We start from the raw sequence: 71,927 nt of genomic DNA on the forward strand, positions 1-71,927 counted from the left end.
CATACTTCATCTTCGGCCCACAGTCAGGCTCTTCACTCTGCACTCATGACTCAGTAAGTACTTGGTAAACACAGCTACATGTTGTCTAATGACATTTCCACAGTAGATCACATATATGACAGCGTATGCCACAGAGCCTGGGTTTGTTGTAGGTGACCCCATCTAGGTTTGTGCAGATGTAATTTTTTCATGTTTTTACAACAAGTGCCCAGTGATGCGTGTCACAAAGCAGCATATGACTCTACTGCAAATTCTTTTGTAGATGAACATGCAGATTCAACCAATACATGTGTGTGTGTGCGGTGTGTGTGCGCGCATGCGCATGTGTGTGTATGTGTGTGTGTCATACATGTGTGCAGGTGCAGGAGCATGATACTTTTTGTGTGGAGAATTTAGATAAAGATGTCAGGAGTCCTTAGCAATCATTATTCACTGTAATCCCTCAAGACAGGGTCTCTCACTCAGCTTGGACTAGACTGGCAGTCAGCAAGCCCCAGTGATATTCCTGTCTTTGCCCCTGACTGTACTGGGGTTACAGGTGTGTGTAGTCACATCTAGCTCTTCACATGTGTACCAGAATCCAAATTTGAGTCATCACACTTGTGCAGCAAGCCGTCTCTTCAGCCCTCAGTCAGTATTTTTTAATGTTTGCTATGTGCTAGGTACTGTCATAATGTATTAACCTGCTTGACCCTCAGAGAAAGTCTATGTGGTAAATATTATTCTTGCTCTCCAGACAAGGAGCAAAAGCACAGAGTTAGATAATTTGTGGACAACTAGAGACGTGTAAATTTGAACCCTAGACAGTCTGGCTGCAGAGTCCATTTTTAAAGACTGATTTATTTTACTTTTATGTCTTTCATTGTTTGCTTTTTCTTGTATGTATGTATGTGCAGTGTGTGTGTGTGTGTGTGTGTGTGTGTGTGTGTGTGTGTGTAGTGCTCACAGAGATCAAAAGAGGGCATCCAATCCTCTGGAACTGGAGTTATGGATTGTTTTGAACCACCACTTGGGTGCTGGGACTCGAACTCAGATCTTTTGTGAGAGCAGCAAGTGCTCCTACCCACTGAGCCATCTCCCAGCCCTGACTGCAGGCTCTAATTATTATTCTACATTGTACAGTACACTAACAAGAGCTTTTATGCTATTTTATTTATAAGTCCCAGCACCATCTCCAGAGACACCTATTTAGAGAGCTCTGCTGTCTAATTTGGTTGCTACCAGCCACATGTGACTATGTAACTTGAAATTAATTAAAATTTTAAATTCAGTTCCTCAAGCATAGCAGGCACATTTTAAGTGCCAGATAGCCCACACACTTAGTGGCTTTGCCTTGGACAGCAGCAGACACAAGCCATCTCCATCGTTACAGAGTTCCAGCAGATTGCTCAGTGCTAAGGACCATGCACAATAAAGTCCTTTCCCCTGAGAGCTCCTTGGTGTCCCCTTAGATAATTTAAGGTGTTGGTCAATAAACATTATGTCCAGAATTATTAGCCATTGGTTATGCTCTGTTCACTTAACACATGATGAGCTTCTACTGTGTGTCTGGGATGGTTTGGGATTGAAGAACTCATGACAGATATGATCCTGTTCATATATAGGATAGAGAGGGGGTCTAGGTTTGCAGAGCTCAAAGATGCATCTTCATCACATGACCTAGGAATGAAACAGATGTGAAAGCTACTAAATTGATAGCCAGAGCACCAGCATCTTGGTGGTGGTGGTGGGGGGTGGTTAACTAATTGGGCTTTGTGTTGAGTTACAGGATCCCCGAGGGAGAGATCCAGGAGGGGTGCTTCGTAGTCCTTGGGCAGGCAAAGCCTGGCAAAGCCTTCCTAAGTCTCTTTGTGAAATTTCTGCTTTATTAACTCCCAGCAGAGAGGGTGGGGATATTGAGCATATTACCATTACTTAAGGGAGAGTTTGCCAGCTGGTAAAGGCATTTTATTCAGAGCCAGGTGTGGTGGCATGTGCCCTAGAACTTGGGAGGCTGAAGCAGAAGCAGCATGTGTTCAAGGGCAGCCAGATGCACACAGGGAGATTCTGTCTCAGTTAATCAATCAATCAATCAATCAATCAATCAGTCAATCAATCAATCAATCAATTCATTCTGTATAGTGCATAGAGTAGGACGTACAAAGAAAGAAGATATCAGGGTGTAGCATCTACTTGCACCCCAGCTGACCCCTGAGTCTCTTCCCCCTTAGATCTAGGTTGAACCCTACCTCTCACTTCCTGGGAGGCCCTATCCCCTCCAGGTCAGATGCCCAATTGCCCATCTTCCTTCTCCAATCCAACAGTCTCCTGCTCAGAAATTGCTTGGTGATATTGGGAACAAATATCTGACTCTGTTAGTTCAGCGCAAAATGGCTTTCTTTCTTTCTTCTTCTTCTTTTTAAGGATACTGCTTCCCTAGTGAAGTATGGACACATCAGGAGAACAAGTGGAGGGCCCAGACGTGGCTGCTGTGGCTGGGGCATGGGCTCCTGGTCGGCAGAGCAGGAGGGCAGGTTGAGCCCTGTTGGGTACCAGGTGGGGGTGGGGGTGCTGCTTGAGGTCATCAGGCTTTGGATCCCCTGGAACTGGCGTTCTGGATGGTCGTGAACCACTCTGTGGGTGCTGGGAATGGAGAACCTCTGAACCATCTCTCCAGCAGCAAGTGCTCTACACCAATGAGCCATCTCTCTGCCCCTAGGCCCCACCTCTTAAAGACTCTGTCTCTCCCAGTCTTGTTCCAGGATGAGGGGAACTTCCGATCTCCACCCCATGGGCTGCTTTTGGGGTCCTCTAAGATCCAAACCACAGCCCAGTACATTCAGGCAACAGGTTTCCTTGTCATTTGCTCAACAAAGGACTTGAGTTGTTTCTAAATTTCAAATATGTATTTCAGTTAGTGGATATTTGAGCAGTTTCGGTTTACAGGGAAGTCCGGTGGAATCTGAGGCTCCCTTGCACCTTCCCCTCACACTCAGCTGTACTGGTCACACTCTGCATTCGTGTGGCACATTTGTTACAATCGACAAGCCGATATTGACCCATCAGTATTGTGTGGTTTACCTTAACATTCAGTCATTGTACCGTGTGCCCTGTGAGTTTTGCCAGTGTGCAATGCGGTGCGTGGCCGTTACAGAATCGTCCACTCTGGGACACCACAGGGCCCTGGCCGACTAGGCTATACTTCTCTAACTACACGTGACTATAGAAACTCTTCAGACCCCGGCCCTGTGGACAGTTAGTTCCAGGCATGGGCAAGCACCTTACGACGAATTTGAATTCTTTTTCATGACTCCTCCCTACTCCCACCAACTAACTTTTGCTCAAAGTGCCTGATCCAGCCTCTTTCCACCTGGTGAACTGTTGCCTCCAGAAGGCTTGGTGCTCCCGGCCCTGTGTGGGGTGATGGAGAGCAAAGGAGAGGAGAGGGCAGTTTTGCCACTGAGAGCTCTACTCCGGGGCCTCCTCCAGCCCCAGGCCCCAGAAATCCCAAAGGCTCAGCTCCTTTACAACCCTGCTTAGAAGCCAGCTGTGGGTTTCTTCTCTCCCCCGTGCCTGCGGCTCAGCCTGGGGCTGCCTCCTGGCTTGCAGGCTCCCCTCGATGTGCCACTTTCATTTCTAAACAGACAGGAAAATAAGCAATTGATTTCTGGATATTACATAAGCTGGGCAAGGGAAGCTTTAATAAGGAAGAGAGCAGAGGGAGGAGTCTGAAGATCTTAAGCTCAAAACTACAAAAAGCCCATCATTACCAACTCAAATGGAGGCAGCTGCAAGCCGGCTATGGTCAGAGAGATGGTACAGGTGGCCCCAGGTCCTTGGAGAAGACTGGCCTAGTCACCCAGGGCCCTGAGTTGTCCTACAGGGGACTGAATCCAGAAAGGTCCCTTCTTTCCTCCGATCCTGTGCCCCAGGCCACGCCTCCTTTCCACCACTCTTCTGTGAGCCCAAATTCCATTAGATTCTCTTTTCTTTTCTTTTTTTTATTGTGTTGTACATTTTTCTCTGCCCCTCTCCTTTCCTCCCTTCTCCTCTTCTACCCTCTCCCGTGACCCCCCACGTTCCCAATTTACTCGGGAGATCTCGTCTTTTTCTCCTTCCTATGTAGATCTATGTATGTCTCTCTTAGGGTCCTCTCTGTTGTCATGGTTCTCTGGGGTTGTGGATTGTAGGCTGGTTTTTCTTTATTTTATGTCTAAAAGCCACTTCTGAGTGAATACATATTATATTTGTCTTCCTGAGTCTGGGTCACCTCACTCAATATGGTTTTTTCTAGATCCATCCATTTGCCTGCAAATTTCAAGATGTCATTATTTTTTTTTACCACTGAGTAGTACTCCATTGTGTAACTGTATCACATTTTCTTTATCCATTCTTCAGTTGAGGTGAAGAGTCCAAAAATAAAAAAAAATAAAAATGTAGATTACAAAAGTAGAAATGTAAAAATAAAGAAATATAAAGTTGTAAGCCTAGGAGAATGAGAACAGACTGTCAACAGCTTTTTTAGCAGCTTGAGGATTAACTATTAACAGTAGGTTACTCCGCAGTACAACCCATAGCTCTATTTACAAGGCCAAAGCATCTCTCTGCAAACTGAGAGCTAGCTTACGGATATGAGTGAGTCAACTTTTAGGCAATAGATATATGATCTCTGGGTTATGCATTATCCCTGCTATGTGAAACTGGCAGCATCAAAGGGGAAGACCACAGGGCTTCAGTAAACATCACCTAAAAGTGCCAGGGAAGACAATAGATTAAATGCAAACACTAGTTTAACTGAAAAACTCTGCTAATGGAGACTGGAAAATAAGGCAATCTGTATCTCAGTTTTACCTCAAGATTGTAAAAATTCCTTTGTTCAGACTTAATGCCTTGTGCCCCTACTATAAGAAGATGTGTCAGAAGCTGGCCTCTGCCACAAGCCTAACAAAGTCCATCTCTGGCTGTGGTCTCAGCTGGCTGATAAGCTTTTTGTGCCCCATGGAGCTATTTTATTTTATTTTTCCTGGATTCTGGTTTCTAAAATAAAGTTTGCTTCTGGTTTATTAGACTTTGGTGGTCTATCCCCATCTTTAAGCGACCCCCCCCCTGGACCCAACAGAGGGGTGTCTAGGTTGTTTCCAGTTTCTGGCTATTGCAAATAATGCTGCTATGAGCACAGTTGAGCACATGTCCTTCATGCGTGCATTCCAAGCAACTAGGGAGGCTGGGGCAGGATCTGTGCTTGAGAGTTTGGGGCTAGCCTCTTAGGTGCTATTAGATTCTTAAACAAGTTTGTAGGCAGGGCAGGTTGGAACTTCAGAGAGTCTGGAGCACTCTAAGTGAGAAGGTGGGATGACCGTAGTGAGGACAGTCAAGGATCTCCACTGTTGAGCGAGAGGCTGGGAGCTCTGTGGGCTGCAGTGTGTCCAGTACCATGCTGGCGGTTTATACACACTCTACACACCATGCTGGTGGTTTATACACACTCTACATATCATGCTGGTGGTTTATACACACTCTACACACCATGCTGGCAGTTTATACACACTCTACACACCATGCTGGTGGTTTATACACACTCTACACGCCATGCTGGTGGTTTATACACACTCTACACACCATGCTGGTGGTTTATACACACTCTACACATCATGCTGGTGGTTTATACACACTCTACATATCATGCTGGTGGTTTATACACACTCTACATATCATGCTGGCGGTTTATACACACTCTACATGAGAAAGCAGGTCTGGAGAAGTGCCTTGACCTTGCCCAGGCCTTGGAACTTCTGGTCTCCTAGTTTGATGTCTTGACTGCTCTATGCTTTCTTTGTTGTCCTGTTCACCTTATCCATTTCAGTCAAACTCTCGCTCCCTCTCCCTCTCTCTCCCTCTCCCTCTCCCTCTCCCTCCCTCTCCCTCTCCCTCCCCCTCTCCCTCCCTCTCCCTCCCTCTCCCTCTCCCTCTTCCTCTCCCTCTCTTGCCTCGACGCGCTCTCTCTCTCTCTCTCCTCTTCCCTCATCCTCGCTCTCTCTCTGAATCCTCTCTCTCTCTCTCTCTCATCTCCTCCTCGTCCCTCTCCCTCGCCTCTCTCTCCCTCTCTTCCCTCTCTCACTCTCTTCCTCTGCCCTCTCCAATCTTCCCTCTTCCCTCTCCTCTCCTTCTCGCTCTCGCGCTCTCTCTCTCCCTCTCCCTCTCTCTCTCTCTCTCTCTCCCTCTCTCTCTTTCTCTTTCTCGCTCTCTCTCTATCTCTCGCTCTCTCTCTCTCACTCTCTCTCTCTCTGTGTGTGTGTAGGGTGAGAGAGACAGGCACACACACATACACGCACACAAAGAGGGAGAGAGAAGAGTGAATATGGACATAAATGGTAGAGAAGGCTGGCTGGGTGTGAACGTGTTCTCCAAGGTTTGTCTCCATGCCATAGTCATGAGAAATGAGGCTCTAAGCGGAGGTTAGATCCTGAGAGCTCTACCATTCTGACTGGATTAATGACATCACCATGTGAGTGAGTTCATTACGGAGGCAAGTTTGCAGCTCTCTTGTCCTTTTTCTCTGACTCTCTGACCCTTCCGCCCTTTCCATGAGAGGAGCTCCTGAGGGGTCTGTCACCATCACCAAGTTCTGGTGCCCTAGCCTTCAGGACTGTGAGAACCACTTACCATTTGCTATAAGATACCTGGTCTGTGTCATTTTGTCATAGTAAGTAGCAGAATATGGATCAAGACAACAGCAGCAGACTTGGCTGGTTAGGAATCATGACTCCGAGCCCACATCTGGCTTCATGCTCACCTCTGGGGCTTTAAAAAGTCTCATTACAACTCCTTCAGTGAGCCACCTGGGGACTGGTGCAACCTCTGCTCCCCTTCCTTAAACCTACTCAGTTCCAGAACCCAGAGAATACTGATAACCACATTCTTAATCCTACCTTGCTCCTAAACTCCTAAATTTCAAGCAGAAGCCTTAGAAAACATGATCCTTCCTCTGGCCAGTTGCCAGCTGCATCCAGGTCCTTTGTTGGGTTGAGTTTTGGGCCTAGTGATGGAGAGGCATTCTTTCTGTCTCTACCCTAGCAAGGGGGCACCCATTCTGCTTCTGATGACATGGCTCTGTTAGCAGCAACTAACCAAATCCTTCCCAGACTTTTGACTGCTCTTTAATAAGCTATCTGGAAAGGAGGCTGAGCAGGAAAGACTCGGTGGACAGAGGGTTTGGGGGGCTGTTGGTGAGGGAAGAAAGGGCAAGACTGAAGAGAAGGAGAAAGCGTTTGGCCTAGATGGAACTGGTGAGCTAGAGCAGACTTGGAAGCCGGAAGGATCCGAATAGAGGAGTAGAGACAAAGGAGGGGTCTCTGTAGGGCACAACGAGGGGCATGGGATTGGACCATGACTGCTGGAACCAGGCCTGACTAGAGTGATTTCCAGGTTAGGGTATATTATTAAGCCTCTGCTTTTTGGATAGTTCTGGATCTTAGGCCCACTAAGACCCACACCTCTATAGTCTTGGCCAGGTTGCTAGGGGAGGCAAGCCATGCTCCAGTTTAGTATGTCACAGAGTATGCGCTGTGGAGGGGGACTTTTACTCCAAGCTCCCTCCTGGCTGCTTCCTGAAGCAGGGATCAGGGCATCACACAGAACCGGACTTGGCGTTGGCTTCAGAGTTGACATGTTCTGTATCTCAATATCACTTCGGGAGGGGCCTTTCTTCCTCTTCCCAGGGGTTTCAATGGCTTTCATGCTACCATTGGCCCGAAGCTGATCCTCAAGCGAGTTGCCTGCTGTTTCTAGACAAGGCAGGTCTCACCACTTGCCGTTGTGAGACACACTGGGATCAAACCCCAGCTCTCTACTTAGAAACAAGGAAAGGGCAACAAGGTCATGGCTGCCTGGAGTGTGTGGATGGGGTGTCAAAGCCCAGCAGGGACATGCTCTGGCTGTGGGGTAATTCTGGTGGTGGTGGGGCAGCCTAGTGAGGCTGGGATACCTGGAGTGAAAAAATTAAGGTTCACACGGACCCTGTACCGCCAGCCTTCTGGCCTTGCTCTGGACACCAGCCCAGTATTTCTGCATTCCTCACGCACCGTGGGAGATGAAAGAGCGCACAAACTGCCAACCCTCTGGCCCCTGGGCCTCTGAACTAAGGAAATGGCTGAATAATGAATGAGGCCAGTACACTTCAGAGAGGGGGCCCTGGGGACTGCGTGGGGAGTGGGGAAGCTTGGACAGATGGGGAGGGGGGCAGACTTGGCATGTGGAGAGACAGATACCAGAGGCACAGAGAAAGTCTGTGGCTGTGGCTTCTATGGCCACTCACTTCAGGACGAAAGTAGCCTGAGAATTTACAATGAATGCATGGCAAACCCTTGGCCTGACGTCTCTCTGACCTGCTAGCCCTGCATGTATTCTGCCCTACCTTTTGGTCCCTCCCAGGAAAAGCCCGCGGTAGACTTGGCTGTGGTACTAGACTCACGCTTCTCTCAGGGATAGCTGTGGGACTGGAGATACCCCTAGCTAGGGGTTGGGTTGTGCGCCTGTATGTTACAGCAGGTGTTGGGTCAGCTTTGCCCAGAGGGAGCTGAGGTCCTCCGGGCATCATTGCCAGGCCCTTTCTCACTGCAGGAGACAAAGAGCTGTCTTCTCTTGACTGTCCCTCTCATTTAGGAGAGCTCCCAGGAGGGTAAATTTCTACTGTAGGTTTGATTAGATGGAAAGTCCCCATGGGCTTTCATGAGCCACACCTTGAGCTGTGTCCCTGGGGGTATTTCCAGAGAGGGTCAACCCAGGAGGTGGGAAGACACACCCCGATCGTGGGTCTTTAAACCCCATAGGGTAGAGTTCTTCCTGTACTCTCCTTTCCTGTTTCCTGGTCTGTGGAGATGTGAAGAGTCTCAACCACAAACTCCTCTAGTCATGAACTCCTTCACCATGCCATGATGGACAACAGCCTCTCAAAGCAGGAGCCAAAATTAAACTTCTCTTAAGCTGTTTTATTGTCACCTATTCGGTGGTAGTAATGAGAAAAATAACTGATTCATCACCCATACACGTGACTAAAGGACACGGTCTTTATTGTTCCCATACTTTCTGCAGGTCCTAGAGCAATGGTTCTCAACCTTCCCAATGCTGGGACCCTTTAATACAGTTCCTCATTCAGTGGTGACCCCAACTGTAAATTTATTTTTGTTACTAGTTCATAATTGTAGTTTTGCTACTGTTATGAATCGTAATGTAAACAAAATCTGTGTTTTCTGATGGTCTTAGGTGATCCCTGTGGAAGGGAGGAGGTTCAACCCCCAACGGGGTTATGGTTCAAGGGTTGAGAGCCCCTATTCTAGAAGGACAGACAGTTCCTAACACTTGATCAACAGACTCCAGGCAGCAGGCCTTTGTGGAGTGGGGCTGCTCTTCAGCCCCTTCCCTGTCTACTCCAGTGAGTCCTAGTGAAGGGGAACCCTTTATAGTAGAGGGAAGCGGAAGCCTTGTGACAGACACGAGTCACCCTGGTGGGGAGGGCATCTGCTCTAAATTCCCGGGACTGAGCTGACACACGAATGCTAGACCCTTTTCACACCAAACTGGACTCGAGGAGTGTATTTTGAGGGCATTTTGGTCAGGTTCACTTTTCGAGTATGCCTGCCACTCTGGTCTCTGCTCCTTCAAGCCTCTCAGTGTAAGCAGCTGCTGGAGCCTATTTTGGACCAGCGGGGGCGTGGGCTGCCTCATTCAGAATCACCTTTCTGGGAGATCCTGTTTCCTTTTCTGTGCAAAATCACATGGAAAGAGGGGATGTTCTGAATTTGTGGTGGCTACCACCTGCCTCCCAAACCTCTCTGATCTAACTGGCAGCGAGCTTTCCTAGTCTTGTTTTCTGTGCCAAGGCAAGATGGTTACAAGAAGAATTTGGAGATTTCGTCTATCACTCTCAGATAAGTATGGGTACCTTCTCTGAGCTCTGCTGGGCCCAGAACCTTCCTGCCCACCTTTCTGCCAGGTAGGAACCAACCCTACCCTGGCTAGTTCCAATAAATACCAGTTTCAATCAAAGCCTCTTTGCTCAAGAAGTAAATGCTGTGGATTGTGCTTCTTGCTTCCTGGATAAGGACTGGTGTCAGGAGCCTCAGTACTGGCCCCAAGAAGGGAGGTTTGCCCCAAAAGTCTTCAGCTTTGGGGAGTGCAATTCTGGATTGTGCCAGAGCTGGGGACATCTTGGGTAGTCCTTTTGTGCACATACCACATGGCAAAGGCAGGATGGAGGGCAAGCGTTTTTAAACCTTCACTTTAATTATGTTTATGTGAGTCTATTCATGTGTGAGTATATGCACATGAGTACAGATGCCCTGGGTACTGGAATGACAGGCAGTTGTAAGCCGCCAAATGTGAGTGCTGGAAAACGGACCTGGTCCTCTGCTTAGCCACTGGGCCATCTCTCCAGCACAGAAGGATTCAGAGATGGGTGAAAGCACGAGACCATGCTATCCCCGCTCAGAACATTACCCTGCTCTACTAACTGACCAGTCAGGCCCCAGACTCTCCAAGGGCTCCTCCTCCAGGCTGCTCCTCTGGGCTGCTTCTCTGGGGTACGTCCAGGCCACTACACCCCCCCTCCCTTACCGGTTCCCAGGCATTTTGCACAGCCCAGAAGCAAAGCCCTTTTGCACTACAGAGCAAAGCCGCCACGGAGCAGTCCTCCATGGCGGCAGATTCCCTTCACCCCAACTGCACGTATCACGCATCTCACAGCAAATTTCCCTGTCGTTCATGTTTTATTAGTATAAGTGCCTTAAAAGCAGATCAGAGATTCAACTAATTTGCTCATTAGTAAGAGGAAATTAGCCATTTGAGATCTGTTCTAATAAAATTAGCTTGGTGACAAACGCTTTGTTGCCGTGTTTATTAGATTGCCGTACTCCCGGCATTTTAAAGGCCGGAGCAGTTGTCAGCGGCTCTTCAGGGTATTCCACTGTTTCTCGATCTCTCTTTGTTCTTCCTTTCAGGTCCGTGGAGATATTCGTCCCCTTTTCAAGGCTAATTGAGAAGGTCTGACTCAAATCTGGGTTCCAATTCACACACTCCCATGAGCACCAGGCTACCCTGTCCAGCTCTGCACCCACTTCCCAGTTGCTTGGTCCAGCCTGGTCCCCAGGCCCATCCTTTTAGATTTTCTATGTCTCTGGCTGTTGTCTGCTGCTGTGACCGAATCCCATACACCGGGCCATATATAATGAACAGAAATCTTTTGGTTCACAGTTTTGGATCTTGGATCCAAGATCAAGGTAACAGACCCTGGAGGGGGTTTTCTTCATGTGTCCCAAAGTGGGAGGACAATGTGGGAGGGGGTGAACCCACTCTTTAATAGTGGACCCACTCTTTCTAGAACAGGGTTAATTCATTTCTGAAGATCAACTCCAAGTGACCTAATGTCTCTTATTTTCTTTCCTAAATTTATTTGTTCAGTGTGTGTGTACGTGTGTGTGCGTGTGTGTGTGCATGTGTGGCTGGCTGGTGTGTGAATATAGGAGCGAGTGCCATGGTGAGCATGTGGAAGTCAGAAGACAGCTGGGAGAAGGCTCTTCCTTCAATCTTCTGGTGACAGGGTCATTTTTGTTTCTGCCATCATGCTCCAGGTTATCTGGTTTACAAGCTTACAAACTTCTGGATGATTCTCCGGTCTCTGCCTCCCACCATAGGAATGCTAGGATTAGAGATGCTTGCTGCAGTATCTTTTTTATGGTGGGGTAGATGAGGAGGAGGTTTACTCTATATAACTGCCCTGGGCTGTGCTGGAACTCACCCTGTAGACCAGGCTGGTCTCGAACTCACAAAGATCTGCCTGCCTCTGCCTCCCAAGTGCTAGGATTAAAGGCATGTGCCGCCACTGCCTGGTCCATAGGATCTTTTTCTGTTTATTTGTTTTTTTTTCTTTTTTCTTTTTTTTTTGGTTTTTCGAGACAGGGTTTCTCTGCAGCTTTTTTAGAGCCTGTCCTGGAACTAGCTCTTGTAGACCAGGCTGGCCCCGAACTCACAGAGATCCACCTACCTCTGCCTCCCTAGTGTTGGGATTAAAGGCGTGCGCCACCACCGCCCGGCTTGTTTTTAACGTAGGCTCTGGGAAATAAACTTAGGTAGTCAGACCTGTAAAACAGGGACTTTCATCTACTAAACCAATTTGCCAGTCTCTAAACACCTCTGAAGGTTGATACTTCTTCCTTTTGTCACCCTGGTTAACTAAATTTCAACTGGAGTTTTGAATGGGGTAAACCAACTATTTTAATTTTGTTTCCTACTGTCCTGAAAAACAAACAAACAAACAAACAAACAAACAAACTGCATGACAAAGCGGCTTAAGGGAGAAAGGTTTATTATCTCTTAGATCTAGGTTATACCCAGAACTGTGGAAATGTCATGAAGGCTAGAACTGGACGCAGTTAGTGACATCACATTCATAGTCACAAACAGAGCAGCGAGTTAATGCTCACATGCTAGCGTTCCGCTTGCTCTTTCACTCTTCTACAACCTAGGTTCCCTGCCCAGGGAATGGTGCCACCCAAAGTGGGCAGGTTTCCCTAATATAATAGTTTCTATCTCATTGTCTCTGTCTGTCTGTCTGTCTCTCTCTCTGTCTCTCTCTCTCTTACACACACACACACACACACACACACACACACACACACACACACACACACACACACACACCAGGTAAAATAAATTAAAATATGAAAAGAAAAGTCAAAGGTGAGCACAAGGCCAGTCTGGATTACATGAGTGTAGGGTAAAAGGGCCAGCCAAGGAAACCCGCCCTGGCCCTGAAACCAGAGCCAATCCCCCCCCCCCCCACACACACTTTAGCCCTAGAATTAGAGTCACTGAAAGAAATATGTATTGACCCTGAAATTAGAGCCAAAAGGTTAAACAGGGCCAATGAAAGAAACACACTTGGGCCCTGAAACCAGAGCCAAATATGCCCCTGACCAACCCAACATGAAATCAACCAATCCCAGAGCAGGAAAATGAACCAATCCCTGAGCAGAAAACCAACCACTCCCTGAGCACACGATCTAGCTATATGAGCTTGTCCAAGCCCAAGAGTCCAAAATCTGACCAATTCCCACCCTGCAAATCTTGTCCTTGGAAAGACTCCACCCCTAAGAAGCCCTGTATAAGCTCTGTGGCTGTTCAGTTTGTTGATGCCTCTTCCACTAGGTAGTGTGTATTCTGTGCTGTTGTATGTTGGAAGTAAGTGATCTGCTTTTTGATTTTGACTTTATAGGGGATTACAGTTAAGAGATTGTATGAGTCTCAGAAGAGACTTTGAACTTTGAATTTTTAAACATTGTTGAGACTGTGATAGACTATGGAGACTTTTGAAGTTGGACTAAATGCATTTTGCATTATGCTATGGCTACAAGCCTGTGGGGACCAGGGAGTAGAATGTGGTTTGAATAGGAATGGCCCCCATAGACTCTAGTTCCCAGCCTCCCATGGACAGGGGCCACTCACATCTTCCTTCAGCCCTAGATCCATGGGTGTTACCTTCTCTCCTGCCAGGGTTCTGCCCCTCCAATGCCACCCTGCCTCATGGGTCTCCTATTTCTTCCTGGCCTTGCAGGCCTCCTTATATCTGCTCTGGGCCACTTTTCTGAACTTTTACTGAATTTTCTGTTATTCTAATCCAGTGAGTTCAATTAGTACTGCCCATGTATTCGTGGGCATGGAATTGTCTGCCTAGACATGGGAACCTTCTAAAAATTAAATAAAGATTAAAATTTTAAAAAGAGGAAAATGGGTTGTTTTGTGGGGGAAACATAGGAAAACTGCATGAAAGATGTTACAAAGGGTTGTATAAAAATGGGTACCCACACACTGACAGCAGCTAACAGAAGGTTGTATAAAAATGGGTACCCACACACTGACAGCGGCTAACAAAGGGTGTATAAAAATGGGTACCCACAAACACTGACAGCGGCTAACAAAGGGTTGTATAAAAATGGGTACCCACACACTGACAGCGGCTATCAAAGGGTGTATAAAAATGGGTACCCACATGCTGACAGCGGCTAACAAAGGGTGTATAAAAATGGGTACCCACAAACACTGATAGTGGCTACTTTGCCACAGACTTACATTCTTCAGTTAATTTATGTCGAGTAATTTGAGAAATGCTTCTATTTCATGGTCGACACTATTGGAAAATAAAATGCATGAACTAGAGTTCTTTTTTTTTAAAAAAAAAAAAAAAGGAAATTGAGTCTCAGGAAGGTAAGCTACAGGGTCTTCGGACATCCCACAGATAGAAAACATAAAAGGAAGCCAGGGAAAATGGCTCTGTAGTTCTGACTTGGATCTCCTTAGTGTTCCACTGAGCTTCTGTTCTTGTGGGGAGGGGATCTGCCAGAACAAATTAAGCACCCTCTAACAGGGAGGTGGGGCCTCCCTGACTAGTAAATGTTTGGGGCCTAGATCTCTGAACCTCTTTGGCAAGTGAAATCTTTCTCTGGTTTATGGTGGTCTAGGCTATGGGGCACCCAGTGGACAGAGGGCTGGGGGTGGGGGTGGGGCTTCCAGGCTGAGGGGCAGGAACTGCTTCTGTGACAGCCAGCATGGTCCTTCTTTGTGGTGCTGGGCTTTTGGTATGGATCACATGTGGTGCTGGGCCACAGCCCACTCAGAAGAGGAGTGTGGGAGTGAAGACCTGGAGAGCGGATGTCTCAGAGAGGAGCATAGACTTCAGAGTCAGCCACATCAGCAGCCACCGAGTTCGCACACATTAGCAGCTGTGCGAGTTCAGGCAAATTGATTGGCCTGCTTGGACCTCAGAGTCCTCATCTGGTACTCACTTGTCATGAGGGTGAGTGGATGCATGAGAGGAAGTAGACTCACCAGAGTCACGGCTCAGCCTGGCTGCTGGCATCACCTCACGGGAGACAGGGCTCAGCCTGACCGCAGCCTGGGAAGCAGTCGCTGGATCTGGAGCCTGGTGATTTAGTGTTACATGGTTTGAATTTCAAATGTGTGCTTGAACCCTTGGTCCACAGTTGGTGGCAGTGTTTGGGGAGGCTGTAAGACATCATAAGGTGGAGCCTAACTGGAGGAAGTAGGTTTTTGGGGGTGAGTCTTTGAAGGATGTAGCCTGACTCTGTTTCTGGTACATCTCTACTTCTGTGGGGCAGATGCAACCCAGCACACAGTAGGCACACTTTCTGTCCCTCACACCTGCAGCTCCCTGGGATTCTTTGCACTCTTCAACAACTGAGTGGAGGGCTGCCAGGACCCCCACAGCTGGAAACTCTCTGTAGTTTTCACCCTGGTTTTTCCTCTCTGCAGCCTTTGATCTCCTCTCCTTCTAGGTCTGCCCTTACATATGCTCATATAACTGATGTCATCATGTCTCATGTCTGAGGCTCTGCCCAGTTCCCATCTGTAGTCCTTTGCTCCTCGGACTGAATGAACAATCAATGTTGAGGTTTTTTTCCCCACATTTTTTGATTCTTCTGACATCTCAAATCTACTGTAGAACCCACCAAATAGGTTTCAACCCTAGAATTTCCATTTGATTCTGTTTTAATTATTCTAATTTTTATTGTAATGTTTTATGTGCATGGGCATTTTGCCTACATGTATGTCTCTGTACCATGTGTGTGCCTGAGGCCAGACCCTGGAACTGGAGTCACAAACTGTTGTGAGCTGCCGTGTGTGTGTGTGTGTGTGTGTGTGTGTGTGTGTGTGCTGGAAATCAGAATCCTCTAGAAGAGCAGCCAGTGTTCATCACCACTGAGCCATCCTCTAACCACTTGCTTCTGTTCTTAATGTTCCTTTTCCTTATTAAGATTCTTGATTTGTTGAGTCATATCTCCATATGGTCCTCTAGTTCCTTAAGCACCAATTCCTTTAACTGTTTAAACATAGGTATGACAGCTGGCTTTGCAGTTTTTGCTGGATCCCACACCCGGGCCGCCCAGAGATGGTTTCCATTGGCTGTGTTTTAGGTGGCTATCTTTTTGCTTTCCCTGTTGTAATTTTTTTCCGATGGCAATTAGATATTTTGGGTGATGTGTTGTACAATCTCTCAACGCTGATGATCCCTTTTCAAGGATTGTTGCTGCTGATGTTTTCTTTCTGTGATGTATTTGGGCTTCCAGAGAGGAAGCTGCCTCCCCAGAAGTGCTCGACCCCTCCCCACTATGTTCTTTCTTGGCCTGCATTCCTAAAGGCTGTTTCTATGTCTGTAAGCTTGATGGTAGACGTCTACACAAAAACCGGAAGACCAAGGGTCCCTCCTTCCCTCCTTCTGTGCACACCAAGGAGCACACTCAAAGTGGTGTGCTCCCTGCTTTTCCTGTTGTGACAAAATACCTGCCCAAGACAACCTAAGGAGGAAAGGGTTTATTGGTTTATGGTTTAGAGTACAGTCAGTCCATTGTGGTTGGTAAGACATGGAGGCAGGAACACGAGGCAGCGAGTCACGTTGCATGTGCAGTCAGGAAGTAGAAAGAGGAAAAGGTGGCACTCAGCTCGTTTTCCCCTTTTTATTCTGTCCAGGGCTCCAGTCCATGGGACAGTGTCACTGGCGTTCAGATTGGATCTTCTCTCCTCAGGTAAACCTTTCTGGAAACACCCCCCACAGACATATTCAGAGGTGCGTTTTCATGGTTATTCTAAATCCAGTCAAGTTGGCAATGAAGTCGTTTTCTAGTTTTCCTTGGTCTCCCCTCCCAGGTCCTTCTTGCCTGTGAGCCCAGGCACCAGCAAGAGCTGCTTCTCTCTAGCCTGTTCTTGACTGTCATTTCTAGGAGTTCCTAGATGCAGTTCTGGCTCTTTTCCTCTCTGCTGTTGGTTGCACAGATTCTTCTTTCCATAGCCAAATGACAAAGGATCCTGTGTCTGTTAAGTGTCTCAAGAACTCCAAACCTTCGTTGGCCTGATCTTATCCTGGGACAGAGTTGGACTTGTATGTTTATCATGGGCCTACCTACTTCTCCTCATGTCTTTCCATCCCCTGTCCCTTCCAGAACAGAGGGGCACATACCACACCTTGGGCCAGCCCTAGAAACCCACTTAATTGGGTTGTCTCTTTACCCATCAGCCTTACCTGGTTCAGACCACTGATATTCACCACAAGCTTGAGGATGGCCTTGTCTCTACACAGCAGATTCCAAAATAATCAAACAAACAAATAAATAAACAAACACAAACCACACCCGCAAAACTGTGGATTTAATTTCTCGTGGTCTTGAGAGCTTGGCACTTGTTTTTAGACACCGGAACGTTTCAGCCTGGCCTTCAAAAGCCGTAGTGATCTAGATCCTGCTGACTTAGCTCTCATAGCTCCCATGGTGCTTTGGTCTAAGAGGACCATTTGCTGCTCTTTGGACATGCTCACACTGTTCACACTGTAGTAGCACCTATGCATGTCTGTTTCTTATGTCTGGGGTTGCTTTTAACACATCTCCTCAACACATCTCCTTTTAGAAACCCTTCCCTGTGTGATCCATCTTGGTCATCCCCTTGGTTTGGTATGCAGAGGTGCTGTCCCACCTCTAGGCCTTAAATGTACCCTGCTAGTACTATCCCCACCCATGGCTACTGACTGCTTCTTCTGCTCACCTGACAGGGCTTAAGGAAGTGGCCACAACTACTCAACTTGATGTCCTAGAGGCAGTGTGAAATACTCAGCAGGCCCCTGATAAATGTGTTGAATGTCAGATGGCCTTTCTATGACCTTTTCCATTGGAAGTCAGCTTGTCTGATGGTACTGTGTGGGGTTTAAAGTCTTTGGAGTGCAATTTATAATCCGCTTATATTCAAATGTGAGATCTACATGACAACATTCAATTAAATTTGATTCCAGAAATCATTTTGGGTGGATTTTTAATTTACTTAATATTCATTTTCAATGGCACAGGATTTTGCCCCCCACCCCAGTTTGACTAAATAAATGTCTTTATTTAATTTGACCATCTCTTATAAAGAAGTATCTCTTGAGGCTAGAGAAACAGCCCTCCCCTGGACCTCACCGCTGCCCTTGGTGGTCAGGGGTCCTAGTACTCATTGCCGTCCTCGTGGGCTTTCCTAGACAGCAGCTGTGTATGTGTGAACATATGTGTGTGTGTCTATGTGTGTGTGTGTGTGTGTGTGTGTGCCTATGTGCATGTGCGTACATGCTCAGGAGGAGGGGACATCCTCAGCTGGTGTGGGTTCCACTTGTTATTTTATTATTTCTTCTTTTTAATAACCAGATTACTGATGCCAGTAAGTATTAGGAATTAATCTTGACAGTTCCTCTCTGAGCCATAGCGAACAGTCCCTTCTTTGACAGAACGGCACTGTGAAATGGCGGACTCAGGTGATTCCCGTCCTTGTTTAGCACCTGTGACTTCAGTCTGTCTGCTCACACCTGTCCCATCTGCTCCCTGGACCTTCTTCAAGCCAGTTGCCCCTTGGGAGAAACCGTGCTGTTGCTGAAGACCACACCTACAGTACTTGGTGAGCTGGACTTGAGACTTTTGAAGACTCCAGTAGGCAATTCGGTTATTTCCCCAAGCTCTTGAAGAGGCCAAAAAAATCCAAGACGTTCCTGGCAGAGAAAGTTTGTCTGTGGGTGTATGTGTAAGTTAATCAAAGGAAACTCTGCCTGGTTCCTCGGGGATTTCAGAAGATAATCAGTGCCCTTTCCCACAGCACTTCGAACCCTGTCCCATCTCTGTGCATGTTATCCCTTTCCGATCTGGTCACGATGACGTCACTGAGACCTAGCACTGACTGCATACTTAATGAAAGAACAGATGCTTATTAAAGCAGAGAGCCTATTTGCAGAAGTTGTGGGCAGGAGAAAGGAAACCAGTGAGGGTGGAGAAGTGTGCTAGACTTAGAAAATGGGGAGGGGCTTACCAGTCAGGCCAGGGAGGCTCCAGAGAAACTGCTGTGACTATAGGGGTTTCAGCCTTCTGTAGAGATCTCAGATGGGATGGTGTGGTATGGTGTGGTGCGGTGTGGTGCGATGTGCTTTGGTGTGGTGTGGTGCCCTGTGGTGTGGTGCAGTGCCGTGCTGTGCGGTGCGGTGTGGTGTGGCACAATATGGTATGGTGTGGTGTGGTGTGGTTCAGTGCCGTGCGGTACAGTGTGGTGCCGTGTGGTGTGGTGTGGGATGCTGTGGTGTGGTGTGGTAGTTTTAATGGTCAATTTAATACAATCTAGACTCAACTGCAAAGAGCCTCAGTCCGGAATTATCTAAATTAGTTAGGAGACAGGTCTATGGGTGATTGTCTTGGTTGCCTGAACTGATGTGGAAGGAGTCAACCCCCTGTGCGTGGCACCAGTCAGTATGAAAAAGGAGAATGTGAGCTGAACATAAGTGAGCATGCGTGACTTTGTTTCCTCTCTGCTCTTGCTATTTAAGTTCTTGTCGCCTTGAACACTATGAGGACAGACGGATGCTGTTAGGACGGACTGCAGCCTGGAACTGGGAGCTAAAATAAACACTTTCTCCCCGCCATGGCTTTTCGTCCGAGTATTCTATCACAGTAACAGAAATGAAGCTAGGGCAAGGGACACAGTCAGTCTTTCCCATTGTTCCACCTTCCAGCTTCTTCCTTCAGTCTCCTACACTGAGCTCACAGGGACACAGAGAACAAGGGAGCCAGGTGGACAAAATCCAAAGAGGTGGGATTTGTGGGACAGGGCGTTAGGGAAGGGTGCAGAGGGCAGGGTGGCCAGCACACACAGCCTAGGATGCTTGGAGAATGTCCACTTTGGAGAGTGGGTGTGGGGTAGGCTGGAAGCGGCAGTGGGTCCCTGTGATGATAATCTTTCTCACTTCTGTGACAAAATACTAGAGGAAAGCAACTTAAGGAAAGGGGGTGTTCTGGCTCACGATTTGGGGGTGCATCCATCATGACAGGGAAGGCATGGCAGCTGGAGCTCAAGGAAGCTGGTCACAGCATCCTCAGTCAGGAAGCTGGAAGAGGCGAATGCTGATGTTCAGCGCTCTCTTGATGTTTCCATTCTGGGACCCCAACATGCCGCTCAAAATTAGGGCATGCTTTTCCACCTCAATTAACTCAATCTAGAAAGTCAGTCACAGATATGCTTAGAGGTTTGTCTCCTAGGTGACTCCAGATCTCAACAGATTGACAGTCAGTGTTAACTGTCATGCGTGGTAAAGCAGAGCCATAATGGCATCTTGGTTCGCCCATCTAGCCTGCCCCTTGCCTGGCCTTCCTGCTCTCTGACCTGGAGCCAGAAGAGCTCTCCCTGTTTTTGTGGTGCTGGAAACTAAAGCTAACGCCTTATGCAAGTCAAGCAAGTGCTCTACCACTGTGCTCCAGTCCCAGCCCGACACTCCTTTTTGCCTTGCTGACACAGAGTAGCTAGCCGCAAGCTAGCTGTTTGCGGATGAGACACCCAGTATCACTCTATCATGGTCGATACTGCAGGGGAGAAAGAGACAATTAGAGGCTTTTTATCCTTCTAGAAGTGAGCTGTCTCTAGCATAGGGCACAGGTGGAGGGCACATGACCAGGGATATTGAAGTGCTTCATAAATCAAAAGCTAATGATTCCTGGGTCTTGTGGGATTTCTAGGCAGGGGGCTGATGGGCGTTTGCAGGGGTGGTGTCTGGGCTTGATGGGAGGGGCATGATCACCATGCCAAGGTGCTAAGCTTGGAGATGACTTGTCTTGGCCACAGCAGGCTTTGATGTGAGTATTTGAATCCTGGAGTGTGAGACGTGACAGCCTGGAGACAAACTCTTACACAGAGAGACTGAGGCTTCCCATGGATAGTGACTTTCCCAGGCCTCACAGGATATCCAAGCCCGTGTTACCTGTTGGCACATGAAATCCTAAAAAGCCTGTGCAATTTGTTTTTTGCAATGTTAAGAATAGAACTCAGGGCTTTATAAGCACACTAAACAATAGCTCTACCTCTGAGTTATAAACCCCTGCCCCTCCCACCCCCCTCTGCCAGCTACGTATAGCGGCTCAGAGATGGCAAATGACTAGCTTGAGGCCACACAGACATCAAGCCAAGAGGGTCAGGTATGTGTGACTGTCCAGTCTTTGCCCTGTCAGTCCTGCTGTGCCAGCCTTACAGGGCCAACTTGGGGCTCTCTCTTCATATGCTCTCCACGCAGAACACGGATGGTTTATTTGGGCAGTGTCCAAATTTCACACGGCTAATTGCCATTGTGTGCCCAGCGTGCACTGCTGTGTTTGGGGGATGATGCTTGAGGGTCATCTCAGGGATAATTAATGGCACCCATCCTCCTTTCTGCGGCTCAAATGAACTCAGTTTGGGTGATTTTCATTAGTCCATTTGGAGGCCTTATCCTAGACAGAGGTGGGAGACTAATGGGACAGTGGCACCCTGGGGTTGTCTGGATCTCCCATGGCACATCCAGCAGACTCACAGAAGCCCTGCTGTGAGAGGCTACACAGACCTCCCCAGCTGTCCACACACCAGGCACACCAGGCAGGATGCCTCATTGTAGCAAAGGCAATTAGGAGCAACTTGACCTCTGCCCTCCGGCTTGCTCTGGAAAAGGCCTAGAATCTCGAAAACTCTGAGGTGAACGTGACGAGGTTGCTTTGTGAAATTTGAGCCTTTCTTCTTCTTTTTTTAATATTTATTTATTTATTACGTATACAATATTCTGTCTGTGTGTATGCCTGCAGGCCAGAAGAGGGCTCCAGACCCCATTACAGATGGTTGTGAGCCACCACGTGGTTGCTGGGAATTGAACTCGGGACCTTTGGAAGAGCAGGCAATGCTCTTAACCTCTGAACCATCCCTCCAGCCCAAATTTGAGCCTTTCTACAGCAGCGTTTCTCCCCTGAGCCCTCACTCAGTCATTCCTCACATATTATCAGTGACAGGGAGCGCACTACTCCTACCCACCAATTTCCCACAGAGTCCTAAAATTCAGCATATTTTACAAGCTCAGCTGCAGGCCTGACATATGAGTGGTCAGAGTCCCATGGTTGCTCAACTCTGGACATAGGAACTAAAGTCCATTCCTTCCTCCCTTTGAGCTATGCAGGTAGGAGCAACATCCGTCCGTTTGAGCCCCAGCAGGAAAGTGTCAAGGGATAATTGCTGTGTCATGTCTGTCAGTCTAATGTCTGTGTGAGAACCCACTTGCTGCAAAGGCCCCAAAGGCCAAGCCTGTTCTTAGCAGCTCTTTAAGTATTGGATCCCATAAGTTTTCTATAGGTTGAGTGGCCCCAGTTTCTACAATATTTCTCCCCAGGTGTGACTTAAAGTTCATTGCTATCTGAGCTACACTTTGCTTCTAAATTTCTCTAAAACATGACACTCAGCAGTGATCCCAGCTCCCTGTAGAGTCAGGTGGCATTTAGCTTGGACATTTGAGTCTCAGGGAAGTACCTCTGACCCAGCAGCCTAAGTTGCAGCTCCCTCCACATGACTGACTTCTTTTCTTATCCATCTCGTGGAGCTGGGATTTGAACTCAGGGACTCTTGCACACTAGGCAAGTGCTCTGCCACTGGACTATATCCCAACTCCTTCTATTTTTCTTGGGAGGTGAGTGGGGATGGGTTTGCTATGTAGCCAGACTGACTTTGAACTCATGATCAGTCTGTCTTGGGCTGGCTAGGGTTATGCATTTGCTAGCATGTACTATACATGTACTAGCATGCCCAGCATAAGGTTGACTTTGACTTCGAACTGTCTGGAGGCTTAAGTCCTTTTCTCAAGAACCAGGTGAGATCTCTTCTCAGGATCACCATCAATATCATGGAGACACCTGCCAGAGGCTATCAGCACTCTCCAGCCTGGGACTACTAGCAGACAGTCATTAAGTGCTCAGACTTTGGTTCTGTACCCAGGAAAGGAGGGGCACCATCAGGGCTATGGTCACCTGAGTATTCTGGGAAAGCACAGCTGTCTCTGATGTTTCTTCTGCTGTCATCAGGACCTTTCTCCTTTACCTGCAGCTAAAGGCTACTCTTTCCCTCCTAGATTTGCTAGAGGTAACCCACCTATCCTTGGAGGGACAGATCTGGGGAGCAGAAAGCACCCCTCATTCTGCACCTTCACAGGAGGTCAGTCTGTCCACTTTCCATCTCCCAGGGCTATGGCTTGGCTACCCAAGCTAGTAATGAGATACCAGGGGGGACACACATCTTTGTCTTTATCTGCCTTCAGAGACTGTTCTCAGTTCTTCTCAGTGGCTCAGGATGGAACCAGGTCCCTGCATGCTGTATGCCATCTGCTGGTTCATTATTATGGTACCATGGGCTTGAGGCAGACAGGCTCCCAGGGCCTGCCCTAGGCTCCCTCCTTGCCACTGTGGAAAACTATTCAATCCTTTCCCCTCTCAAGCCTCAGCATTCAAGTATTCTATGTGAAGATGTGATTTGCATCTGCCAGAATGGCCATGAACTTGAACAGATGTCCTAGTGCAACTTGGCATTCACAGAAAACCATGCGTGTTTTCATGCCTCAGTAGTGGTTTTGCCAGAACTTTCTATGGGGGTGGGGGGGCAAAAGCAATACTTTCTAGAGTAGGGAATTTAAGGAACGTGGAGTTGAGTTGAGGTGGGGTGGCAGAGAAACAGGTCCCCCAAGGCCACCCCCTTCTGCCACCAAGCATTGGGAGCCTGAGAGTTTTCCACAGGAGCTGCTGCTGTTGCTGCCGCTGCCGCTGGCACTTTGGGTCCTGCAGGAGCTGTCGACTCAGGTCCAAACTCTAGTGACACCGCAGGTAAACAGCAGTTGTCAGAGTCGATTTAACGTTGATATTTTTATCACATATCAGGGCCTGGTGCCATGGCAAGGAATGACAGAAGCAGAATGCTAAATAATATCTCTAAATAATGCAAGCTCCCTGGGCTGCCTGGAGGGAGGTGGAGCTGAGGGAGAGGAGGCCTGCTGGCTGGTTTTTGGAATTTTGGTGAGGGACACATTTGATTCCCTGGTCCCCTGGTCCTGTTGCTGACTGACAGCCTTGTGGGGGCTGGTTCCTGGGGAGTGGAGGTGGCTACAGGGCAGCAACAGAGGAGCTGACTAGGGCAAGGTAGAGAAAACAGGGCTTGTACTCAGTAAGGTCTTGTTGATTTGATTGCAAAAGATGGGGGAGAGCTGAGAGTCTGAGACAGGCAGGAGAGAGAAAAGGAGGCAGAACCCGAGGAACAGGGAGAGGGACTGAGAGGGGACGTGGGACAGAGGAGGCGACAGGGCGGTAGGCTGTGTGGACAGAGATGTCTTAAGAATGGTGGAGGAGGTACTAGGAAGGGACGGAGGTGGGTGGAGAGATGAGGTTGGATGGGATAGTGGATTGGGGACGCCAGAGGGCTTCAGCAGTAGTTTCAGACCTGGTTAGGGTTCCCCAGAGCAGACGCTGTCATTTGTAAAGTTTTGCTACTGAACTGTCTCTCTCGTGGATCCCTGGTTATTCCTCTGAGAGTGCAGGTTAAAGTTGACTTGGTCACAAATAGACGTGGCTCATTAGCCTAGCATTCAAAAGGGGGAGGTGTCCTTTTTTCTATAGAGTTGAAGAGAGCCTTCAACTCTTGAGCCTTTGCCTGTTTCTTTAATGCTGGGGGCTACAAGGCATTTGCCAGGACAGCCAGTGTAGTGTAGTGCTTGGGCCAAACCCAGGGCTTTGTGCATGGCAGGTATGTTTGGTGAACCCTCTACCAACAGAGATACATCCTGTCTTTTTATTACAAACCATCCTAGAAGGAATCAGAGAAGAGGATGCTTCCCCAAGGAAGGGCCCCAGGTTTGCTCTCCATCCTGTGACAAAATACTTGAGAAAATCACTTTAATAGGCAAAGGTTTGTGGCTTCAGAGGTGGTAGTAGTTGCTGGCCAGTGGCTTTGCTTATCTGGGCCCATAGTACACTATGGCAGGAGGTCTAGTGTGACAGGGAAGGATAGCTCACCTTATGGTGGCTGGGATGTAAGAAAGAGACAAGCGGGGGCTGGGATCTCAAATCCCCTTCAGGGTAAGCCCTCAGTGATAGAACTTTCTCCCATTCGGCCTGCAGTGCTGGAGGTTTTATTGCCTCCTGGCAGAACCTAAGGTTGAGAACCAAACCTTCAACATGAAGGCCTTTGAGGAGTGAAAGAAATCAGGACAGAACCCCGGGCTGCTGGGAACTCCAGAAACTATGGGCTGGCCCCTGAGTGCTCCAGCAAGGAGAACATCTAAGGGCGCTGTGTTTCACCAAAGGGAAACCTTTGGGGGAACTATGTCAGTTACAGGGCCAGACGATTCTGCTTGCTGACAATTCTAGCACCAAACAGAGACTCTGGAATATAGTTAGTGGTCACTGAGTGACCATGGCATGAATAAAGAATAAATCGATCCTCTCAGAGTGATGGAGACATGGCTAAATGTTCCTGTTCTCACAGCAACTTGTGACAGACTGAGAACCACAAACCCATTTTTTTAATATTTAATTTTTCAGTAACCATCTGTGGAGGTGGAGGAGCCTGTGGGTCAGTCCCCTCTGTAGCAGAGCCCCTGGGTTGGTCCCTTTTGTGGAGGAGCCCATGAATCAGTCCCCTCTGTGGAGGAAGGAGCCCAGGGGTCGGTAGCCTCTGTGGAGGAGCCTGTGGGTCAGTCCCATCTTTATAAGTGGGTAGGTGAAGCTGGAGCCTGGCCAGCCTTGGTATGGCTGGGTTTTTCCATACAGGTCTGGGTCTTCCAGCCTTCTTACGTTTCCCTTTTTCCCCTCAACCATTCCTCTCCATCTCCCTCCTCTGCTAGCCCTGTCAGCAGAGAACCAACCCCCATGGAAACCTCCCGCCCATCCAAATCCCGCCAAGGATTTGTATCTCACTCGTACATCTTAAGATGTCACATGGGCAGCCTGTGCTGCTGTATCATCTCCAGTTCCGGTGACTCTGCCATCGGATGCAGGTCAGGATGGCTCTTCATGGAAGCTCTGCTTTAGAAATGATGTCCTTGCTCTCTCTGTATCATGTCATCATACTAAGAACACACGGGACCTTTGCCAAGCTAGAGAGTGACACAGACCCCCCCTCTACTCACATGTATCAGTCATGATCTAGACAGCACCCCTGCTACACTGCAAGGAAGACCAGAAAATTTAGTGACGCTTGCGTGTCCAGGAGGAGGTGAATGACACAAAATCTGGTAAGTGAACTGAACTGGTTCCATCACTCTGCCTGAGAGGCCATCTCTTCCCTTTCTCCCCCACCAGTCTATACTTCTTCATAGGATCTTGCACTGATTCACCTCTTTCTGCTTCCCCTCCTCACAAGCCATTCCCAATGTACTCTGGTACCCCCAGCCCACAGTACAGTTTTTAGATTCCCCCACATTTTCTCTGAAGTTCCTGATTCTGATAGGGAAAGTGGCTTTCTTTGTAGAACAATGCCAACTCCGGCTGCATGCCTCAGGCCGGGGTAGAGTTGGCGGTCTCTTCATACTCCAGAGCCAGGTCCGGGCCCATTAATAATGAATTTCCCCAAGAGGCTAGTGCTGTTTGGCTTTGGTTTTCTTTTTCCTTCCTTGCTGTGGTCACCCACTGGTCTTTCGGTCACTCGTCCTCGTCCATTGAACACACGGCATCTGTTGTGTCCTTTGTCCATATGCCAAAGCTCTGGGACCACATGGAAGACTCATCCAAAATCCTCGTCCAATCTGTCCGCTCAGCTCCTCAAACACAGGTCGGCATTGCTCCGCTTTAGGCAGCCACCTCTAAAGTGACATTGAGGTCTGTTGGCTAGAACTGTTCCTGAAATCCTACAGTCAAGCCATGACGCTCTACCGAATTTCAGTTTAGTTTCTTCTAAGGAGGGTGCTGGTCATTCCACTGGGAGGGATCCCCTGGCTTTCCTTACCTTCTGCTATGGTTTGAAGGTGAACGCTCCCCATCAACTCATGTGTTCAAACTCTTATTTTCCAGCCAGTGGCACCGTGGGAAGCTGCTGAACCTTTGGGACGGTGGCCTAACTGACAGAAGCAGGTCACCAGGGGCAAGCCTTGAAAGTGATAACTATTTTTGATTCTGGTCAGACTCTCTGGTTCCTGGTCCCCAAAGCAGGGGTACTCGGCCATATGCTCCCATAGTCATGCCTCCCTGGTCACAATGGTCTGAAACTGTGAGTCAAACTAAGCCCCTCCTCTTTAAGGTGTTCCTCTCAAACACTTTGTCACAGCACCCAAGAAAGTGACTGATCGGTCCCTCGGGTCCTTACTTCCTTTCCCATCCTGTTTAAGTCCTCTGGCCTGTCATTTGATCACAGTGCTAGTCAAGATACTCTGAAGAAACCAAACTAATGTGTAGTATCATAGGCACATTCATTACACATATAGCACAGAGAGTTAGATCATCTGGCTACGTAAACTCGGAGTTCCCCATACCTGTAAACCGTAGACTGGAGATGCAGGAGAGCTGAGGGTATAAATTCCAGTATGAAAGCCAACAGGTCCAGGGCTCAAGAATTTCAGTTTTTGCCGGGCAGTGGTGGTGCACACCTTTAATCCCAGTACTCTGGAGGCACAGGTGAATCTCTGTGAGTTCGAGGCCAGCCTGGTCTACAAGACCTAGTTCCAAGAAAGGCTCCAAAAGCTACAGCAAAACCCTGTCTCGAAAAAAAAAAAGGAAGAAGAAAGAATTTTAGTATTCAAGTCTGAGGCTGGAAAGACCCAATGTCTTGGCTTGAAGGCCATCAGGCAGGAGGAGTTCTCCTTTTCTCATTGGAAGATTTCTGGCGATTTGATGGAACCCATCCACAGCAAAGAGAAAGCTCTGCTTTCTATACGGTCTCTAATGTAATGGATATCTCATTCAGATCTGCCCTCACTGATATGTCCAGAGTGATGGTGGATCACATATCTGGCCACCCAATGACCCAGTCAAGTTCACACAACCAATTGACCACGATCACCACTCTTGTTTCCTCAGATGACTTGCTCCATGGCTCCTGTCTCATAACCTGAGGAGACTAAACCCTCAATCAACACCGTGATCTACGCTTTTACTTCTTATTTTCCTTTCCCTTGTTCTGCTTGCTTTCTTTGCTTTTGCTTGACAAATTGTCTGTAAAGCAAAAGATCAAGTCGTTGGGGCTGGGATGCGGCTCAGTTGGTAGAGTTCTTGCCTAACGTGCACAAAAGCCTGGGTTTGATCCCGAGAGCAGCATGAGTCAGGTGTGATGTGGGCTAGTCAATGAGGGAGATGATGCATTAAATGACCCAGAGCCCAGGCGGGACCATGTCATCAGGCAGGTGACAAGGATACCTGTTTTTTCAGCATTCAGGAGGTAGAGAAGGGGTCTCAAAGGCTATAGCGTAAGAGTGAGGTCCATAGATACTTGACTTGCTCAGTAACCTGGTCATAGATGTCATAGTGATCCCTGGGTCAGAATGCTTGGATTCAAGTTCTGTTTCTGTCATTTCTTAACTATTTGCCACTCATAGAGATTAATTTAACCTCCCTGAGTTCTTGTTTCTCTCATTGGTTAAAGGGAGATATGAATGCCAACCTCATGATCACCACCCAGAAAGGGGCAATTCCCTCAGGGTAGCTGTTCCTTCCTGATTCTGCAGGACAGAGAGTGTCAGCTGGTCAAAGATACTGGAGCACTGCAGCAGGGAGAAGCTGAGCTTGGACTCGGCTCCTGGCCAGACTCAGGCTTCCTGCCTGGACTAGAGCAAAGGTGTGTCCAAAGGAAGAAGGCCTGGTTTGGGGAAGAAGGCATGGTTCGGGTGGTTCATGGCAGAAAGGACAGCCAGGCATCATCTTCTAAACCTAGCAGCCTCCTGGATCCCTTCTTGGAGCTACACTTGACCTTCTTTGATCTTGTGCCCCAAACCCTAAGGAGGAAACCTCAGAGAAATGGAAGCATGGACTGAGAGATTGCATATGGCTACCAGGTTTGGAGGAAATAGATTTTCTCTCAAGGCTCAACTCCTTTACCTGCCAACGTTTGTGGCCTTTTCTGCACCTCAGAAATAGAGTTCCAGGCCCACCGTGCAGGCAATTTTGCAGGCCAGCGGGCTGAAGATACAGAAGCAATTCTGAGGTCATACATGATATGCAAAGGGAAGGAATGGCTGGAGACTGGGCTTTGTGAAGGCCTCCAGGGAATCCACGCATTGGTCACAGGATGAGTCCTGGGAAACATCTTTTATCCCAACCCCCAACTGGAGTATGTGAGGCATGAGTTTCAGGACAGCAGATTCCAAAACAGGGACTTCTCAACTGTTGGATGTTATGCGGGGGTTGGGGGGGGGCAGGTTCAGGAGGGAAGTAAGGAAGCAGGAGGCCAGAGAAGAGGGTGCTGGTGGTCATGAGAGCCTGGGAGGGTAGTGGAGGAGCCTTCTGGATAGGCTAGCTGATGCCAGGACCCAGCCATGCCAGAATTGTAAAGCGATTGCTTATAGCTGAGTGTTTAAAGCAGTTTACTCATGGTACCAACTGTTCTTGGATGATTTTCCCTGAATGTTTGATGTTTTGTACTTGTGCCCAGAGGCAATTTGATGTGGTGGGGGCTCTTCTGTCAATCTGTCATAGTGAGTGATTAGAAGCAGGAAGGAGGTACCCATGTCCCCCTGAGGGGCTGTGGGAGGTCTGTACTCACAGACAGTTGGCCAGGTGACAATCTAGTGATGAATCTACTCCCTGGACCAAGAAACTCTAAACCCGTGACTGTGGCTGGATAGGGTGTCCAAGAAACTGGAGTGGTGTCTTTGTCCTCAGGGGGCTTATGATTGGATGAGGTGTTTTGTCTCTTTTTCTGGAAAAACATATACTAATAAGACACACAGACACACACAGAGACACACAGACCCCTGACACACATGAGGCTTGAATATCGGCTAACTTAAATCTCACTGGGATGAGGGTTTCCCATCACTAAACCTATCTGCATCTAGTTATCCCTCATCCTACGGGGAATTCTTTTTTTGTTTTGAGGAGCCGATGACTTTCCCTGGAATCTCAGCAGCCAGGGAGAGAGGCATGAGAGGTAGGTAGGCTGCTGCCTGACTCCTCTCTGGTTTTAGAGTTGATTGTAGGTGCTGAGTGGCAGCCACCTTGGGCTCAGAGCCAGGACTCAGCCTCTGAACAAACCAGAGACTGAATGTCAGCTCTAGAAGGCCAAGCTTGGATCAGCTCTGGTGTGTCTAGTGCCCAAGGCTGGGCCTGGTGGCAAAAGCCTGTGGGAGGAATGAATGAGTAGAGGGTTGTCAGGGTTTCAGAGTCCAGCTTTTGTTTATGAGTGGGCTCTTAAAATGTAAATGCCCTGGCTTGAGGCAGGGGCCCTGCTCTCCTGAGGCAGGGAAAATAACCTGGGCCAGTCAGCTCTAGATTAGACTCTCAGCTTGGCCAACCAAGAAGTGTGTCACCTCAGTTCCTTCACGTGGGTCAGGACCTTCGCCTAGCAGAGTTGAGATATGCTGTAATTGTGTGAGGACCTTGAACACTGGGAGTGAGCAAAAGGCATGCAGGAAGTCTACGCGGAAGCAGTGGTTCTCAAGGAATGGAAGGAAACTGTGGTCTGGAAAGTTCTTGCTATTTGTTGATCTGGCAGGAAATCCATGGGCTGGGACTGTCACACCACTGCTAGCTTGAGAGCTAAGTCTTGCTCTGAGGTTTTGTCCTGCCACCGTGGGGTGAGGACAGAGTGGAGGAGCCCTTCATCAGGACAATTGGCCCATTTCTGATCAGTCAGTTCTACTTGACTGTGTGTGACCTGGCATGAGCCCTCCTTAACCTTCTCAATCAAGTGACAGCAGGTACTGATGAAGTGATGGAGATAAAGGGACTTGGGACGGTGGCCTAGGAGCTTCATCCATGTGTTATAGATCCCTAGGGGCCAGTGAGGAAAGATCACCAAGGGGCTCTTTTACCCAAGGTACCTTCTGGGGACAATCCAAACAAGTCAACTCTCCTCTGTGTGGTCCAGAGTGTACATTTGTCATCTGCTTTCCACAGAAGCTTGGGGGATTTTTCATATGAAATATTATTTCCCCACTTTCAAGTTCAAATTAGAGATTGGGAGGAGATGTGTATGCCAGTCAGCTTTGTGGATGGATGTTGTAGAGTATCCCTTTACACTGTGTGAAATGTATCACTGTGATTGGTTTAATAAAGAGCTAAATGGCCAATAGATAGGCAGGAAGAGGTTAGGCAGGACGTCTGGGAACAGATAGGTCTCGGGGGGGAAGAAAAGCGGAGTTGCCAGCAAGACGCAGATGAAGCAAGACTTGCAGCAGGAGAGGTAAAAGCCATGAACCATGTAGCAGCATGTACATGAATAGAAATGGGTTCATTTAAGTTGTAAGAGCTAGTTAGAAATGAGCCTAAGCTATAGGTCAAGCTTTCATAGTTAACAATAAGTCTCCATGTTATTTATTTATTTTTTGTGAGCTGGTATCCCAAAGAAAAATTTGTCTACGGATGGGATTGTTCATAAGAATCAAGTGACCAATGCGGGGCTTTGCCTCCTGAGAAGTCAGGCAGTCCTCCCACAATGTATTACAAACATTATAAATAGTAGGGCTGGGGGCAGTGGGAACAAGCTCCCTGCTGGACATCACAGGGATGGGGGAAACAACAGATCTCTGTGGGACAGGCTATGAATCCCAAAAGACATTTGAATGGGGTTGGCATAGAACTAAATGCTATCAATATAGTCACCAGGACCAGCTGTCAGGATGCCTTTCATGATCATTGGAACCTCTGGCTACTCATTAGTTATGCGCCCGTGCCAGGAAATGTGCTTGCCTAGCACATGTGAAGTCTGGGTTCCATACCCAGGGCTGCATAAAAATCAGTGCATGCCTGTGACTCCAGCACTCAGAGTAGAGACAGGATGATCAGAAATGCAGGGGCCTTCTTGGCTGCTTACCCAGTTCAAGGCGAGCTTGACCTACAGTGAGACCCCGTCACAAAGAAACAGAAACAAATCAAGGAAAGCTGCCCATGTAGAAAACAGGTGGAGGCTGGGGAGGGCATTTTTTTCCCTGAAAGATGCTTGTGTATTGCTTGTAAATGGGCACCCCAGAAGATGGAGCATGTCATTCAAGGGCAAAAACTCATTGCCTGGAACATACATGAGCAGTGAACAGGCTACAGTGGTCTATGGCATTCTCCAGTCCATAATGGGGACAGAGGACCCCTTTCTCAAAAATAGTAGATTACTAACCAAAGCGTGAGATCTTCTGACCACAGAGACTGCCACAGGTCAGAGGTAGGAGCACAAAGCCAGCCTTGGTCTCCGGCAGGGTGTAATGCAGTTGGAGAGGGCTCCTTCTTCTCACGGGTCTTCAGGTGGCTGGGACTGAGAAAGGCAAAGGGCAGCTAAGTGTGGGAATGGGGGGGGGGGTCAAGGACCCCTTCTGCCCTGAGCAGATTCAGAGGGACATTTCCTTACCTCCCATCCAGGCAGTTCCCTCCCCACTCCAAAGCCAGCCCAAGGTAATAGTTTTTGACACATTTCATTGAAATATAATAGAATATTTGCATGGAGTTATTAAATAAATAAGGGTTGACTTGAAGCAGTGCTTGTTGGGAAATGTGATATGAAAATTCATTTAATATGAAAGAACGTGGAAGCTTGAGTATATGGTAATAGACTGATTGCAGATAGCATCTGATCACGGCATACAAATACATTTCAGTCACAGTATCTGTCAGGCTGGTCCCTGGCTTCAGACGTGTACAGGGGTGACTGTATGCGGGACCTCTCTTCTGGGCCAGATTAGAATTAATTAATTGGGAATATTGTGACATTACTTTTGTAATTAAGAAGCATCACTATTTGCCGCGGCTGTGAGATGAAGTGTTTACTATTGTCTCCGATGAGGCAGGAAAAGATGAGACGTGGCGAAATCACAGCAGAGAGACATCTGGAGTGGGAAGTTCTATTATTTTTGTCTTCAGCTTTTCTGACTTGGTATAGTGTGTGGAGCTCCAGATAAGAGGCAGGGTCTCAGGGTCAGACCAAGGGCAGAGCTTCTAGAACCTCCCTGAAGGTCAAGAGTAACTTCTCTCTCTGGCTTGTGGCTCCCAGGAGGCTGTCCCCCCCTCCCGTGCCTGCAGATAAAGTGGGGAGGGGGCTCCAGAGAAGTTGTGAGATAATGGGCAGGGAAAGCAGAGTTCAAAGGTGAGTCAAGGCTGGTGAGCAGTGACACGCCCCTTCCTCTCTTGATAAACTGTGAAATCCATTTGTCCTTGGCCAGGATGAACTCGGTGAGGCAAAGGCAGTCACTTCTGGGCATCTGCAGAGGGACTGAAGAGGGAGGAGAGGTGCCCATATGCTGGCCTGTCTCCCACCACGCGACCCTGGGAGTTTGCTTGTCTTTCTGCCTTTTCCTTTCCTGGGGAGAAAATGGAAATAATTTCCTTTGAAACGTGACATTTCCTAATCCGGCGCCCGGCCTGGCTGACAGCAGGATTAGTGTGCACTGGTTGCCAAGCCTGACTGGCCATATGCAGGCACCTCCCGTGGGGCTGCAGTGGCTAGAGCCAGCCCCCTCCCCTGGCTCTTCTCCCATCACCAGGCTGGTCTCAGCCGTCCCATCCCCCACATCTGCACACAGGGTACCAGTAGGCTGGAAGTCAGCTCTGGGAGCTGAGGACCTGTGGGGTGGGTTCTTTCATCCACATAAAGCTGTCAGTGTTCACCAAACGGAAAGCAAGGAAGCCAGTTTTGGGAGGTAAAGTTCCACCTTGACTCTGCAGGGACTCAGAGTGGAATGTGGGGCACTTGAGGACCCCTGTTCGGGTTCCAGTCTTAATTTCCAAAGATATTGTTCATATTTCCAAAGATATTGTTCATAGGTAGCGTTGATTCCCTTGGCTCCCAGAAATCTCTGACTATGCAGCTTTTCTCATTGTTATTAATAATATAACGTTATATCTATTTGTGTAACAAATATATACATATATATTACTGTATAATATATACTATTAAAGAAATAAATTGGTGGTTGTTTACTAAGCAAAGCACTCTTCTGGCCTTGCCTCCCCCTTTCCACAACTGTCCTTTAAGGAGCTCAGAATGTCCTTTGCCCTGGGTCTCTCCTAGGAGATGTGCCAGAAGACAGCACACTTACCCCTTGTGCCCTGGAGCTGTTTATTAGAATGCCTGATGTCCGCGCATTGCAGCATTCTGACAAGTGGGTACCACTTTCTCCTTCTCCTAGACAAGGAACTGAGAACAAGAGAGAGTAAAATTAGCACAAGCCAATTAGAACCCAGATGGGTCCAGTTCCTAATGTCCTGTCTCTCAGCTGACTCTCACCTGGTGTTGACCTATGTATGAACCATTTTTCCCTATTCCACACAACCCTCTGCTGAGTCCACCGACTCTTGGATTTGAGTTAACAACCCTGGTCAATACTGGCTGGGTATAAGTATAATTTTAAAAAATTATATTTATATTCTATTTATTGAATGTATTTGTGTGTTTCTCCATGGAACCCACGTGGAGGTCAGAGGACATTCCTCTCTCGCCTTCTACCATATAGGACTGGGAGTCGAATTTAGGTCATCAGGCTTGGTGGTCAGCATCCTTATTGGCTGAGCCATCTTGCTGACCTAGTACTATTTTTTCCAGTAGACTTTGGAGGTGCTTCCTGTGTGGAGTGGTGTAGTGGGACCCTCAGCTTCACAGCTGGCTTTGGTATTGTGATCTTCTTGGGGGGTCTCCCCAGATTCGGAATGCCTGACCCATAGGCTGTGTCCACTGGTTAAGATGAAAGCTGAAGGCTCAGTGTGGACAACGGTTCAGAGGGGACCAAGTAAGGACATCAAGCGGTTTGGCGTGAGGCTGGGAAAGAAGTCCCAGTCTTTGAGATTAACGGAAGAGCCCCAGGAGCCCAGGCTTGTGCAGCGAATAAACAAACAAGTGCCGCCAGGAGGGAAGCAGGGAGCTCCGAGCTTCCTGTGCCAGGGTGTTTCTCCTATCTCATTGTCTAAAGCTGCCAATCACAAATTGAGACTCTAGGGTCTCTTAGAAGTACTTTGAAGCCCGGAGGAGGAGGGAGAGAGTCTCTGTCGCCAACTCTCCCTCCCTCCCCTCCTCCTCCGTATTAGGGAGTTGTAATGGGGTTTGACACCACCAGCTTTCTATGTAAGGTGGTTGGGGTGTTTGTGAGGGAAAGGAGGGTAGGGAATTGAGAAGGCTGGAGGGAAGAAGCCTGCCTGCAGTCCGGGTAAACTGGGCCCTCCCTTCCCGTGTTCAGCGCAAAGTGGCCAGAGTGAGATTCGGGACGGCAGAGGGGAGAAGGGACTCAGCAATGAGAAGACAGCTTGGTCTGAGGATGACTTCCTTGGAACTGTGTCTGTGGGAGATCAGAGTAGCAAAGCTGAAAACAAACAAAAATCCAAACTCCCGAGGACTGGAAGCGCTGGGCCCACCTGAGACCTGAGCGAGTAGGGCGTGGCCCGCTGGGATATTCCCAGCGTCTGAGGTATCTTAGGTGGCTGTTTACAGCGACTGCTTCCCTGGGAGCATTGTCCCACCGCACAAAGCTGTCTCTCATGCTCTTCTTCGTACACAGTGCTTTCTCCTCTCCCTCTCTTCTCAGCCCCTTTCTTAGCGTCGCTGCCCCTCCTATCTCCCGCTCTCTTTCTCCCTCCCCTATCGATCTCCCGACCTCTGCATTAGCATTCACAACCTCCGGCACCAGCCACTTAGGCCAGAAAGACAGCTCCTTGGAAACACAATTGAAATATTTTTATAAATGACCAGCGGAGTTTGAGTGACATGCCCTTCTTAGACTAAATAAAATTAAAGTTAAACCCTCTAAAAAATACATGAGCCAAACATCCTCTGCACATTTCATTATGCAAATACGGCTGTCCGGGGCTGCACAAATTAGCCCGCCTTTTGAAATCGGCTGCTGCTGCCTCCTCTTCTTTTTCCATTCCTCCTTTTTTCTCCCTTTGGGTTGTGAGCGAAAAGGCTTTGTGGTTTTCGGCCGACAGCTGGAGTCTAGGGGAGCGGGGGCGGCAGGAGGGTGGGGGGACCCACAGACTCCTTATTTCTTCTTTGTCCCATTCTTTCCTTTCTTTGCAGGAGAAGGCAGTATGGGGACATGAATACAGGGCATTGCATCCTTTCTCTTTCCAGACTGCTTGGCAGGGTCTGGCCAGGAGAGGTCAGCCTGGGGTTGGGAATGGGGACTTCCAGGATTGGGAGGGGTACTCAGAAACCCCTTAGTCTGGGGGCTAAAGCTGCTACTGGCCCTAACCTCAGGTCCAGGCATTCTTTCCCAAGGTCTCAGGTATACACGTCATGGCTTTCTCTTTGTTTATCTAAATCCCAGAGGGTACCTGAAGAACGTAGGTGGGCCTCTGTGCTCACCTGGAGTCTAGGAGGGTCACAGCTCCTCTGATGGGGACATGAGGATGGAGGAAGAGGAATATTGGGCTAGACAGCTGCCCAGGTCACCAGGGACTGTGATCAGTGGAGACAGCCCTTCATAACACTGCCCTGAAGTGAAGTTTCAGCATGACTCACCTGCCGGTTCCCTGGAGGACAAAACACTCCAGGTTACATGAGGAGCTAGACTTCCCGTGTTTAGACATGTCTAAAGGTGTTTCTAGTTACAGTCAACAGGTGCAGGGACTGAGGACAGACTGTGTTTGATTAGAGCTCTTCCCGGCTCAGTGGTGTCTAGTGAGTAGGCTATTTTAACCTAACGCTGTGATCTGGGCAACAACAAAAATGTACATCTCTCCATTTTGAAAGTTTAAGACTTAAGAAACAGATCCAGGTATGTATTTATAGACATGCATATTCATTTGTATGTTTTTTTAAAAATCCCTTCTTTATATTTTTTCTCAACTCTCTTATAATTACTAACTCATGTCACTAAAAACATCCATCTTCTCACTGCTGGCTACCATAGGGTGTTTTGCCCTAAGCATCTACCAAATGCTGCTTTTGATCCCCTATGTGGATAGATGTTCATGTCTCCTGAAATTCCTCTTAGGGACAGTTTGCAATCTATGCTCTCCTGGGTGACACAAAGAAGTTAATCTGAGGTTATGTGCACTGGAAGATCTGTTGAGCCTTGGTCGGTTTCACTTAGAGCAGCAGGTGGCTGTTGGGTCGGCTGTGCCAGGAATCCTCCCCTGCCATCTCTGTGGGATGGCATCTACACCTTGTCCAACACTTGTTGGCATGGTGACCATGCCAATGGGCTTCAGGCAGTCCTTCACTCTCTTGCACAGCTCTGATTACTGTGTGATTGTACAAATGTCCTTCTTATGGACCTGCTGTGAATTTTACCTTACATAAATTGCTGGTCATCATTTTTGCCCTCCCTTGGTTGTGTTTTTCTTGCTGATTTCAGACTCCTTAAAATGTACTGTCTCCACACATCTTTGCTTTAGTCGTGGGTTTCAGGGTCACCTAGGTGCCTGTTGACTCTGCAGTGTCCTTCTGGGAACAGAAAAGCTTTGGATTTATTCTAGGCAAATACAGCATTTCTTTTTTGTCTTATAGTATGTGCCTTTTGGGGTCTTATTAAAGAAGTCATCTAATAATAAGGTCACATAGCTACCTTTTACATTCTCTTCGTTAGCTTTATAGTTTTGCACACCACATTTGGGGGCCTAATTGTCTAGGATAGTTCAAGTTTTACATGGTGGAAAGAGAGACACACAGTGTTTTATTAAAATCTGCGTGGTAAATCAATCTTCCTGATGTTTTCATTGAGCAAACTATCTTTCCCCCCAATGCCTGATGAATTCATCTGCATTCCATATGCCATCTAGAATACTCTCTCACCCATATGTATTTTATATAAATACTCCTGGGCTCTTACTTTTGTTCCATTGGCTTATTGGTTAGCGCCTGTGTCAGTATTATAGTTTCTTAAAAAAAAAAAATAAATTTCAACGGTCATTAGAATGTCCACACTCTGTTCTTTCTTTCACTGACGTAGGATTGCATTTCCCTGTCCTCCTAGAGTCAGACATGCCTGTGTGACTCAATTTGGACAGCAAAATGTGAGTGCCAGTAATACCTGTCACTTCTTGGAGGAAGCTTTCAGAGCTGGTGTGTAACACGCCATGTCCTCTTACCTGCCATGACAACCTGTACTGCTCCCGGCCAGGTAGGATGCTGCCAGCTGGACCCTGTGGAACAGTGAGAAAGCAGCAGAGTCCTCCAGTACCCGTGATGGACGTGGAACATGTGTGAAGAACAAGTCTCTGGTGTTTCAGTTGGTTGTGTTTGAAGGGTTTTGTTTCTGCAGCTAAATATTGCCTAGCCTGACCAAAGCACCTGCCATGGTTTGGGCTCATATTCTAATAGTTCATAAGGCATGTCTCTCCTTTTAGAATAATGATTCCTCCTGGGGCTTGTTCTACATTTAATTAATTAGTTAATTTATTTATAGACAGGATCTCATGTAGCCCAGGCTGGCCTTAGAGCTCACTATGTAGCTGGGGCTTGCCTTGAGTTCCGGATTCTCCTGACTTATTGCTTAAGTTCTAGGTTGTAGGTGTGCAGCATTCTTCTGTTCTAGAATTTGTTTGCTAATCCTCTAAGATATGGGAACTGAAAACAAATACCCATCTACCCAAGCAGTTTGAGGCAAGAGTGTTATAGAGGCAGAAAAGGCTTCATGTTGCTGAAATACAAAGATTTACTTTTCACAACAACGTCATTTTTTTTTTAAAGATATTCTCACTGCTTAGCCCAGGCTAACCTGGAAATTACTATGTGTCCCAGGCTGTTCTTGAACTTGTGGTGATTCTCCTGCCTCACTCAGCTTCCTGCATACTGAGATTACAGACCTAGGCTACCATGCCTAGCTAAGCATCATCTTCTAAAATATCCGTAGGTGCCACCTCTCCAGAGGCTGCAGTGGCCTCCAACACACTTGAGCTTTTCTGGCTAATCCCCTCTCTTCTTGACTTTCATTCTCTGTCATCCTTCCTTTTGTATGGATAGCAACAGGTTCCTTCTGAGTCCTACGTGGAGAGGAGGTTTTCCCTTCACCCCAGCTTTTGGTGCCGCTGCCACTGAGGCCTTCAGAAGGTTCACTCTTGTTCCACATTTATCAAGCTAATCTTCCAAATGGTGGCAGTTCTCTTTGAAGGGCGGTTCTGGTGCCAGCTGTTAAGACAGTACAGAATCATCCACTTTGTTAGATGGAAAAGAGGCTGGTAAACTGGATCGCTCTGGGGCAGAAGGAAGACACAACTCAGATAACGTGTCTTATGTCATCGACGAATATATTTCCTGTGGATAAATGATGGAGAAACAGAAGAAGGGACAGTGAGAAGTCTCTGAGTGAGAGGGGCCGTGCTGCCAAGCCTGATGGCTGCTGGAGTTTGATTTCTAGAACTCACGTGGCAGAAGTGGAGAATCAACTCCCGAAAGCTGTCCTCGGACCTGTCTGCGCATATGCACACTAATAGGTAGATGTAAAAACAGTTGAAAAAAGAAGAGCAAAAGCCCGCTCTCTGTTTCTAACCTTAGTAATACTAGAAGAACATACACATAACTGACCGGCCGGACTGCATCGGGAGGCAAGCTGCTGAGCTTTTGGACATAGGTGGAATTCTAAGAGAGTGTGGCCTTTGTCACTGTAACCAAACCTGAGATAAACCAAACCTGCAAGGAAGAGATTTATGTTGGCTCATGATTTTACAGGTTTTGGTCCTTAGTCACTTGGCCTCCTTGTTTTTAGGCTTTTGGAGGGGTGGGGCATCCTGGTGGAAGCCAGTGGGAGGGAAAACTGTCTCTCCTCCTACTGGCCTGCAAGCAGAGAGAGAGAGGTGGGGTCTGGTGTCCCAGTATCTCCCCCCAACCAAGGACACAGTAATCCCCACTTCCCCAGTGACCTAACTTCCTCTAGCACTCTCTCCTAACAGTTACTTCCTCCTATGGTCATCATAGATGGAGGCGAAGGCTTTAGCACGCAGGCCTTTGCTGGACATATAAGATCCAAAGGCTAATTAATAAAGTCGGTGACTTCAGTGTACATACGAAGAAAAAAATTTGCAACTTCAGTAAAGTGTTCGCTAAATTAAGAAAAAAAAACAGAAAGCAAACACTTGACTAAAGTCCCTGAGAAGGGAAGAAAAAATGACTTACACAGAAAAAGCCCTCAGATTCATTGGTAATAAACTGAAAACTAACTTTAAAAATCATCCTGGAATTTTGTTTGAATTATACTAAGTTCATAAATTAATCTGGTGATCATTTTTCTATGAATTTGCTTCAGTCTCAATTTTAAATAATTTATATTTTTTAAAAAAAATTGCTTGCATTTTTTAGGTAGGTTAATTTCCAAGTACTTCATATATTTCTTTGGTGCTGTAATTAGCACTTTGCCTCTAACTGACTACCGGGAACAAAAGACAAGTTAACTCTTCTTTTTCCAGCTAAGGCTCCTCTCTGTTGCCCTTGCTCATATTGACTTTCTGAGTGTTGGCATCACACACAGGTAGGGTGACAACAGAGGGAGAAAGTTCCTACATGACTGACGCTACCAGAGGGGAGCTGTGGCAGGAGGTCCTGAGTCCACTTGGCTAGAGGTCATTTCCCTAGAACCTTCTCCTCTAAGTGCTCCTCTCGGTGCCCCACCGAGGATGGAATCAAAGTTCAGCTAACACTAGTTCATGAGTTGGGGGTAGAGCTGGAAGCAAGTGGTTTGGGGGTCTTGGTCAGTTAGTATGGGTTGGATGTCCACTGCATGTGACTGTCAGTCCTAAGATCAGGGGTTGGTCTCCTTGCCCCACTTAATGGCAAGCCTAGGTTGAGATTTTCTGGGGAGGCAAGTCTTGGGCTTGTGGTGACAGGGTGGGGTCTCTGGAACACCCCCAGATCTTTTTCTGCTCTGGGAGGAATGAATGAGGCCAGGCAGCAGAGTCTCTGAGCAACATTAGCTGTTGATAGAGCCTTCTGTGTGGTGTTAGCCACAGGCCATGGCGCTTGCCTAAGCTGCAAGGGGCATCCGTGTCTACCACGTGCATGTGCTAATGTGCCATTGCTTTTGATTGTGAAAATAATTCAGAATGAGAAAGAGAGAAGAGAGAGAGAGAGAGAGAGAGAGAGAGAGAGAGAGAGAGAGAGAGAGGGAGAGATTATGCAATTGAGATTCAGTAGAAGAAATCTGCCAAGAGTTGACTAGTTGACTAGTTGACTAGTATCCAGCTAGTAAGAGAGAACTCCCTGGAAATAAACAAATTCTTTTTCCACTAACAAAGAGGAAACTTGAATCTCTACTTTCCCACCCTACACAGGGTATTGAACTTCCTTATGACAGGTAACTGGTGAAAAATAAGACCAGAGCATTAAGATCATTTTGTTATTGAGAAAACTGAATAGCTGATCCTTGAGCTTCTGGAGCGACTCCTGCTTCCTGCTCCCAGTGTGCTTGCAGCAGGGATGCTGGGATTACACCTGTGTGCTGCCACACCTAGCTTTGCATGTTCTGGGGATTTGAACTCTGGTCCTCACATTTGCATGGCATGGGCTTTGTCATCTCCCCAGCCTCCAGCTGTTTTTTTTTTAAAAAAAATATAAATATATTGGTATGTTTACTTTACAACCAACCAACTTAATAAACCCTGTTATCATTTATGATATCAAAAAATTGATAGTATCCTATTTTCCAAGTAAAAACGCCTATGTGTTGAAAAACGCTTTGTATTAACCTTGGGATGATGCTGTATGTCCTGGTATACATGAGGATGCTCCTGCTCTTTCTGCACTAACACTGCTGCTGTTATTGCACAGAAAAGCTTCAGTCCTTTCCGTCACTCGCCAACTGCAGTATGTGTGTGAGCTTCTCAAACGTCCATCCAGGGCCTACGGGGTGACCTTGGACTTTTCCCATTTGATCTATAGCTGTGCTGAGACACCAGATGACTTAAATACATAACCGTTCTTGAATTCCTGGAGAAATTTAATTTGGTTATTTTTTTCATGTACCGTTAGTTTCATTTTCTAGGATTTGACGCAGTTTTGGTGTGATAGTCATAATTGGTGTTGGATTATCTTTCTTTTTGTGTTGTTATATTTTGATGTTACTATAGTGTTACTCTCTCTCTCTCTCTCTCTCTCTCTCTCTCTCTCATCTGTTGTGTGTGCGCGCGCATGTGAGTTTGTGGGTATATGCCGAGGCTAGATGCGGACGTTGGGTATCTTCCTTGATTATTCTCCATCTATTGTTTGGAACCAGAAACGTTCTCTCTTGACTGTGCTGGCGACCTGCAAGCCCTAGGGACTGTTTGTGCTGGAGGCACAAATAGCCAAGTCCACTTTTAATGCGCACAGTGGAGATTTGAACTCAGGCCCTCAAGCTTGCAGAACAAGTACTCTTACCAACTGATCCCCAACTCCCCCTATTTCTTTTCCTTGAGACGCACGGTCTCAAATACCCTGAGCTTGAACTCAAGGCTAACTTGGAACTTTTGAGCCTGATGCCTCAGCCTCTGTCATTGCAGACATATGCACAGTTTCTCCTCTTCCCCTCCCCTTCCTCTCCTCCTCTTTCCTCTCTCCTCTCCCTCTTCTCAATTTCATGTTAGTTCACAGGCAGAGTCTCAGGAGGTAGCTGAGACTAGCCTTGAACCTGGGCTGTAGCCAAAGATAACTTTGAGTTTATGAGCCTTCTGCCTCAGTTTCCCCAGTGTAGAGATTATAGGTGTGAATCATTATGCCTACTTTATGCTATTTTCAGTTTTTAAAGATTAGTCTCCTCATCCCCACCCTTTGGTGTACACTGGGAGAGTTTACACAGCACCAGGATTGTCTGTTTCTTTAGACTTGGTTAGAATTCTTCCATGTTGTCACATCTGGGCCTTGGGCTCTTCAAGGGAGGGCTCTAGCACTTTGGCAGCTGTTCTTGGTTTCTGTAGAAAATTCTCTGTTAAATTGCCTGACTCTACTGTGGTGAGCTTTCTTTATTTATATTTTCCTGTGACTGTATCGCCTTGTCCAGGTTCTGAAACTATTCTGTGTGAGTCAAGCGATGTCATATCCTGTTTTGCTTTCTATCACTTTCTACGCTTCTTTACCCTCTAAATTCTTTATTCGGGATAGTTCTGTTTTCTGTCTTCAGTGGGATAAGATTGGGGAACAGTTAATAGTTATCTGCTTTATTGGCATAAGAAAGAACACCTTTTGGATCATGTGTTAATTATGTAACCCTCTCATTTAACTCGGCGTCCAAGTAACCAGGGCGTTCTTTCTAATTTTCGTAGCTTAAGTCTATTGTCTTGTTTTCTACCTTCTCAAGTTCATTGCTTATTTATCTTCATTTATTTTATTCTTACTTTGTAATTTTACTCTTTTAGTAGAGATTCTGACAGAAAATATTTTCACTAGGGTTATTTTAAAAGTACTTTTAAATTTCAGTTTTGATTTCCTTTGTTCCAAGTGCTGTTTACAGGAAGGAATGAGAAGTTCTGAGTGGAAAGGTTTTATTTCAAGCTTTTAATTTTATTATATTACTCCCTCAGAATATGGGCCTTCTAGGTTTCTAGTTTCTGGAGTATATTGAGGTTTTCTTTGTAGCCAAAGGGCTTCAGAATTTGAATTTTCTATTTTGAGAGCTTTTGAGCTGAATAACACACACACACACACACACACACACACACACACACACACACACACACAGCTGTACTGGTTAGTTTTATGTCATCTTGACACAACCTAGAGTCATTGGAGAGGAGGGGACCTCAGTTGAGAAAATGTCCCCATACGATCAAGCTGCAGGCAAGCCTGTAAAACTTTTTCTTACTTAGGGATTGATGTGGGAGGCCCCATTCTATTATGGGTGGGGCCATCCCTGGGCTGGTGGTCCATGGTTCCATAAGAAAGCAGGTCGAGCAAGCCATTAGAGCAAACCAGTAAGCAGCAACCCTCCATAGCTTCTGCAGCAGCTCCTGTGGTGGTTTGAATTGGCCCTATAGGCTTGTGGGGAGTGGTACTACTATTAGGAGCTGTGGCTTTGATGGAGTAGGTGTGGTTTTGTCAGAGGAAGTGTGTTAAAGTCAGCTTTGAGGTCTTGGGTGCCAAAGCCAGGCCTAGTGTGGCCTTCTCTTCCTGTTGTCTCAGCTACCTCTCCAGCACCATGTCTGTCTGTGTGCTACCATGTTTCCCGCCATGATGACAATGAGCCAAACTTCTGAACTGTAAGCCACCTCCAATTAGATAGTTTCCTCCATAAGGGTTACCATGGTCATGGTGTCTCATTAGAGCATGAAAACCCTAGCTAAGACAACCCCTGCCTCCAGGTTCCTGCCCTGCTTGAGCTCCTGTCCTGGCTTCTTCCTTCAGTGATAGAGTGTGATATAGAAGCATAAGCCAAATAGACCCTTTCCTCCCCAACTTGCTTTTGGTCATGGTGTTTCCACATAGCAGTAGTAACGCTGACTAGGACATATATATTCATAAAATTATTCTAATACACACACACAGCCTTCTAGTAACTATTTTTGTTTACTTCTGCCCTGGTCAGGTGGTCAACTGTGATAACCCTTGACTCCTGCTGTGTCCCAACTTCTTGAGTTTCCTATGCTGGTACTTTAAATACATTGTTGTGCTACTATTTAAAGCATGAATATTCTTGGTCATTAAAGGCTCACTGGTTACCAGATCCCTATCAAGACCAAGTTTTAAAATTCCCATCCCAAGTTCAGCCTTCCAACTCCTGAAAAATCGTGCTTCTTGATTTTTTTGTATGTGTGTTTTTGTTCACTTATGTGAGACCAATCTCTCAAAGTGATTGTACATCCAAGATCTAGAAGAAATTTTCACTTAATTCAGGCCCAGTATGAGAGTAAATATTTTTTGCTGATAAAATTTACATAAATTAATATAACAGGCATGTTTGGTTTTTGCTATTTTGGGGGGGTCAAATCGAGTTTTGTGTTATATTTTCTGGTTTTATTGCTGCCTCGTTGTTTTTCAATCTTTTATTCCATTTTCTATTTTATCTGCTTGAGGTTTATATATGCATTTCTTCTACTCATTTGCAAGGCTTGAATTTCCTCCAGGTAGTATCTGTGTCTATATTTCTATCCATTTCTGTCTCTACACCTCTTTTTCTTAATCCCTTTTGGCAACTTTCAAAGAGTAAATTGCTATATTTTCAACTTCCTCTTTCCATTTCCTTTTAATTGATTACGTTGTCATTGTTTTTCTTAATTTTAAAACCCTTTGAAACGTGCATGTGCTTCTGTCGCTTAGTTGATTCATTTCAAATGTTTCTAAACAATCATCTCTAAACAAAAATGTTGCTAGCTACCCACTGTCCTTCCTTCCCCAACCCATTTTTGTCGGCTGTAGCATTTTTGCCTGACCAAGGGTGTCACGTTTGCATTTGGTCCTGTGGCTGCCATCTCTGCCCCGGTGTAGAGTTAGCCTGATTTCCAGTTCTGCTGATTTAATGTCCCCTTTTACTTATGTTATTTTCTTACATTCATCCTTCAGTGTGAATTTGCTCCTGTGTGTCGTCAGACATAGGCTGGTGTTCTCACATTCTCATGCATCTATGGGCCTGTTCTCATGCTAGTTTGCCTGGGTGCAGCATTCTTTGATTATATTTTTTATTCCTTTGTCTTAGATCATTGTACGGAGCTTTCCGAGGTGACCTTAATTTTTTCCCTCCCATGTATAAAACTATTTGATCCAGTCTGTCCAAAGAATTTCTTTGTCTTTGAAGTCTGTTTCATTATGAGATGTGACCATCCCAAGCCAGAGTCTTCCTGGGACACAATAGGGCTCTTCAGTCTGTGATTCAGTTTTTTCTTGGTTTAGGAAAGTGATAATAAATCATTTTTAAATCTTTGCTTTTTTTTTGCGGGGTATTGAATTGTGTGTATGATTGTCTGCTTTTTACAACTATCATTTTCTTTCTTATGTTTTGTGTTTATGTATGTGTAATGTGATGTACGTGTACATGTATGTACAGGTAGATGCAGGAAGTCCGAAGGAAAGCATTGAGGGTCCCACTCTGCCATTCTTTGGCTTACTCCCTTGAGACAGGTTCTCTCACTAGTTCTGGAGATAGGCTGGCAGTCAGCAAGCCCCATTAACTCTCTTGTTCCCGTCTCCGTGGCACTGGGGTCCCAGGTGCTTGCGGACATGTGTGGCCATGCCTAGGTTGTATGTGGGTGTTGGGGATTTGAACTCAAGCCCTCAAGCTTGCAGAGTAACTACTCTTGCCCACCCAGTCATCCCCAGCCTCTCTCTTTTAACTTCTTATGCATTCCTACTAACTTCTCTTGCCTTTTCCAAGTCTGTTCCTTATCTTTCCTTATTCTCTCTGTTGGTTTTCTGTATATTTTTCTTGTACTCTTTTTCTGAACAGTACCATTTTATGATGTATGTCATGTGCTCATCTCCTGTATTTTAAGGCACATTTATACCCGTTTTGTATTCTTGGTTTATGGAAATAATTATTTCGCTTAAAATTCCCACGATATTATGTTCATCTTCTCTATGGCAACATTTCCCTCTCTGTCAAGTGTGTTCTCAAACTATTTATTCTTTATCTTTTCCCTCTTTTACAAATATTTATTTATTTGCAGTGCTGGGGATTGAGTCTAGGACTCTGTTGAAGTTGCTTTTCTATTGCTATGGAAAGATACCGTGACCAAGGCACCTTATACAATAAAACATTCTGGGAGCTTGCTTGTATACAGTTTCATAGGGTAAGTCCATGGCCATCATGACAGGGAGCATAGCAGCAGAAAAAAAGAGAGACTGGGCTTAGTTTGGAGTTTTGAAACCTTAAAGTCCACCCCATAGTGACACATCCCTTCCAACAAGGCCATACCTCCTAATCCTTCCTAAATGGTTCTGTCAACTGGGGACCAAACATCCAAATATATGATCCTCTTGGGGGGGGCATTCTCATCTAAATCACCACGGGTTCTAAATATGCGAGATAACTATAACTATAGCCACAGCCTCTTCTTTTCAAAAAATATTTTATTTTTTTATTATGTGTATATGTGAGGATTTGTGCACACTGGCACAGTGCCTGCAGAGGCCAGAGGAGGGTGTCAGAACCCTGGGAATAGGAATTACAGGCAGTCGTGAGCCGCTGGTGTGAGTGCTGGGAGCTGAACTCAGATTTTCTCTAGCCCATGAGCTGTTGCACCTCTTGCTCTATGATGGTTCTTTTTTTGATCATTGATTTATCATTGAATGAGGAGAAATTTTCTGGGGTCAGCTGTTTGTATGATACTTTGGACTGGGAGCAGAGATGAGGACCTGGGTTATATTCCAGCCACCGGGGCTTCATCTATGATGACATCAGTGTGAGGTTCTTTATGATTTCTGTCTCACCGGACAACTGACAGTGATAGCCACAGACAAGGTCCTGGTACAGAGCCTTTGTCCCTGTTCCACTTCATAGATGAACTGCCTCTTGCAAATGTGACTTTCATTCAGTGTGACTCCTCACACAGCACTGCCCCTGTTCCTGTCACGTCACAAGCTCAGGTTGGCTGCTACTGGCTGTCCACATTCTTGTCTTCACTGCTTCTAACAAATGGGTGCTGAGTTTGGCCCAAGGTGTGGCACTTCCCCTGGACACCTGTCTGTCACCTGACCCTGCACCACGATCCTGCTCTCAGCATCCTTCTGTACTCAGTTGGCCTTCACAGACCTTCCCTGGCCTTTTGGACTCAGCTCATGTCTCTGTACTAACTTCATCAAAGATAGACGTCATTCTGGATTCCTCTGTAACTTTCTGGTGCATCTACTTCTCACAGTTTCTTCCTACCCAAAGGGCACTAGTAACGACTTCCCCGGTATCTATTTCTACGTACGTTTTTAGTTTAATTTTAAACGTTTATTCACTATTTTACATCTGCTTGCGTGCATATGTGGGAAGTGCATACCTGCCACAGTGTGCATGTGGAGGTCAAAGGGCAGCTTTTAGCCTTGTACATCTGGTTACAAAGATACCAAGTGGAATATATCCCTCTGGGAATCTGTCTGGCTAGCTCCTGGCCCCCGCAAAACCTGTTCAGACATCACCTCTTCTGGGTACCTTTCTGACTGCTTTGTGGACTTCCAGGGCCCACATCCGTAAGCTTCTTCCATCCCTGTTTATCTTGAGGTTGAATGTCTGGAAGGCCATCCCTCACTTTGCCTGGGCTTGGGCTGGGCCAGTAGATACTCAATAAAATTTGGATCTGCAATGCCCTGTACCTAAGGACATGTCAAGAGATAGAGTCTGGGCCGGGCTGTGGTGGCGCACGCTTTTAATCCCAGCACTCGGGAGACAGAGGCAGGCGGATCCCTGAGTTCGAGGCCAGCCTGGTCTACAAGAGCTAGTTCCAGGACAGGCTCTAGAAACTACAGGGAAACCCTGTCTCAAAAAACCAAAAAAAAGAGAGAGAGAGAGAGATAGAGTCTGGTGACAATCTGGCTCCAAGTATGCCAGCATTAGTAAGTATGTCTCATCCGCTGCCCCCGGACATGCCGCTGGGGTTGGTTTGCAGGTCACACCATGGCACAATTGGTTGGATGGGTGTCTGTTTCTATGTCTGCAGGACAAGGATATTTATGATGCTGCTCATGTCTGCTCAAGGCTCAGCACAGGCCTGTGACAGGCACCAAGGTGTCTAGAGGATGCCTCTTGGCAGAATCCAGAGCTATACTGTCTCTAACATCAGAGAGGTATCTGTTTGAGTTTCAAGTCTGCCACTTTTAAAGGAGCCTGACTTTGGGGTCAGTAACTTAACCTCCATCAAATTCAATTTCTCTCATCTGCTACTTACCACCTTATGCTGTTGAGATAGCCAAACTGATCCTCAGTCTCTCTTTCTCTACCTCTATCTATGCATCTTCTCTATCCCTTTTCATCCATCTTTCTATTCACACACACATATGTATTTTCAATCATCAACTCTTATCTATCTCTAGATTATTTATCTTTTATCTACTCTCTACTATCTATCTATCTATCTATCTATCTATCTATCTATCATCTACCTACCTACCTACCTACCTACCTATCCACCTCTCATCTTCATAACCACTCCTCCCTCCTTTCTCTTTCTCCTCTTGTATCTATAAGTCTATCTTTTCATTTATTTACCCCACCTACCTAGTGCTTTTCCTCATTCCTGGCACATATCAGTGCTTAGTTGGTGTAAGTTTCCTGAACTTAAAATGGAACATTTTCTCCATTTCCCTCCACCTACAGGACTCAGAGAGGGAAGGGTCTTTTCCAAAGCTATTCGGATGCTTTCCCTGTTCCTCACACCACCCACAGGTCTGGCATAACAATGATAACGATGCCCGCAGTTGCACGTTGCATGGAACACTTGGTAGCTCACAAAATGCTTCCATGACACACTCAGCCCCATGGTGGGAAGACCCAGGCATCAGAACAAGGGATGGTGAGCACTGTAGCAGAGCAGCCTGGCATCCTGGGGTCCTGCTGCTGCTCCTCCATCCGTCATATCATCCCTTTCCCTTGCCAAAATCCCTGCATGGATTTGACCTTGGAGCTCCCTTTCCAGGGTTTGGAGAGGGACTGGAGATGGCTTGGACCCACCCAAGACAGAACCCACTAGCTTTGCATTGGTCTTTTCTCCCTGGCAGTCAGCCCAGCCAGTCGCCCCTCCTGTGTGCCATCCCGAAGGGCCATGTCCTTGTTCACGGACCATTGGGTGCAGGCTGCTGCTCTCTCTTACCTAATTGCCAGTCTCCTTGTTAACACCCTCCCTCTGCCTTCCTGCTCACATATCCACCTCTCCTGGTTCCCCCACGAATACCTCCTACTTGATGAACAAGATGTAAGTATACAAGTTATTAATCTTCCTACCGAGGTAATTACAGCCCTGCAAAGTTCCTCCTTGGCCACGTTGGCTCTTCTATGACAACCTTATCAGGTTAGCAATTTCAGATCTGCATTAAGTGTTCAGAAATCAATTTTCAGCTTATTTTGTGTTGCAAAGTTTGCCATGCCTGAAACCGCACCGCTAATTGAACAAGAGCAATTGATGTTTTAGCAGTAATTAAAGATGGTAATTATGACCAAATCTCCCCCATGGCCCTACCGTGTTTGCTTTTGGACCTGTCAGAATGGTGGGCAGGCCAAATCAATCTTAATAAAGTTAGTACTTCAGAAGTCTCCCCAGAAATAGTGTTGCCCTCCGGGTGGAGACAATGTGCGTTCGGGGAGCAAAGAGCAAGGGATGGCATGTTTGGGGCAGTGTGGAGACAGTCAGCTTGACAACTGGACAGTCATTAGATACAGCCATCTTGGTCTGAGAGTCTTCCAGTCTTGAGCTGGCTGCAGAAGTTGGCTCAGGGCCTCTGAAGCCCTGGTGGGCACACTCTTGCCATTGATACACCTTCAGAGTATTTTGGAAGAAATGATGCATGTGACGCAGAGGATAACTTTAGATCACTTGAGAAGTAGAACCAATAGGATAGTCAATAGGATATGTGTGTATGTGTGTGTGATGTGTATATGTACATGTATAGATACTTATATACAATAGGATATGTGTATATATGACCCATATTTGATGTGTGTATATGTATTTGAGAGCTTGGCTCCCACGATAATCCATCTGTATGCTGAAAGACAGAGGGGGTGTCGGTGTGTCACGGTCCAGCTCTGAACAATCAGCAGGAGACAGTGGCATAATTCTCAATACGATGCCAAAGCCTGAGTGCCCCGAGGCTGGTGTGAGATCAGGAATACAGAATATGGAGAACCTCGAGTTCTGATGGCCAAAGGCAGAAGGCTTGTGAAAGGGGGTGTGGAGGACAGCATCGCCCACTGATTCAGAAATCACATCTTTGTATGTGCAGGGAGCTGCCACACATGGCTGGTGGCTGAAAGGAGTAACTGTGGGGGCTTCATCCAGCCTCTACTGTAGTGGTGTTTGAAAGGACAGATACAACCAGGGGATGGTTTGTGGTGCAGCCATGTGGCAGTGCTATGACCCAACTCTCCTGGACAGTGAGTAAGATCTCAGCCATTATAGTGGCCCCAAGCTCCTGCCTGCCATATGGCGACTTGTATATGTTTCAAAGCCCGACTTGATGTACCACTCCCAGTTCCACAGGCCCATGCACCTGAGAGGGACCTGCCTCAGCGGGGACATATTAAACAAGAGGCTCACACATTGATGCCCACATGGCTGAGGCCACATTTTTCTGTATGTTCGTGAAACTTAGCCCATAGCTATGCCTAGGCTTTCAAGGTTGGCCATACATGCATATTCAGGCCTGATGGGACTATTTGCCTTCTGGTCCAAGTGGCATCAGTTTTTAGAATGAGGTAATTTAGGAGCTAGATGTATTTTTAATCGGACTTCACTCTTCTGGAGGATGAGGTGAGGATGGGGGGTGTGTGGAGAGGAGAGGGTGGGAGAGAAACTGAGTGCAGGAGCCTTTGGCTTTTTCATCATTTTCTCTATAGCTTGGTTCTCTCTCCTCTCTCTCTCTCTCTCTCTCTCTCTCTCTCTCTCTCTCTCTCTCTCTCTCTCTCTCTCTCTCTCTCTCTCTCGGTGCTGGGGATTGAACTCTGAGTTTTGTATATGCTAGGCTAGTGCCGTAACAGGAACCAGGTGCTCCAGGCCTTGGGGTCTGATTTCAACACCTGGAGGTGTTAAGTCCCCTTGGGTAGGTCTACCCTCTTGTCAGACTGCAAATGGCTAGTTCCCTCCCCATCAGGGTTAGGCTAACTTAGCTGGGATCTATGCATCTAGCTGCTGCAATGGGAGGATACTGGTTCTGCCCCAAAAGTGCCGGGGAAGGGAGGCTGGAGAGTGTCTAGTTTTCATTTTTATCCACACTTTGCACTGTCAGGCGGACGTTGACACGAAGGGAAAGCGACCTGTCAAAGGTCACATAGAAAGTCACATGACACCTTACCAGGGCTCAGGCACACTCTTTCCAAACCCATATACTCAGGCTCAAGACACACCAGCTCCAGCTCAAGATGTGTGGGCTGATGGAGGAGGGTCATCTGTAGATCTTTTGTTTTATTGGTTTATTAATAAAGAAATCTGCTTGGCCTGATAGGTCAGAACATAGGTAGGCAGAGTAGACAGAACAGAATTGTGGGAGAAAGAAAGCAGAGTCAGGCAGATGCTTCAGGTAGTCGCCATAGGCAGTCGCCATGCCTCTCCTCTCTGAGTCAGATGCAGGTTAAGATCTCTCCTGGTAAGCGACCACCTCGTGGTGCTACACAGATTACTAAATATGGGTTAAAGCAAGATGTGAGAATTAGCCAATAAGAGGCTGAAACTAATGGGCCAAGCAGTGTTTAAAAGAATACAGTTTCTGTGTAATTATTTTGGGTAAAGCTATCTGGCAGCCGCGAGCCGGGTGGTAGGATGCAGCCCTGCCGCTCCATCAACAGTGGGGCAGCTTTAGCCTCTCATCTGAGAATCTGTATCTATGTGGCCAGCACCCTGGCTACCCTCTCATTTCTCAAACACAGTGTGTTCAGGATCCTGCTTCACAAAGTCTTGATGGAACTGGAAGATGATTGGGTTGGTAAAGTGTTTAAAGAATTGAATTTAATCCCCAGAACACAATGACAACCATAGTGATGTGCGATAGAGTCTCAGGCCTGGGGTCACAGGAACAGACAAGTTCCTAGAGTCGCTGGCCAGTCAGCCCTATGAGGAACTCTGTCTTTTCATCTATCCATCTATCTGTCTGTCTGTCTATCATCTATCTATCTATCTATCTATCTATCTATCTATCTATCTATCTATCTATCTATCTATCTATCTGTCTGTCTGTCTGTCTGTCTGTCTGTCTGTCTGTCTGTCTGTCTGTCTATCTATCTATCTATCATCTATCTATCTATCTATCTATCTATCTATCTATCTATCTATCTATCTATCTATCTATCGTATGTGTGTGTGCCTGAGTGCATGTATGTACACCATGTACATGCAGGAACCCAGAGAGATCAGAAGAAGGTGTTGGGCTCCCTAGAACTGGAGTTGCAGGCTGTTGTGAGATATCAGGTGGGTGCTGTGAGCTGAACTCAGGTCCTCCGCAAGGGCAGCAAGTGAGCTGCACTCTGAGGCTTCTCTCCAGCTTCTGAGAGACCTTGCCTTAAACAAAAGGTGCATTGTACCTCCCCCCCTTTGGAATACCCACACCCACATAAATCCTTGAGACCCATGGCCCTCTTTTCTTACCCTCAGGACTGTTCTGGGAGTCTTATTTACTTCTTGCCAAGGCTGTCTCTGAGGGGACAGTACACCCCTCCCCAAGTCTGTCTCTGGGGGGACAGTACACCCCTCCCCAAGTCTGTCTCTGGGGGGACAGTACACCCCTCCCCAGTTTCTGTGTGGCAGCTTAAGCGCCTCTCCTTTGATGCTGTTTCAGGAAGAGAGAGCAGCTGGTCGTTTCTTCTTCCTGATGCTGATCCCCCAGGCTGGTCCAGCTTGCAGACCCAAGCCTTGCACATGCTGTCTAATCCCTGGCTTCTCTAGGAAACAGCACTGGAGGGGGAGACACTTTGGTGGTGGGAGTTTCTACTAAAGCATTCATTTCTTAATCTCAGGCCTGGAGGTTTTGTTAGCACCTCCATGGGCTCCCAGCTCCTGCCTGGGGTGCCCGTTTAGGTAGTGGAAGTGAAGGAGGGAACCTGGAAGTTAGGAGCTCAAGGGTGGCAGGTTGCTCATTGTGTGCCAGCATCCCTGTGCTCAGTGCTGGTGAGCCTCTTTTGCTCTCTTGGACCACACCACCCTCCAACTCCTCCCTCTCAGCCCTCTGCATCCCCGAAGCTCCCTGGATGGGTGATTGATTAATTGATTTACATATTTATTAAAATGTATTTTAGTAGCGTCTTTGCCTTTGATGCCAAATCTCATTTCCTATTGTGGGGCTGCTGACAGCCGGCATTGTAAATGCAAAGACACTTTACAAAACAATTTAAATAGCAATTGCCACCAGCTTAAAAATGAGCAAAACAGACAAATAAAATACTGATGAGGAAATTGGCAGCTTCAGGACAAGGAGGGCCAGGGGTTTCTAAGCAGCCGGCAGGCAGCTCTGGGGGGCTGGGCCGGGGGAGAGCATGTAACTGTCTCTCTGGAATGGCCCAGATTTTAGGTGTGGATGAAGACAGGTTCAAGGCTGCTGCTCTCAGTGCAGAGAGTGTAGCCCTCCAGGAGCCTTCCCCAGGGGCAATCTGAGCCAGGGGCTATAGATGAAGGGAGCAGTCAGGGTTTGAACCACTAGATCTCTGCCCACAGTAGACTGTGTGTGTGTGTGTGTGTGAGAGAGAGAGAGAGAGAGAGAGAGAGAGAGAGAGAGAGAGAGAGAGAGAGAGAGAGTTTGTGTGTGTGAGAGAGTGTGTGTTTGTGTGTGAGAGTATGTGTGTGAGAGTGTGTGTGTGAGAGTGTGTGTGTGTTTGTGTGTGTGTGAGAGAGAGTATGTGTGTGAGTGTGTGTGAGAGTATGTATGAGTGTATGTATGTGAGAGAGACTGTGTGTGTGTACACACATGCATGTGAGTGTGAGTTGTGTATGTGAGCGTATGAGTATGTGTCTGCAGTAGACTGTGTGTATGTGTGAGAGAGAGTGTGAGTGTGTATGTGTGTATACACATGCATGTGGAGTGTGTGAGAGTTGTGTATGTGAGTGTATAAGTATATGTGTATGGGTGTGAGTATGTGTGTATGAGTGTGTGAATATGTGTGTGTGTGTGAATGTGTGTGTATTTTTGTTGCGTATAAGTGCATGTGTATGTGAGTGTGTGAGTATGGTGAGTATGTGTGTGAGAGTGTTTGCATATATGTGAGTTTGTTGAGTGTGTGTGAGTGTTTGCGTATATGTGAGTGTGTTGAGGGTGTGTGAGTGGGGGGGGGCAGAGGACAATCTTAGGTGTTGTTCCTCAGGTGGCATTTGCCTTGGTTTTGAAGACAGAGTCTCCTGTTGGCCTGGGATCTATGGATTAGGCTGAACTGTCAGGCCAGTGAGTCACAGGGATCTTCCTAGCACTTGGATTAGGAGCATGCGCTGTCACACATGGCATGTTTATGTATGTGGTGGGGATTGAATGCAGGTCTTATAAGCACTTTACTGACTGAAGCATCCCCCTAGGCCCTCCCTCTGCCTGCAGTCTAGACATGCGAGGCTGTGCCTGCCTGCTCTGAGGTGTGTTGTGGGCCCCCAAGAGGCTGGTTCAGCACCAGCGGTAGGAGGGAAGAGTGTCCCCATTCTGGCCCTAATCTGGCCCAGCTGTGACTCTTGGGCTGGTCAGTTTCCCTCTGGGTCTCCGCTTCGTCTGCAGGGTGCTCAGTGATAGAAATCAGGAAGTGCCAGTTTGGGACAGAGGATGCCTGGCATCTGGTCTGGGTTCCCATTTCCCAGCTTTGTGACTTCTGGAGGGTTACAATCCCTCTGGGAGTGGGGGCACGGTGGTTAACATTTGTGGAAACAGAACAAGTAACGATGAACCCCTTTCTTTGTTCCTGTGCTTTTGGCCTCTGCTGCTCTGTGGTTCCAGTGGTGGCTGATGCAGCTGGGGAGAAGGGAAGAAGCAGATGAGGACCTGTAGAGCCGCCGTCTAGGACCAGGCAGAATTGGCAGCAGGATCTGTTTGCACTGTTTCTGAGACAGTGTTGGAAGGCTGTTGGGAAAGAGTGGAAGTCCCTCAGGTAGCTGGTTGGGCTCAGCCTCCTTCATCTCCCAGGGTCTTTGGGTCCCTTCTTTTATCCCTGACTTTGTTTCCCAGACCCCACAAATTTGGTGTCAGTGGACACCCACACTGGCTGTGCTCCCTGGGGCCTCCTGGCGGGGGTGGGGGGAGGCAGCCTTCTCTGTTGCTCTGTTCACTTCCTGCGGGAGCTCATTTGCAGCTCTCCTCTCTTCCCCATCTTTCTCCAGGATGCTCAAACGTTCGTTTCCAGCCTTGACCTCTTGCTGGATCTAGTCCCATAAATCCAGCCTCCTGCAGGACATCTCTCCTTAAGTGCCTTGCTGTCACCGTAAAATGTCTAGAGCCAAATTCAGTGTCTCGTCTCACAAACCACTGCTGTCCCGTCCACCCCAGGAGGCTTTTATCCTCTCTCCCTCCCTCTCTTCTTCCTTCTCTTTCTTCCTCCCTCTTTCCTTCCCCTTATCTCTCCCTCTCAACTCCTCTCATGTGACTGAATTCAGAGCACAATTTTTTTGTTTTGTTTTGTTTGTTTTGCTTTTTGTCTGTCAAAAATTTGTGGAGCAGATGGCTGGGGCTAGAGTTCAGTTTACAGAGCACTTGTCTAGAAGGCTTGAGGCTTCGCGTCCCTCCTCAGGCCAGCGTACACCTGTGGCAACAGTGACACAGGTCTGCAATTCCACCACTCTGGAGGCTGGGGTGGGAAGATCAGAAGTTGGAGGTTATCTTCCACGTAGTCAGTTCAAAGTCAGTCTGGGCTACAGGACACCCTGTCTCAAAAATCAATCAAACAAGCAAACACAAACACAAACAAACAGACAAAACAGACAAAAATACTTCGGTTAGGAGGATGTGGTAAGTAATATCTATAATATTCTATTAAGAACAAAAGATAGCATTGTGAGAGCCTGGGCTTAAGCCACAGCATCACCCAAACAATTAAACAAAACAAAACGGAAGAGAGGAGCTAAAAGGTTCTCAGCATAAAAAAATGATAACGAGACTGAAATGCTAATAAGCCTAATTTGATCAGCACACATGTTGAAATACAGCCCTGTACCCCACAGCATGAATGGTTATTACACACACATATAAAAGTAGGGGTGTGCTCAGAGTCAACACGGCGCTGTGCTAATGGAGAGGTCTGGCGAGAATGCAAACGTAACAGACATAGTCTTTGCCCATGGGCTGACTGTGATGGAGGAGAAAGGCCCGGGAGTAGGGAAGCTGACCCAGTGGGTGGGGCTGATAAAGCAAGGCAGAGACTGTGGGACAGAGGGGGGACTGGGACCAGGAAGTCTGCTGGGACTCATTCCTGAGGAGGAGGAGGAGCAGGCTTTGGACAGCAAGACAGGTTGGGGAGAAGGCATATCAGGAAACACAGAGTTGGCACAAAGCCGGTGAGTGAGCAGGAGCTTGCTCTACCCAGGGGAGAGCAGGTCGGCCAGGCTAGCCCACAGAAAGGGAGGAGAGGTGCTTCTGGAAAAATGAAGAAAGGTGCCCGAGCAGTGGCATGCACCGCACAGGGCCTGTAGACCCGAGGGACTATGTCCTGGCCTCTCAGTGCTCTGGAGCCTGGTCTAGCCACCCTCACCTTCCTTTCTATTTGACTCTGGAGATTTGGCTCAAACCTAGAGAAGATGGGAACTGTCAGAGTAGGCAGGACTCCTTATCTACATGGCGCAACTATCGTGTAGGTAGAGTGTTGGGGCATCAGTAAGAAGGACAGCCTCCCCTGAGGGTGTGGACACCTGGGCACTTGCGTCATGACCAAGTCACACTTGCCGCCGCCGTCTTACCTGTCTGAGTGGGTCGGGTGGCCTCTTACACTGGAGTTCAGTGCTGAGTGATCCGCCCCGGCTAGGTGGGAAACTGAGGCGGTTTCAGTTTGTGGTTAACAGGCAGACTCTTCAGTGAGTGAGTTACCCATTCTGACAGTGAAGAACTGAACGATTCTGTCAGCCAGTGAGTGAGTCAGGTGGTCGGTCAGTCAGTCAGTCACTGGCTCGTTCCCTCACTCACTCCTCAATTAATTACTGATAGAGCTAAGGTGCTCTGGTGCGGTGGGAAATAAGTTTGTGCCTGCCATTTATATTGCCTGTCATTATTTACTTTTTGTTTTCCCTGAATATTTAGAAAAGTCTTGTTAAAATGCCAACCCACCTCCGCTGCATGGAGGGGAGAGGGAGGATGCAGCTTTAAGGGCAGGAACACCAAAGGGGACCAGCAGGGCTGAGGCTGGGGAACACGGTGGGCTGAGGAACTCTGAAGGGAGGCGGCCCTTAGAAGGTAGAAGGACCGCTGGAGGCTGCTTTTGCAGCTGGTCCTCTCACCCCATCCTCTGCTTCCTCAGCTCTTCTGTGGTGGGTCTCTGGTGGATTCTTGATTCTTCTCAGAGTGTTCTTGTCTCGGGAGACTGTGCCGCGCAGTAGTTAGCACTCTGGTTGGTTCCTGTGCTCACCCCACAGGGATCTCTTTCGATGAGCCGGTGACTTGTCCTCTCTGAGATTGAACCTCCATTGGTGGTAGGAGCATAGCAAAGCTTAGTGGTTGTGGCTGAGTGTGTTCTTCACTGACCCCGTGGGTCTGTAACGAGTCATTGTCATGGGAATAAAACAGGAACTTGAAGGCTAAGGCCTTTATCTCTCATGTTGAGTAGGGGATCTTGCGGTCTTAACTGTATATATGCTTTGTCCATTCTGTGTCCTCCTGAATGCAAGGAACCGGCACAAGTGGCCCTCCAGAGTACCAAACCCACAGCCTTGGCTTTGTCAGAGGGACAAGTCCGACTCAGGGCCACACTGAATGTGCCATGAGGTATCACAGCCACATGGAACGCCCCCTTTCACTGCGGATCCGGATCTGCCAGTGAGCCGCCCCTCTTCGGCTTCGCTCCCTTCCCTGGGAGCGCCATCCCCATGGAAACTGCGCTGGAGACCCAGTGGGGGATCAGAGGGATGAGGAGGGAGGATAATCAGGAATTATTTGTTTGGGGTAAGGAAAAAAAAAGTGGAGAGGGCTAATGGGATAGAGGACCAAGAGGAGGGCATGGAGAGATGAGGAGGGGCGGGAGGGGGGAGGGGAAGACAGAGAGAGTCTTTTCTGTGGGGAAAAATGGAAATTTAATCAGATCAGTTTTTATAGTGCAAATAGAAAATCAGTTTTAATAAAGCCAAAAGGAAATGCAAAGCAGCAGCTTGAGATGGAGACTGTGTTGCACGGGCAGCTCTTTAGGGGTAGCGAGCCTGGGGTGTTTATTGTGTGCAGGCAGAGCAAGGAACAGGTCTCCTGGCTGAATTTCAAACAGACACTGGGTTGGGCTTTGGGGTGGGCAACGGGCCCCTCCTTGCAAGCCCCCGGGTCCACCTGTCCCGAAATGGAACTCTCTCAAGACCATTAGGAAAAAGAAAGGGGTTGAGGGTGAGAGTCACCCTCCCCTTCCTTCAGTGTGGGCCCCCCGGTGCCCTCTTGTGGTGACCCCCCAACAATGGTGCCCATGGCAGCCCAAACACTCCACTGCTTTCCTCTGACACACCCCCATTCTCCGGACTTGATTCTTAATTATAGTTCTGGCCCAGCTCTTGATTTTATTGCTTTCATTTATTATAAAAAGACCAGTGTCTGTTTTTTGAAACGGCTATCTGGTCAAATCATGGCTGATAAGCAACGCTGGCTGTCTTTTTAAGATGGGTCAAATTTATCACACTTAGAAAAAAAAAGCAAGCCTCCAATGGTCTGTTAGGAAGCCCCCCCCCCCTTGACATTTTAGTAAAAAGCTTTATTTTCCCCCTCTGCTTTCACGGAGCCATCGCCTTAGAAGAGAGAGGGAAGGAGGAGGGGAGGACCAGACGCTGAGGACTTCTGAAGCGGCTTCATAAAATATATGGAGGGGGCAAGGGCGATAACAGGATCTGTCCTAATGGGGCTGTTAGCTCGGAGAAACGACGGGGCCTCTGTTGTCAGCTGTTAGTTTTGTAATTAGGAGAAAACAGCACTTCACGTTTCCGAGACACAGCTATTTGAAGCTCGGAGGAAGATATGGGGGTCTGGGCCAGAAAGATAGGTTGTAAGGAGGGGGTCTGAGGGGAGGAAGGGAGGTTGGCTTGGGTTGGTAGCTCATCTGTCACCTCTGAAGCTGGCTGCACACTAGACAAGAGGTCGGTAGAGCCCTGAGGTGGCTCCCCTGCCCTTGCTCAACACCGGCTGTTACACTGTTCTCCAGAGGGGGACTTATCGGGCAGTGTGTTTATTTGGTTGCTGGGGTGGGAGAGCAGGGTCCAGCTTACCATCTTTGCATGGCCAGAGACATCCATACTGTCCACTGGCCATGAGACAGGGGCTGGAGTGAGGCTATTTTATGAGCTCAGCTAGAAGCAAATATTATGGATTGCTGTTTGGCACTGGGGGAAGGGGGAGGTCTGGAGAGGAGGACAGCCATTGTTTCTTCTGGTGAGTGGTACAAGGTGTCGGTCTAATGGTCTGCAGATGTCTTCTAGGGAAGGTTGAGGCTGATAGGGATGAAGGCCACCTGATGTTTATGTTTCTCCCTGCCTCCATTTCCCCTTCTCCTGCTTCCCTCTCCAGCAATATTTTTCTACACTTCATCACGAATGGGAAGGCATAGCTGTTAAGAAACACCCTCCTTTTATTCACCCTAGCAAGACGGACTTGAGAGGAGTGTCACCTACAGCAGCGGCTTCTTACTCTGCTTCCGTCCCGGGATGGAGACCTCTCAGGATCTCTTTCTTTACCTGATGGTGAGTGAACATCCCAGCATCAATGGCACACCTGACACCTGGCTACCACAGGTCTCAAAGAAAGTATTGCTGGGTGCCAGGGATGTAGCTCAGTTAACAGAATACTGGCACCGCACAGGGTTCCATTCCTATTGCTGTAGACAGAGTGGTGGCATGTCCAAAGCCAGGGAAGGCTGCATGTGAAAGCAGTGCATAACCAGCTGGAGAGAAAGCAAAATCTCTCTCTCTCTCTCTCTCTCTCTCTCTCTCTCTCTCTCTCTCTCTCTCTCCCTCTCTCTCTCTCGTAAAATGATACTGCCCTTTCTGGAGGGTGGAGGGTTAAAGGATTTGTGAGAAGTTTATGCCACAGAACCATGGACTCATTAAATATTGTACTCCTTCAGGATTAAAGCAGCGGATTGGGTAGGACAGCCTGTGTCACAATAGAGCCAGGACTGAACTCTTAGGACTTCTTCCCTGGGTCTTTGGCCTTCCACTGCCATTTTGAGCAGACCGCTGCTATTTTTCTCAGATCCACTTTGGTGTTCCCAGCGACCTCCGATATGTTCCGGCTCTGATCACATGACTCTAGTCTGGCTCTTTTTGGACTCTTTGGTCTATATGTTGAAAACCCTTTCCATGGCAGAGGTATTTCATGCTTCTCTGAAGATACTTTGGGTATTGACAAGGGGACTTTGAAAACACGTCCCGTATGAATAGGGAGTACACATCTCAGCTCCAGTGACAGGTGCAGAGTAGTAGGTCATCTTGGCCTGCTAAGGACCGGAGGGTTTTCCTGGAGGTGACTCTTGGTTTTAAAATTGGGAAAGTCTTGAGTAAACTTCCCAGGCAGAGAACATCAGTTCAGGAAGTTCATACCAGTTGGAACCCCCTTTTCAGGTCAAGGGACAGGATAGGGATGGAGACGGATGAACTGCCCTGCAGGACTCCCGGAGAAGGCAGAGGTCAAAAGCTCCAGTTTGTCAGTGGGGTTGAAGTAGCCTGGAAGTCTCGGAGGAGGTGGTTATGCAGAGGTGGGTTTTTCATGGATGACCAGACGCTTCCAAGGCAGATTGTGGAGGGAGAGCTGGGGATAATACGCAAGAAGTATCGTTCAGAGAAGTGCAAAGCACTCAGTTCAGCTTGGGAGCAAAGCCGTGTGACCTGGGGATGGGAGGTCAGGCAAAAGCCACTTGTTCTGTCCTGGGAACATAGAGCGGAGACGGGGCAGTGATGGGATGTGACTCGGAAGGAAGACACCAGGGCTGGAGAGAGATTGGGATGTCTTCCCCATCTAAGGATAGAGTCATAATTTCTACAGTGTCCAGGTTGCACCTCCACCTTCCAAGACCACTGAGAGTGTTAACAGGACTGCTCCATGCCAGGCTTGCTTGGCTCCATAGCATGGCTGGGTGCCTGGCCCGTGGCAAGAGGCCAGTGGCCCGGAGCCAGGGAAGCCAGCTGGTGACAGGATGGAGTTGTCCTGGCCTTGGCCAGGCAAAGTGTTGGGTTCTGACCCAGACGGTGGTCCTCGAAGGACCTCTGCTTGGGCGGATTTAATTCCGTAGGAAAGAGGCAAAGATTCAGTACCGTCAAAACCATGACCATCTGCTTAGGGCCTTCCGGGACCTGGCCTCTGCAGTGAACCCGAGCTAAGTGACCTAGTCCAGACTAGCTCCACCTCCATCTGGTCCTATAGGTGGTGGCTTGTGGCGGTTAGGAAGCCAGCTGTAGACAGGAGCGATACTGTGAGAGTTGGCTCTTATTCGTGAGTGAAACCCGGACAGGACAGGTGACCCAGTACGGCCGTGGATGGTTCAAGGCAAAGCCAGCTTTAGCTCCTGTAAGAGAAAAGGCGTAGTCTTTTCTTAAAAACAAAACAAACAAACAAAACCCACCACCCAAACAAGCAATCAACTACAAAGACTTGACCAGAAGCTTCCTGGCACAGGCCTCTGAGAAGGAACTTCGAGATACTCAGTGCCCGGGAGATGAGACCTCTGGCTTCCAGCCTCAGTCTCTATCTCTGTCTCTGTCGCTCTCTGTCTCTGTCTGTCTGTCTGCCTGCCTGTCTGTCTGTCTGTCTGTCTGTCTGTCTGTCTGTCTCTGTCTCTCTCTGTCTCTCTGTTTCTCTCTGTCTCTCTGTCTCTCTCTGTCTCTCTGTCTCTCTCTCTGTCTCTCTCTCTGTCTCTCTCTCTCTCTCTGATATGGTATGGTAAGCTTGGTCTTAAGGGATTTGCTGGTGTCAGCAGCTCCCCAAGTTTTTTTTTTCCTCCCGACCTTCTTTGTGTGCCAGTGTAGATATTTCAGGGACCCAAGGATGACAGTGAAGTCACATAACTACTGTGTGTGCTGTGTGCACAGATGCTGGTGTACTTGCACTTGTGTGTGCATGCATGAGCGTGTGAGGTGGGGCAGAGGTCAGCGTCAGGCGACCTCTTCCATCGCTCTCCACCTTTTAAACGTTGGCCAGCCATAGGTGTGCAACTCGGGACTCTACGCTGGCACGGCAAGCGCTGTACCTCTGGGCTGTTCTCTAGACCCCAGGCTGGAGCCTTTAAACAAACAGATGAAATGAAGGTGGTGGTGACAATGTAATAACTTGGGGCAGGGCTCAAAGTAGCGGAAGTGGTCTACCCCGGCTTTCTTAGTCCACAGTCTCCCTGCTGTGAAGGGGAACACTTTGTTCCCAGGCCTTTTAAAATTCTGTACACTTAGTAGGTTGTCCCAACAGGCTGTGTACCTTTGAGGAAAGAGACTCCTTTTCTTCTTCTTCTTCTTCTGGTCTCCCTGTCCCCAGGGTCTGGTATAAAGTAGAAACTCAATAAATGTTAGTCAAATGAATGAATAAACGTTTGAATAACAAAAATACCTGCTCTACAGACCTCTCAGGATTATTGGAAGGATCAAATGAGATAATGCACATGAAAGCACTTTGTAAATTGCAGAGCACTATACAAATGCAAATCACTCCCAGCTTTGGTGGAAATTATTATTCAAATTATTATTATTATTTTCACAGTAAAGGAGGAGAGGAAGGAGAGGGCATGGCTCCCCAGCGTAGGGTGGCGGAAGCTCAGGCTGCAGCCTTGGTGCTGGTGGCATTCTGTGGTCTACTGGAGTCACTTCCAGTCTCCCTCTGCTGCTGGGTGAGGCAGGCCTGACTGCAGCTGCTTAGGGTCAGGCACTAGTTGCCATTGGAATGCTGCCCAGTGCTGGGGATGGCACACTGTCCCCTGAACAAAATGAATTAAATGCTAGGCTGCAAATGAAAAGGTTTTGTTTTCTGAATTGTCTGGTTTTTTTTATTATTACTATTAAGTTAGGAAAAGTGGCAAGCTAGGAATGGAATGGTGAGAGAGGGAGGAAAGGAAGGGAGGGAAGAAGGGAGGGAAAGAGAGAGATGATGAGAAAGAGGAGAGAGAGGGAAGAGAAAGAGAGAGAGGGACACACAGACACACACACACACACACACACTACATACACACACACACAGAGGGGAGGAGAGAGGGAGGAAGGGAGGGAGGGAGGGAGCAGATCCTTCCTGCAATCACATTCCCAGTGCTATTATCCTGCCTCCTCAACCCTTGGCCTGCAAGAGGAAGCAGGAGCCGGCTGGGCAGCCAGGAGACACTAGCAAAGGCGTGATTGATAATTGGCGACTGTAATTCTATAATTCATCTCTGCATCGCAGTGAAATTAAAAGAGTTTAGGTTCCTAAGCATAATGATCATCAATTAAACGCCAGGGAGATTTAGTGTCCTCATTTGAATTTTGTTTTATTTATTTAAATGTCTCTTTTGCTGGGTGAGGGGGGCAGCTCAGGGTGAGGGGGAGCCAAGTGAAGGCTAGCCCCCAGGCAACTTGGAGCAGCCAGGTCACATGGGCTGCCGGGGGTGATGCAGGGCAGAGGGTTTTTTGAGACAGGGGATCCATCATCTCGGGCCTAATCAGTTAATACTGATAAACTGCCAGCAATAACTGCCAATTGCGGTGTTTGGAGCTGCGGGTTCATTCATTTAGGGAGTGCGATGGTGCCACGTTGGGGAAGCACTCCTGTCTCCAGGAGGGCCATGATGCATTTGGTGGAGGCAAAGGGGCCACTGAAGCCCCAGGGCGGTGAGGGAAAAGCTATCTCTAGTTAGCTTGAGAGCCGTCCAACCTGGGGGCAGCATGATGAACCTGGCCTGTGCCTGGTCTTTGGGCCCAGGTTGGCACAGAGGTGATGGTGATGTGCACTTTGATTTGAAAGTGGACTACGTTGTGGGGAGTACACATTTCCTGGCCCAACATTGCACACATCTGCACAGCCAAGCTTCAGGAGTCAGAGTACTTACTAAGCCCTGCCTCCTCAGCCGTGACTCAGTTTCCTCCTGTGGAGAGAAAGGTATTAGGTGGCCTGAAGAGGGTTTGATTTCAGCTGTCCTTGGCTGCTGACCCGGAGAAAGGATGCATAGCCCACCTTCTGCCCTCCTTGTCCACCCCAGTTATAGCCTGGGTGCTACATCTGCCACCTCTGCCTCTTAGAGCCAGCCCCTCAACCCTCCCCACATGGCTGTCCCTTTTTCTGGGTTGGTATTCTCTAAAGTTTCCCTGCATCCTCTGATTCTGACTTCTCAGTTGCAATCAAGAAACTAAAAATAGAGAGTAAAGGAAGCTCTCTAAGGGGGGTGGTTGGGGGTGGGCAGAGGCCGGGAAAGTGCTTTGGTTCCCTATAGGAATGAGACCTCATCAGCCCAGCACGGAGAGGGGAAATCTAATCCAGACCAATGACTGAGGAAGAGGCCACAGAGGGGACAGAGCCTTCCTGATCAGCAAGAACAAGGGTTGAGCTTGAGAGAACAGTGTGTGTGCTCCAGAGGGAGGGATGAGAAGTGCGGCAAGAGGCAGCACCTTTTTGGGTATTCTGGGTCTTTGCGCACGAATCCCGTTGCACCCCTGGCACAAGGGACCCTCTTCTTGAGCCCAGTGAGGGCTGCAGTCCTGCACCAAGACCCACAAGGCCTGGGCAGAGGGGCCCTGTGTATCTCATTCATCTGCCAGAAGAGGGCACCCTGTTCTAATTTTCACCAAGGTACGCTTTGTGCACGGGGAAGCATCATGAAGGACGCTCCCGTTGTTACACGCTATTGCGCTGCTAGACAAACAGGACCCGCTCACCCCAATCGGGGATTTCTCCTTCAAAGCCTTAGACTGCAAAGGAGTGGACGAGATGTGGTAAAATGGCCATGGGGTCTTGTCAGGGCGGAGACTCACAGGCCTTGGGCTAGGATCCAGAGTTGGTCCACTGGCGTGAGAGCAGGGGAGGACGATCTGGGTTCTCAGACAGTCTCAAACCCCAGCCCCCTCCCCGCCCTGGAGAGCTGAGTAGTGCACAAACTCGGGAGTGACTGTGGTATCAGGAGAACACACCTGATTATGGAACCTGGAGCGCTGAGCTGCTGTTCTAGCTATACTGTGGCCTTGGATACACTGTGGCTTTTCCCTCCAAGCCTCAGTTTCCTTCTCCGGTCCAGTCGCAGGATATATTGCACAAATGCTCTTGAGCAGGGTGATTTGGGGTTAACACTTTCATCTCTCCTGCACAGACAGAACCAGTGGCTGAGCCTTCCTTATCTTCTGAGGGACAGTGCAGACGGAGGACATTATCACCACCCTTGTATGGCACTGCCTCAGAAGCGACATGTTTCCATGGGCTATCTTCAGGACCCATGATGCTTTCCCTCCTGGGGGACAAAAGTGGGGTGGCTGGTACTGGAATCCCAGGATTTCCTAGTCTTTTGTACCAGTGATTCAAATCAAGATAATGCCGTTCCACCTCCTCTCCATCTGAACTCATTCCAGTTTCCTTGTTAGGCTGGTTTCTTTCACACCCAGTCCTCAAAAACGTGGTGATGTCACCAGGAGAGAGGGCCCTGAGGACCCGAGCCCTCCTGAGGTGGTTGCCTGTGCCTCTCGCTTAGCTTTTCTCAGTCTTGCCCACAAGGCTGGCTATCTTCCTGTACTTAGTGTAAGCACTTTCTTTCTCCCTTTTGGGGCTGAAGACCTTCTAGAGAATTGGGGGTGATATGAAGGTGACCCCCAGGTCTCCAAGAATGCTCACCGCACATCCTCATCTCTTCCATCCCACGTCAGGCCATCCACTCAGGACTGGTCTGCGGTCAAGGGCTGTTTTCTACTCCTCTGGATTGTTCTGGACTCTTTGGACAGCTCTGTCCCTGTATTTCAGATGAGTTTAGAGGAGACAGGGCTCTACAATTTTCTGTGTGAAATCCACAAAAGCCACAAGCCCAAGTGGGCATGCAGCCCAACAAAGGCTTTTTAAAAATTACCACTCACTGTCCTTTCCTCTGATTACAAAAGCAATACATATTCATGGTAAAAAAAAAATTGGAAAATACAGAAAAGCACAAAGGAAAAAAATTCATCCATATTCTAAGCTCCAGAAACACCCATTATTAACATTTGAGGTATCTACCTTGTCCTTCCCTTTCTCGTGATCTCTGTGTCTCTGTTTTTTCACGGGAACCCCGTGCAGTGGTACTATTCTGTCACCTACTTGGTGACATTTTCCCACACAACAAAAGCCATTTGATGAGTGTGGCCAGGTGTTTGGCCAGGATGGTGACAGCAGGACTGTCAGAGGAGATCTTAATGCTGTCAGATCCGGTTCTGTGGCTTCCAATAGAGGCAGAAGATCATGAGACCCATCAGCTGGAAGGGCAACCCTTGAGGCAGCCAGCACCAAAGCCAGTGATGGGAGGATGGTGGAAAGTTGAGCTTGTTGTGGTGACTGGCATACTGTATGGATCCCCTTTCTCCATAGGTTCTTGCCCTGGTCACAGAAAGCTAGAATGATGGAGGATTCTCATTAGCTAATAAACTGCCTTGGCCAGCCCTTAGGTGGGTGGAGTAGACAGAACAGGAAGAAGGAAGTGAGGTAGATGGCTCAGTCAGATGCCACGCCTCTCCTAAGTTAGTCAGACGGCTGTGCCTCTCCTCAGAGAGATGCCAGATGCGATGAAGCCAGCTGCCAGGTCAGACATGCTGAATCTTTCCTGGTAGGACACCACTCGTGGTGTTACACAGATTATTAGATATGGGTTAGTCAAGATGTGAGTAAGAGGCTGAAAATAATGGGCCAGGCAGTGTTTAAAAGAATACAGTTTCTGTGTAATTATTTTGGGGCCTAAGCTAGTCAGGAGGCCAAAAGCAGGGCGGCGGGAACGCAGCCCACAGCTCCTCACTACACTAGAAGGAGGTGGCCAAGACACAAGGTGGTAGTCCTTGCTAAGCCATAACAGAATAACACTAAAAGCTGGGCACGCTAGCCTGGGAGAAAAAGGCAGAAATACTTTTGAGTTCAAGGCTATTCTGTGCTGTATAACAAGGCCCTGCTTCAGAAAATGAAATTAAACCAAACCCAAAATACCGGTCAATGAGAAAGCAAAAAGAAACCATAGTAGTGTATACCAGAAATACAGCTAGAAACATGAAGGTCTGTTTCACCTTCTACTTGAGGTGCAGCTGGGTTCTGGAAACCCTTTCCAATGGCCCAGGCTGAGTACTGCATCAGGTGTAGTGTTTTGAATGAGAATGGCCCTCATAGGTTCATATGCTTGAATACTTAGTCACCAGGTGGTGGAACTGTCTAGGAAGGGTTAGGAGGTATGGCCTTGTTGGAGGAGGCATGTCACTGGGGACAGGCTTTGAAGTTTCAAAAGACTCCTAGCATTTTAAGTTAGTTCCCTCTATTTCCTGTTTGGGGTTGGAGATGTAAGCTCTCGGCTTTTTCTACCTCCATGACTTCACTCCACTCTTCCAGTCCTTTGGAGCCATAAGCCCAGCTAAATGCTTTCTTCTGTAAGTTCCCTTGGTTGCAGTGTTCTGTCACAGCAGTAGAAGTGTAACTAACACACAAGGACACCTTGGGGTATTGGGTACTGTAGAGCTCCAGTTTTGCTGAGCAGTGTCTGCAGATGTGGGAACCCAGCAACTCAAACCCCTAAACAAATAACCATGGGCCACTGGTCTTTCAAATTCAGGAATCCTTGTCCATCTCGTCAGCACACCACATTCACCTTTAAATCATTCTGATGAGGTCAACTGATTTCTGATGAAGCCATACTCTATCTGACTATATTTTTTTTTCTGTCTTCAAATTTAGCTAGCGGTCCTTTAACAATAAACCTAAATAACCTAGTTTTAAAAAATGAACAAGAGACAGAGACATTTGTTGAATGATGTAGACCAGTGGATGACAAGCGTATAAGAAGGTCTTCAACACCATTCATCCTTAGAGAGATGTATATTGAAGCCATGTGTGGTGGTTTGAATAGGTATGGCCCCTACAGACTCATGTGTTTGAATGCTTGGTCCACAGGGAGTGGCACTATTAGGAGGTGTGGCCTTGTTGGAGGAAGTGTGTCACTGTGAGGGCAGGCTTTGAGGTCTCATATGCTCAAGCTATACCCAGTGTGGCTTCCAGACTCCTTCCGCTGTCTGTGGATCAAGATGTAGAACTCTCAGCTCCTTTTCCAGCACCATGTTTGCTTGCATGCTGCCAAGTCCTGCCATAACAATGGATTAAACCTCTGAACCTGTAAGCCAGCCTTGATTAAATGTTTTCGTTTATATGAGTTGCCATGATCATTGTGTCTCTTCACAGCAATAGAAACCCTAACTAAGACACCATGTGAGACAATAATTTATACGCAGGATGGAGGGGAAAAAGGAGAGAGAGAGAGAGAGAGAGAGAGAGAGAGAGAGAGAGAGAGAAGGGGAAGGAAGAATTGGTAAAGATGTCCCATTTGGTAAGAATGCATAGGCCTGGTACAGAAAACACCACCACCCTTCAAAAACTAAAGATCAGAATCTCCTGACTTTTGCAGTTGCCTTTTTGGGGACATTTTCATAAAGACTGAAAGCAGGGTTTTGAAGAGCTACTTACATATTCAACTTACAGCAGTAGTGTGTACCATAGCCAAGTGTGGGAGCACTCTTTAAAGTCACAGGCAAGAGTAATAGAAAACCAGAAGGTGAAATTGTACTCAGCCCCGAGGAAGAGAATACTGCTACATGCTACAGCAAGGTAAGCCTTGAAGATGTTACAGGTGACGTAAGCAGCTTGTGAAAAGACAAATCTTACAGGAGCCTATTAGCTTTTTCTTTACTGTGACAGGATTCTTGACACAGTTGATCTGGGCCACAGGTTCAGGGGGTTCCATCCCTAGCTCCTGGCTCCTTCTATTCCCGGCCTGCAGTAAAGAAAAACATCATGGCAGAGAAAGTCTGTGGAGAAGGAGCCACTCATGATGGAAAGCAGAAGGGAGACGGTAAGGGGAGGGAGAGGGAGAGAGGAAGAGAAAAGATAAGTAGAAAGAGACCGAAGATAAAATAATCTTTCTTAAGGGCTCACCCCTATCCTTAATGATCCACTTCCTCCAGCTAGGTTCCACCTGCAGAAATTTCCAGAATTTTCCCTATACTGCTACCAGCTGGGGAGGGGAGCACATGAGTCCTTGGGAGACATTTCATGTTGAAACCACAGTAATGGGGAATTTAGACTGGTCCAATTTACAGATTCAAAGTAGAACGGGGGAGGGTACCTGGAGAGTGGGGGAGGGGGAGCTGGAGACTGGTTCAACAGACAAGGAGTCTCAGATTTCAATTCTGGACATGGGTTGTATGACAAGCATGTATATAATACTGTACACTTAAGCATGGTTAGGATGAGAAATTTATGTCAAGTTTTTTTCCCCTTAACTACAATTAAAAACAACAACAACAACAACAACAACAACAACAACAATAACAACAACAAAACAAAAACCAGCTGCTGCTGTTCTTGCTGTCTCTGGCCGGCCCAGCATGGGAAACACGCTTTCTTCTCAGATTTCCTTGAAGTGATTACTCTTTAAGCAGCTGGGCCAGTACTCCAAGCGGTTTCTTCTTTGTGTGACATTTGAGATTCCTTTTTGACAAGCCGTTTGAAGGCAGGGATAAAATCTTTACCTCTTTATTTCCCGCCCCCATGGCACCTCACACTGTCTCAAGTCTAATAACAGTTCAATTAATATCTGCTGACTGGATCGTCACTTCTCTTGATGTGTTTTGGTCTTCAAGCTGGCGGGTGATGGATGGAAGAGAGGGCGCACGCTAAGGAGAAGGACGTGAGGGGAGCGGCCGCCTGGATGCCAGTTCATTTTCCGCGTGTTGCCTGTGAACTGTCTAGGCAGCTACATCCCTCTGTGGGCAAACCTACACATACCCTCATTGTTTTCACTGGTACATAGTTGGAGGGGGTGCCGTGAGGGCTTGAGTTAGATTAGTTGTAAGAGAACGTCGGGGCGGCCTCCGCAAAATTTGAGGCTGAAAAAGTCGGCGGACATTAAGAGGCGGACCCGCCTGAGACATGTAGCTACTCTGGAAAACAGGGCTGTGACTCCCCTCAGCCATCTAACTCAGTGTCTTACAGATCTTCCACCAGGAAGCTGTCCTCCTGACCTCTCCCCCCTTCCCCTCCCACCTCCGTGTAAACTTCTTTCGGCTAGAATGGAGAACATTCTCTTGTCACCTTATCCCTTGTGACCTCTTTTAAAAATTGGACCTGTAACAGAATAAAGATCCCTCCCGTAAGGTAACTGTAATTTTCCTCTTTGTAGGGTGGTTCCTCTGTTAAATTAATTGTCTGGTTCTCTTGAAAAGCAATCTTTTCCCCCAGTTCATGTTCCGTTTTTGACCTAACATGGCCATTCTTGGCCTTTTGAATGGGATTTGCTTCTGGTCGGGAATTGCATTTCCATAGCAACGCTGGCAGCCATCTTAAAAGTACTCCTCCCCTCCACCTCCCAGCTTGACTTTAACATTCTGTCTTCCCTCTCACGCAGACAGGTGGCTTGCCTGGGCAGAAGCCATGGATGTATTTATTCTTATTTAGGAGGGTAGACAGCAGCAATGGCAACTCAGACCCCTGACAAGATGAAGAAAATCTCACAAAGGGAGAAAGCTGCTTTCTCTTTCTGGGGGCTCCAGGCTGCTGTTTACCTTTGAGCCACATGGTTTTTTTGCACACGGTCTTTTTTTTTTTTTTTTTTTTTTTTTTTTTTTTTTTTTTTTTTTTTTTTTTTTTTTAACAAAACTTGGGTTGGAGGTTTTCATCTCATGTCTGAGTCACCCAGACCTTTTTCTCTAAGCAGGGCACCCCACTAAGCTAGAAGCAAGAGAAAGGCAGGTATGCTTGCTTTGAGGGATCTGTGTGTTTCAAGTTTGTTACTTATGGCTGTTTAGGAGTAAACCATAAGAAGTGTGAAGTTTTTAAAAATTAGAAAATATACCCCTCAGCCCCCTGTTAGTGACTCTGAAGGATCTCTCTTGTGCACAGAATTAAGTTCAGATTCCGCCACACAGCAGCCAAGGCCTTCAATCCTCTGGTTTCTGTCTGTCTCAACTCACTCACACTCCTTCCGTGCCCTTCCATCCCCCCAGAGAGGAGATGAGCTGTCACGAGGCGTCCCACCCTTGATGCTGATGCCCCCTTCCTGTACCCTCTTGCTGAAGTCCTTCTCCATCCTCAAAGTGAGTTTTCTTAGCTGGTGCGTGATGAATGAAATTGCAGAATTCATA

The sequence above is a fragment of the Arvicola amphibius genome, chromosome 3 (genome assembly GCF_903992535.2).
Source record: "Arvicola amphibius chromosome 3, mArvAmp1.2, whole genome shotgun sequence".
Taxonomy (NCBI): domain Eukaryota; kingdom Metazoa; phylum Chordata; class Mammalia; order Rodentia; family Cricetidae; genus Arvicola; species Arvicola amphibius.